At 39.4% G+C, this 72089-nt stretch overlaps 1 protein-coding gene across 1 annotated transcript; it reads left to right on the forward strand.

Annotated features, from left to right (window-relative positions):
• Positions 1-13112: 13112 nt before the first annotated feature.
• LOC120322455 (catenin alpha-3-like) lies at positions 13113-34297 on the forward strand (the record flags this gene model as incomplete). Its single annotated transcript, XM_039388207.1, has 3 exons — positions 13113-13218; positions 22807-22941; positions 32219-34297. Coding segments are annotated over 3 exons (529 nt in total), but the record flags the coding sequence as incomplete, so codon positions are not given.
• Positions 34298-72089: the final 37792 nt, after the last annotated feature.

The raw sequence follows: 72089 nt of genomic DNA on the forward strand, positions 1-72089 counted from the left end.
TTTTTTTTTCCCAAAGCGTGAGGAAGGCACATATCAAATCGATCAAGTGCAAAGAAAATGCATTTCATTCTAAAAGTTTTCTTTTTTATAAGGCAAAGTATATATTTTTATTCCAAAAATCTGAAATTAATTTCCTCTTTGCATAGTATTTTAAAGCCAGGTACTTTTTCAGTGAGAGTCAAGTAAATAGTGCAGAGATGAAGACTTCTGCCTAGGACTCAAAATGCTTCTTCTGGTCGTGTTCATTAGGCAATTGTAAAATGGAGTAAAGATAAGTAAGAAATTTCCTTATTGTTTTCACTCAAAAAAACCCTCAAAACAAAACACAAACAAACCCAAACCCCTAAACCCTTGAAATGCAACAAATAGGGTGACACCATGTGCTGGTTTAGCTCAGGAGTTTAATCTGAAAGATTCTGATTATATCAGGTGTCTGAGCTCCTTCTAGAGCTTCTGTGGCCTTGTAGTCGGATTCTGAGGCAGTGCCACATGAAACTGCAACTTGTCAGTCTAGGAGAAAATAAATGAGGCTAAAGTAGTATCAGAAAAATACTGGGAAGGGAATTTAAAAATTCAAGCCCATTGAGTCCAACCTGTTCATCTTCAGTGAACTTGTAATAAGGTAAGCTTTATCTCTACCTGCATGAGGGCTTAGAAATCAGGAGAAGAGATGGTAGGAGAATATGTCCACAGTGAAGGTGAGTACAAATGTGTAGTGGACATCAGTAGTGCTGGGATAGACTAGAAAAGGATATATTTAATTTAATAAACCATTATTATTTACACAGTTTGAGAAATCATAAAACACTGATGCTTGGCTGTAGCCAAATATTTCAATATTTAACTGAATTGTCAAATTGTCTGACTAAACTGTCACTAAGAAAATCAGCATTTCAAGACAAGTGCAGTACTCTGGCAGGAAGAGGTGAGATTTTTCTACTCACAAGATTTTGAAGTTGAACAAGAAAAGGAATTTGAATATGAATATCCTATTTTTTTCATTTCCTCTAGACAGCAGAACTAAACAGAGAAATAAAAACAGGTTGCAGCATGCAATGCATAACAAATTTAGGGTGTGCTGTTGCATGAGGAAGCAGAATTTAGGATATGTGTGTTCCTGAAGATAACTGAAAGGACCAGTTTCCAGTTGAGTCACCTGTTTCATGGTCACCAGCCTTACCAGAGAGCGTATTATTTCAAGGGATCACTCTTATCAAAACACATCTATATTAATTTTAGCTGATTTTCATACCTGTTACCACATTAAAGGAAGTTTCTTTAAAGTGAGTCTTTCGTACAACATACATGTTATAAACACCATATGTTGTAACATCGTTGTTGAAACAAAACTGCGAGTTAATGGTGCTTTTCAGAGACAATAGCAGTAAAGAAGGATTTTTTTGGAAATATTTTGATAATTGATTCAACATATAGTCAGAAACTTGTGTGGTATTTAGAAGATGGATTACTGAGCCATTAGCAGTCTAGCAATATGATCAGATATCCATATTAATAAACATCTGTCCCAATGGCATAGCAGATGTGCTAGGTGCATATATAACATAAAATATAAATTTTTGATGAGTACTTCATTCTTTTTTTACTACAAAATGTTTTAATTACATCTAGATCGTGCCATTTATTTCAGTTTGCAACACTAAAAATGTAGGTTTTAAAAAAGAAACCCAGCAATGGTGTGAGGACAGTTTTCTGATGAATTCTAAAATATGACTCTGCTAATGGAATGAACTCATTTTGAAAGGTGAATTTTATTGTCTTCCACTACCAGCTTAGAGCCTATCATTACAGGTTTGTTGCAGCATTTTGATTCTGATAGTCCTGATATGGTTCCTCTTTAGGTTCAATAACACCCTTAATTCCAATTGCTGTTGAATTTGTAATGCAGGGCATGAGAAGGGTACAGCTTCATGACTCCCTTTTGTAGATGGCAGATGTCCCAATTGGGCAAAAATTGCCATTGTTTTCTGAAGATGGAACTTGAAAACTTAATAAATGCAGTTATAAGGTTAAATACCAGAAAGCTGACTTCCTAGCTCCAAAAAATTCTTCGATTCCCATTTTCTGTATCCTAAACTTCATTCAATTTAAAATCCATTTATCACATGTGCAAAGTCTTTTATCATTGAGATTTTTTTTTTCTTTGCAAAACACTAGATGGGCACTCAGAAAGACAATTTTGCAGTAATGTTATATATACCATTTGCCAAATACATCTTTTGGATTAAAAATGTTAGCAACTTACTGGTAGCCCAGATGAGCTTTTTAATCAAACTTTGATATTAATTTGCACTTTTCAAGGATTTTTCAGAAGACTGATTCCTTTATTGTGACATACTGGGTAGCTGAAATTATAATTGTACCACTGGGAGGTCTTGTTTTTCAAGTAACATTTAAAAGCTATTAATGATAGCTTGTGGGCACCAGCATTGAAAAATATGATTATTAATAGCCCATGTTAACACTAGAAGTAGGATGGCACATGTAAACTCTGAAAATAGCCCGGCTGGCCATCAGCAAGATGGTGTTACGTGTGGCAAAGGCATTCAGAAAGATTCCTTTTGGAATCAACATTTCAGGGGGATGACAAACTCTTCAGTAAAATATAGAACAACAGGAAGTACTGGCATGAAAGAGGTGAAACTGTTGAGCTGTGAATCAACTTAAAGAATTTGAAAAATGATAGAGGGAAGGTGAAAAAGAGGTTTGCAGAAGCTCACTGCGTAGAGCTTTAAATGCCATGAGACAGATGTGACCACAGCGTGGCCTCCTTTCTAGCCCGTGATATTACTGCCATTAATCAGTTTTGCCAGTTCTTCCAATTTTCTGCTGCGTCTAAGAATAGCAGTTTCTTTTCCTTTTTCCCTAAAATAACTGCTTCTGAAGACCTGTGGGTAGGTGAGCTTCCCAGGGCTCTACTTCACATGGGAAGATGCTTTTTCTCCTTCCAGCTGCCGTCTCTCCCCTCTGTTCTTGCAGAGGGGTCCCCAGTGACAGCAGTTGTGGCAGTTCAATAACCTTGCAAAGTGTTTTGGGCTTTCATGATTAGACATTAAAGCTTGAAGTCATGACCAGTGTGCAGCCTTGAGCTTTAGAAATAAACCCCTCCACCCCCCCAAAATAATTCAAACAGCATATTTTTTGGCCAGTTTTGTGATTTTTGAGATCTGGATGAGGTTTTTCTTATTACTATGATTGAAGGGACAGTCAAGGGGAATGAGAAAATTTGAGATAAAAAGAGTTCAGAATTAAAACTGTGTTGTTGATACAGCTCTTAGCTTAAATGTGTTAGAAGACCTCTCAGCAGTGTTCACAACTGCATGGACTGCACAGCCAGGGTCAGTCTTGTTTTTCTGTCTTCAGGTGGTCTCTGACATACCCTCTGCAGGGAACATGTATCTCAGGAAACATGTGACCCTCTAAATCCAGATACACTATCTTTACTTGCAAGATAGTCTCCAGCAGTTGCTCCAAAATGTGTGAGTGTGGTTGTCTTGCCACAAAATGTTATGTGGTGTTTAATGAGTTATGACATAGCTGAGATCAAACTGAAATCCTTAATTTACCTTCCTTTGCAATTTCTACTGTCGGCTGATTAGTGGGATTGCAGTCAATTGGAAAAACCAGATCCAAAGTTCAAGCTCAAGAACAACAGATTGGTCATAGAGCACATATAAATGCATAATTACAGCTATTTGGGTATATCAAACAGCTGGCACTATTACCCTGCATTCCTGAACTGGAGGTCTCATTCTGTGACTCAAGTTCATGACAGCGTTTTTGTCTTACTATAGTTCATAAAAAAGAGCTCTCTAAACTCCAAGTTTTGGGGTTTCCATGTCTGGTTTCGGATAATCAGTTTACTATCTGCTTTGTTTGCTTTCACGTTCAAAAATCTAAAAATCCATTAGAAGGCAGTTCTTCACAGTGTCTACATCTTCTTTTGCAGCCATCCATTTTTTTCCAGGATTATTTAAAGGGTACCGTATATTTTACTCAGGGTTTATGATGGTGTAATTAAAAGCTTCTCTTCAGCTCCCTGTGCAGAGGGTAGTTGGCACCCTCAACCTTTAGCTCGACCTTTCTGAAATTAAGTGTTTAATTATGCATCTACCAGAGTACCTAGTGGTCTTCTTCAAGTAGTTTTGTTTTTAAATTGCATTGATATACTTTGTATTAGTTTATTTTCTACATCCAGAAATGTTCATGCCTGGTTGAGGCCAGAGGAGGAAGTACTTTCTGCTCCTTCATATATGCCATTTATTTATTAAGTGCTAAAATATGTGGGGTCAGATCCTACCATGCACTCCATCCCTGCTTTGGGCTAAAAAGGTCTGCCATTCATGTAATTGTTTTTAATGACACAATTAAATGAGGAATAAATATCCTAAAAAAATAATAGTATAATGGTCATGAAGCCATAACCTCTACCTTTTGAGATTCACTAAGTTTAAGTTGCTGTAACAGGCCTTGCTGCAAGGCATGTTCTGAAAGGTTAAGGAAGTAGTCTGGGTATACATGTGCCTGGATTCTTTTAAATGGTAACAGTGATTTTCAGAAGGATCTATTTGCTTTCTCTTATTGGACAACTAGAAGAAATACACCTTGAAAAAAAAAGGGAATGTTTCATTTTTTAAAGGTTACAGCATAGCAAGAGGATTTTAGAAGACAATATTGGCATGCTTAAGTGGCATTGCTCTATGTTTGCACTGTACTGCTCACATTCATATTTCCTTTCATTACTAACCCCCCATGGCTTTTTTTCTGCTTCCAGGCTGTTAAGACTTGCTTTTTCTAGACCAAGTTATAACTCATGTTGAAAATTCAACACGTAATGCACAAGAGTGGGAAGCAGATGGGCCTCTCTGCAGTGGGAGTCCTTAGAGATAATGCTGACTTTCTGTCTGGGCTGTAATTCACCTCGGTGCTTTGAGAAGGTGCAGATTGGAGCTGCAGTGTGGTTATATTTGAAACACATTCCACATAGCCAAACACCTCTGCCAGCGTGCGCAGGAGACAACCTGAAGAACCTCTGCAGGCAGGCTGGCAGTGCCCACAGAAGTACCACACACAGTGCCTGGCCTGTCGGTAAAGGACAAGACTTGACACCCCCTTTTGCACAATCCAGGTCAGACTACAGGGGAGCTGTGCATTTATAGGCCAAAGTGTGCATACAATTTTAATGTTATTTATTCATAGGCAAATAGTTTATGCTCATGGAAAGATTTTAAAAAGTCCTCAAATGAACAGTTTGGGAGGCTGTTGGATGGTTTTAGAGATGTTAAAATCTCTGGGTAATTTCTGCTCGAGACAGAAAAAGTAGAATAAGGGAGATTGATGAGGCAAATCGCAGAGATTTCCTGCAGTCACTGAAACGGTAACTGTAGGTGTGTAACATAGTGATTAAAAATAGTAGGCAGCCAAATTAAAGGCCATGACTGGTGAGGTCTGCTGACCTTAGTGCTAAAAAATGAAAGTGTCCTTTGAAAAGCTGGATTTGGAAGCAGAAAGAGATGGAGAAGCATCTCAGAGATAATGAGAATAGAAAGGGTTGAGATACATACAGTTGATGCCTAGTTTAGGTACCAGAAGTTGCTCACTTGGGATGTTGTGGTATTCCCTCATTATAGTAACAATGTTTGGGTATGGCTGTGAGAAGCAGAGCAGAGGGAGATCTGGGGAGAGATTTGTGGTGGCACAGGAAAAAAACTGTCTGGGGGAGCGACTCTACATCTGTAAACTGTTTCCTCTGGAACTAAACAAAACTTGAATTTCATGGATGGCATCTGCCTAGAAAGGTATAATCAAATGTAAAAATGAGCAGAAATGTTACCTTTCCTTGGGGTTTATGACTTTCCCAATACCTTTTCTTCTGCAGCATGTTAGTGTCAATTCCTGATGGATTTGTGATCCACTAAAACTCATTGCTTCTCCCTGTCCTGTTCTGTAGGGACTGACTCCCCATTTGTATCTCTGCATTTGATTTTCTACCTGAGTGCATGTATCCTTTTTTAATTGTACCTACTTTTTCTTCCATACTTTTCTCAAAGTAATTCTTAGTTCCATATCTGGCCTCTTAGCCTATTTCCTTCTTTTTCCACATCAGTATCAAGTTTAAGCTCATTAAGCATCCTCTTTTTTCCCTTCGTTCAATTCATAAATAAAGAACTGAGCAGCGCAGACAACAGGGCAGATCCCAGAGAACCCAGGTTCCTTCTATTTTTCCCTACACTGTGACAGCAACCCTTTGATAAGCAGTCTGTCTTGGAGTGTGCTCTTCCAAGTTTTGCATCTCCTTTGCAATTATTTTATCTATATTCCATGTATTCTATAGACAGTTAATGAAAATGCAACAGAAGACAGTTTCAGAAGCCTCTCTGAAGATACATGATATTTACAGCTCCTGTTCTTTCCAGAAGCTATAAAAACTTATTTTCCATTGCTCTGACAATATTTATGCTTGAAAAATCACGTGGGCTCTTGCTTATCTCATTGTTATATTCTGGATGCTTCCAACTTGTTTGGTTACAAATTGATAGGGTTTATTGGTCCTGAGCAGACACCACGTGGAACTGATAGACAAAATGGGGCCAGTTGCTGTGCCAGCATTGCCCAGGACAGCAGGGGCTGGGACAGCTTCTGTGCAATAAAAGGTACCCAATAAAATCCAGTCCCACTCAGATCAGCCCGTGTAATACTCATTTACAAAGCAGATTTGGTTTGTATTTACCCCACTCTAGCTGTGCTTTTGGACCTCCTCTCCCTTAATGCTCTTTGAGTGAGACACGAACCTGATACATTGCCAGGGCAGGAGGGGAGAAAGGAAGAGGAAAAAGAAACTTCTGTATTAATCTCATTTTCATTTCCAGAATTACAGAACAGATAGTAATATATATGCTGTGTTCATGTTGCCTGGAACTTCACTGTCCCATTCCTGGGTCCATATAATTCAGGTATTTTTGTAAGTTTTAAATTCCTTTACTCAAAAAAGGTATTTCTACCTACAAAATACTATTTATTGCAGAGAGTTTATGGCCATTTACTTCATGCCTTTTAATGTTTCTTCACACCATCCTTTTCTCATGTGGCTACACTTTTATTTGCATTACATTTATTTTGTTAGGGAGTAGACCTGCTTCAGCCATTGCAACTGTAGATGTTGAGTGGGGATTTGGCCTTAGCCAGTTAGTTTTGCTGACATTAAGAATTCATTTCTCCTGATTTCCTTTAAACTCAGACAGGGATAGCAAATGAGTGAAACTAGAATCTTTCTTGCTTTATATCTACAGCTATAAAGAAATGGCAAAGGTTAGTTTGGTGATCCACCTGTACAATCTACAATTACCTCTTCCCTAAGTGGGTTTCCTGAGGAGCTCTGCTGTCTACTGTTTGTCTGGGTGTAACTGGTAGAGATGTGCAGCCAGGTGTAATAAAAGGGGTTTTTGTTTATAGACATGATTCTAAAAAGCAAAGTTTTTCATCCTTTAACACCAAGCATTTCACAGATTTCATCTAAAACTGTGCGCATAGAGCTGGGAGGGGCAGGCAAAGCAATTTACAGGAAAAAATTATTCACTCAGTAAGTTAATAGAGCATTTGTAATGAGTGAGGTGTGAATCCTGCTTCCTTATCCCTGCTCCCAGGCCTGCACACAATCAGTAGGTTAATAAAAGAAAAAGCAAACTTCAGAAACAGCTCATGGAACAGAGATCAGAATGTCTGACTGGAATCTAGATTTCTTACCGTGCCAGTATTACAGGCAGAGCAGCAGTGGGAAGGCAGAAGAAAGGAGAAACACATGATATGTTTGGGGAAGAACTGCAGGAGGCACAAGTTGGTACCTTGGAATGTAGTGATTAGTGAAGTGACTAAATACATGTTCATGTTCATGGCTAGGCTTCGCGAACGAAGATTTGGGAAGGCTCTATCCACATTTGCTGCAGGCACACTGGTGGCTTATGAGGCCAATACGTGACAGACAAATCCGATTGCAAAAGGCACAGCAGAAAGACTCCTTAGATGGTGTATTCTGCAATACACGGTTCTTTCTGCGTTGCCTTTTTTCCTCGAGGGTGATCCTGCGTGTGTTCTCAAAGGAGACAGCTGCGTTATAGATGGTGTGTCTCCAGGCCTCCCGATTTGAGGCCAGAGTAGACCAGTTATGGTGATCAATATGGCCAAGGCTGAGATGTTGTTTCAGGGAGTCCTTGTATCTTTTCTTCGGGGCTCCTCTCATGCGGCAGCCAGTGGCAAGTTCACCGTAAAGCAAGATCTTAGGGCGGCGGTGGTCCTTCATCCTGGAGACATGACCTGCCCAACGCAGCTGTGTTCTCATCAGCATGGCCTCGATACTTGTGATAGCTGCTTGCTCTAGAACAGTTGTGTTTGGGAGTATCATTCTGTCTCTGTGAGTAAAGTAAGGAGTGGGAGCTAACAAGTGGGAGCTGTCAGGAGTTGCTGATCTAGAAACTAGGACCGATGATGGGGTGGTCAGTGTGTGGAGCTCAAGACTTTAATGTGACAGTGGCCACTGACCTGTGACAGTGCTTGTGAAGCTTCGAGTTCACACTTTGAAGTGCTTTGAACTCACTCCTTATGTGTGATGGTGGTTTGTGGTGCTGGGTGTGTGTTAGGAAGGAGTTTCTCTCTTGAGACTGACTAGTCAGTAGAGCTCTCCATTGCTGTTTCTGACGCAGGGGAAGTACAAAACATTTGCTGAGGTGAACGCAGTGAGGAGGGAGAAGCCACTTAGCTTTGCTCCGAGACAGGAGGCTTTTCTTGGAAAAGGTGATGGATGGCAAAAGCTTCTTGGATTTGAAATAAGAATACAAGTTTCTTTTTTAGTAAGAATTGAGAGAGCATCATTGCTTTTCAGTGTGAAGGACAACAGGAAATAATGCCTGAAACTGATGTCTGCTAATCATTGCAGTTAAGTTTATGCAGACAGGGATGGAGTTTCTCTTCAGGCACACTGTTTCTCAGGGCTTGGAGCAAGAATGATTAGATTGAGCAGCTTCAGTCTGTCTTTCACATTTATCCAAACCCCTTGGTGTTGTACTAATTAACATAGTCCAACTTTTTTCTTGTTATGATTGTACCTTGCAAGAAACATTTATGTGAAGTTTGTTGGATTTTTTTCTCCTACACCTATTGAAGATATTCTAAACTGCTTTCTTTGTACACAATCCAACTATTTTTCTTCTAGTTAGACTTAGCTTGACGTCTCCCTCTCATATTATTTTTGGCCTATTCCCGGTTTTCTTGTTGGATAGAGCAGTGATTTGAGCTGTAGTAACAATCCATCACTACCTTGGAGACATACCTGCTTGTAAATGTAGTACTTTGTGTCTCCTCTTTGTTTTCACAACCTTGACTGCGTTATCAGCTTGCTTAGCCAGTAAGGCTTCATGCTTGGAAATAGTCAAGTGTGAGGAAAATAGGTGTATTAGATCGTCCATGCAATCAATCCAGATCAGGAATTTAGAGTCTACTATAGGCTATGAATTAGTGAAATCATTGGGAAAGAATTTCAATAACTGAGTGTGTGGATGAGGTTTGGCTTTAAACATTTCAGAGACTGGAAGCAGGGAAAAAATAGTAAGATAAGGCTCACTCAAAAAATAATAAAAAAATAAATTACATGGTTGCCATAGCACAGAAATTTATGTAGGGGAAAAGGTGGAAAACTCTATGAAGGAGCAATTTTGTGATGCTGTTGACCAGCAGATGGTACTTGGTGGGAGGATTTTTTTATCTGTCTAGTTTCTTTATTGGCTGTAGGTGCATGAACCAAGCTAATGCCTGCAGGTCTGTACTAATGCCTGCAGGTCTGTACTATTACCACAATTTGGGATGCTTCAGCACGTGGTGGAGGAGGATCGGGGACTACATCTATAGAAGGAAAGGGATGCTGTTACAATGACATGGAGAAAGAACTAAGTGAAATATCTGGAAAAATGTTCCAGAGAGTGAAATGGATAGCTCAGGGAAACAGCCTTCCAAGCAAAGTGTTTTTCATACTTCAAACTTGCCAGAAAAAATGCAAGTGAATATAAAACTGGTAGGGAGCTGTGTAATGACTGGGGAAAACAACCTAGATGATTTAATGGACTTTTTGTGTTTCTAACATCTGGATCCAGGGAGTTAATCTGAGTAAGTGGCATTCTGAATCTGCTGATCTGGTGGTAAATCAGGAAAACTGGGAATTCAAAAGTGCACATCTGCATCGATAACATTAGAACGCAACATGCATTGCAACTGGTAATCATTCACCAAAAAACATGCAACTTCTTTGTTAAATTTAAAATTATAAAATCATTGGGCTGGAAGAGACCTCAGAAGGGGACTGATACCACCCTGTCCCTCACAACAGATGTCTGTCTGGTCTTGTCCATTGGCAGTGATGCCAAAGCCTCCTGGCTGCTCTGCTCTGGTTCCCCCCGAGCTCAGCACCTCACCTGAACCTGCTTTTCCAGAATGTGAGCTCCATCCCACCTCCCCTATCCCCTACGAAGCTCCTTTGAAGAGTTACCATCTGTGTCCTACAGCTTCTCCTGCTCGTACTTCCTCCTTTGCCCCACTGAACCCTTCCGTCTCTCCTTATGTTTATGACGTGTCTGATCATCCTTTTTGCACATTTTTCACCGTGTCAAAAACGTTCTTCATGGAACCCCTCTCCCTGAACTGCAGCTGCAGTCTTACCCAAATGGAGAAAGCAGAAGGAAAGCTTGCTTTGTCCACCTTGGGTGTGACATCTGCTGTTTTCATAACAGCAACCGCCTCACAAACTACTGTTCAGGCTGACCCACTGTATTAGCCCCTCTGGCTCTGTAAAAAACTACTATATAGGCTCTCTCTTTCTTTCTCTTCCTCTAAGCACTTAATATGTAATGTCCAAATTTAATGTTTGCAGCTGTTCCCATTGAAGTATCATCCTGGTTTGTCTTTTTTCTTTCTATTTCTTCTGTTTGCCTGGTGATTCAGCAGACTTGGTGTACTCTCCCAAGTATTCTTTTCTAAGTACTTAGAATTGCTAAACCTCATAATGGCTCATTATGCCGTACTCCGAGGCAGTTACACCTGTGCTTTATGTCAAAGGCTCTGCATTTTACCTGAAGGTAAAAAAAGGAGTACGGATAGTTCTTGGTTGTATAGCAAAGGAGCCCTCCTTGTATGTGTAATTTAGCATGCTGGGATTTCAGCGCTTTTTAATACAAGGCTGAGGCATTCCTAAACACTAAACCTTCGTTTCAAGACTGAACTGTGGCTTAGAGCTCAGAAGCATCCTGCCCCACATTGCTTAGAGACTCCAATAGAGAACTTGAACCATTGGTGCAATTAGGTGGCAAGTGGAGCAGAAGTGTCCAGAAAAGTCATTGCTGAGGTTCCTCTAATGGCTCTCCTGGTGGCCGTATTTGTGGGGAAAGGAAATACTTCCTGTTCATTTGGTTGAAATAACCTTTCTTGGGTAGAATTGCTTCATTCTCATTAGATCTCTGAGGGACTTGCACAGGTTCAAGAAATTGCTAGTTTAATTGAAGAACTTCACCTTCAAAATACCCTTTCAACATAGCTTCAGATGTCAAAAAAGCTGCTGGCTGATACTCACAAGAATTTCCTTACCAGAAATAGCCTTGGACTGTTACATCTCTCCTTTCCTGGCTGCTTTAATTCTGGGTTGTGTTCACCTTTAATGTTATCTTGCTGGTGACGGGGTTGGACCTTTCCAGGAGGGTACCGGACTGCTGATAGTTTGTGGAGCACCTGAGGGACTTGCTATGGATGACTGACAGACCTCTGAGCTTTGGAACCTGCCACAGTGAAAATTATAAATTATAAACTAATTAGTGGCCCGATATGGTGGGGAGGGCCAATGTGCAGTTGTAAGGATTCAGTTGTGCACCTAAGGGTTCAAAGGGAAAATAGCAGGAAAGGAAAATGAAGGGCATGGGTAAAAGTTGAAGTACTTCATCCTGGACACATACCCTATTATTTTGTTTTAAACTGATCAACTTGCTAAGTAGGTTTTTCATAACAAGAAGATACCTTTCTGTAGAAAAAATAATGTGTAAAATACCTGATTCTAGGTTGTTCCAAATGTGAGCTTTAAAAGTTGAGAATAAGGAACTGTAATTAGTCTGCCTTACTCCCAAGGATTAACAAATAGTTCTTTGCTAAGCAACATGATTAATCAGGATGAGATTAAACATATCTACCACGTTGTCATCACTGTCTTTTTACTGAATGAAGTGTTTGTATAGTTATATATGATAATACTTTTAGACTAAATGAATTTTTTACTGGAATGAATGGTAAATCTTCTTTATACATGAAACCATACTGACTTTGAGGAAAAGGGTCTTCTCATTTGAACAAAGAACTATATTAATTTTTTTCATGTTGTCTACTTCCTTTGTCCAATGCAGAACTTATAAATTGATATGGGGCATTCAGGAATTAAATGTGCACATAATAAAACTAAAGATAATCACTTCTTGGCAAATTGTTCGCAAGAACTTTACTGTTTTCCTAGGCTGAAAATTCTGAAGAAATTGTGAAATTGTTTGGAAAGTATTTTCAGATGTGGCATATCTGTATTTTGAGTGGCATATACCAGTTGATTTGCAGATCTGTTCATTATCTCTATTTTCTCTTGGGTGCACGAAATAAGTTAAAAAAACAACCCAAAAAACAACAGGTATCCATAATGACTCTCTGAATTCATCTCTGTGCTGAACTTCCTTTGAACATATTTACAAGAAAATTTGTGGAAGGAACTTCATATTTGAGGAACTTCATATAAGCCTGGGAAAACCAAACTGCACAAGAAATCTCTTAAAATCCTGATTTGGACTAGGTTGCGCTTCCAGTATGAAAACACTGTGTGACATCTTTCTGGTACTTCTGCATCCAGTTGATGCCAAACAATACAAATTTGTGGGATGTGAAAACAAAACAGTTGGGGCCGGGGGAAATTTAATTAATGTCACTTGTGTGGATTAGCTGCTTTGTTTGAGTTCTTCTGTGCCTGGTGTGCATGGATATGATTTATCCTCAGTTGTTGAATAGCAGAGTTTCATTTGTTTCCTTTGCAGGGGGAGAGGACCACTGAAGCACACATCCGATGTGATCAACGCAGCAAAGATGATCTCGGAGTCAGGCTCCAGGATGGACATCCTGGCGCGGCTCATTGCGGATCAGGTGGGTTGTTCATGCAGCAGTGCAGTAAAGTTTGTCCCACACCCATCCATCCACAGAACCTCTGACACCTAAGGAGGTCACTTACTTAAGTGCTCATGACATTTTTAGATCTACTCTCTGATTTTCCTTCTGTTCTCCCTTTCTGAAGCCGTGGATATATAGATCCTATCTTAATATATGTGTGGATTCTCTTCTTCATACATATTAATGTTTATATACACTTACACACACACACACACTCTTAAATATAAGTGTACATTCACAGATATGTATGGACATATATTTATCTGCAGATGCATTTGTATGTATGTGTGAATGTTTGTGAACTCCCTTAAGCTATGAATGCAACATTTTAGACATATAGTATGTATGTATGTATATATAAATGTGTGTGCATTCATATATGTATGTATATGTGTATATTTATATATTGGAACAACAGTGAACATATACATACATACAAATATTAATATATATAAAATATATATTACAAATACATACAAATATATATAAAATACATATTATATATAATATACATATACATACCTACAAATATATATAACATATACATATATACAAATAGATATAAATACATATATGTAATATACATACACATACCTACAAATATATATAACATATATTATACATACATACAAATAGATATAAAATACATATTATATATAATATACATATACATACATACAAATATATATACATAAGAGTTATTGTCCCAGTTTAACCCCAGCTGGCAACTAAGAACCATTATCAGTCACCTGGAAAAAACAATAAACCTCATGGGTTGAGATAAAAAGCTTAATAATTTAAACAAAATAAAATGTAAGTTGTAATAATAAGAACAATTATAACAATAATGAAAGAGAGGAATAAAACTTGGGTTGTCTTGTACTTGGATTATCTTCCTTCCACCTCTGCCCCTCAGCAGTGGCTGTTTCAGCTTCTGAATACTCGCAGTATTGAGGTGATTTTTTTTTTTTTTTGCATTTAAAAGAATTATATCTCATCATCAAAGTGTTAGAGCTGTAAGGTCTACTTTATTTCCACTGGATTTTTAAAACGTCTGACGGCTGAAAACCCCGCACCAGAACCCCCTCACCAGGAGCAGGGTAACTGGAGCAGCCTGGCTGAGAGCTGCAGTGGTGGCTTAGGAGCTGAACACACCTCCTCACTAGGTGGGGTTGGTTGTTTTAGGGCCAGGCACTACCAGCAGTGTAGGGAAATGGCAGTGTGCAAATATCACATTTAAAACGTTTCTCTTCCTGTACCTTTTAGGCCTGGTGTAGCATGGTATGGTCACTGTTTCCACACCCTTAAGTACTCTATCTTTTTACCTCACTTTTTATTTTCATACACAAGGCTTGCTCTTCTAGTATCTAGGAAGCAGCAACAGTCTGTTACTTGTTGTCATGTGTCTCCCTGAATTCCAGATAACAAGATGAAGAATTTTTATTTTGCGTCTCTACAGTTGTGATCAGATTTGTGGAAAAACTAGGTAAAATGTCTTGAGTCCCCATTTCTGATCTTGACAGATATTCTCCCAGCACATCTCTCTTTTCAGGGGCATTGGACAATAGCTCCTTTCAAGATTTTATCAATTACAAATTAAAATTCAAGACTGTCACTGATATATTGCAGAAACCATTGTGATATCAAAGGCAAAGATGAGTAAGGGTCATAAATCCTTGCTGGTTTTAGAACAGAAAATCCACTCTTGCTGAAATATTTCTTGTAGATAAAGGAAAATTTTAGGGAAGAAATATTTCATCTGCGTTATTACAGTGACTCTAGACTAGAAACATGAACAAATCTCATGTGTGAGGAAAAAGTATTCATGAACCATAAGTGCTAATAATTCGTGTGGACCCTCATAGTTACTGGGAAATGTGACATCATTCAAGTTATGGGAACCATTTTACTGAATTCACTCAAATTATTTCCATTTGTCCTCGCTCAGAGCTTGCACAGTTGATACTCATGAACCACCTGAGCCCTGGTATTTATTCCTGTGGCATCTTGTGTGCATCTGAAGGACACTCGTTACTTATGAGTGGTGTTTGTATTTTAGATGCAATTTCAGGTTACAAGCACTAGAAGCAAAGGAACACAGGCAATTAAAAAACCCAAACACAAATCAAAACATGAACCAAAGCAGCCCTTCCAGCTGTGGTGAACACAACTACAGTCATTGTTAGATATGTGTCAAACTTAGTAAAAAAAGGGAATCCTCCCCCTTTATTCCTCCTATTACAACCATATGATCCTCTCATTCCTCAGATGGCTAGAAATCTTTTAACTTCTATAACCTCTTTTTGCCTGTGCCAAGTCATCCTTTAACTTAGAAAGCTATTTTCTCACTGTGGTGTTTTTCTAATCTCAAAAGTATTTTCAAAGACAGCTGTTATTTTGGCAAATTTCCTATACTCTTCTATCTTGGGGTCTTAAAATAAAATAAACTTTACAATCCCCTGGGCTTTTTTCTCTAGTCCTTCTCTGAATTTCAGCCAAACTGGAGGAACCCTTCAAGAACTTGGTGCCCAGAGTAGAACATGAATGTCAATAAGGTTTTTACTAATGCCTTCCTCAGCAGCATTCAGACTTTTTAGTGGAATTTTTCACATGCCGCCTTTTAGTAACATTTAAATTATGTGGAATTTCTATTACATGGAAAAAAATGGATTTGTGTTATTTGCTTCAATTTTCAATTAGCTGATCTTTCAAGATATAGGTCCTTCCATTATTCCTGCACATACTCTTCTGGACGCTGTCCCACCACTTACTATCAAGCTTAGGCTTCCATCTAAGTATTTGTTACCACCTCTGATACTGTCATTTTATTAGGGTGCATCACTTTAGTGTTCAGCTTCCATGACAGCTCTTCCTCTGCCTTTGGAGTTACCAGGACCACAGTAATGTGTGACAGGATTTTCAGTGTTCAAAGCTACACAAAAGGAAGAAAAGCAAAGCCATCACTCTGCTTCCTCCATCTTGCTCAGACCCAACAGAAGCAATCTCTGCATGATGAAGAATCACTGTTGTGTCTCTTTGGCCTTTTCCTGTTATTGAAACATTTTCAAATGAATAATTTTGATTCATACTCCATGTGATTTCAGAGAACTGTGTAATTACATCATTCTTACTGTTTTTCTGTTAGGAGAAAAGGAAAAACTCCACAGTAAACTCTACCCTGTAACTGTGTTTGCAGTCTTTTTATAACTCATCAGCCACAATAGAACCTCTCTGATATCATTTTTTCTTTAATTTCATATTTTTTTATGATTCTCTCTTCCTGTGTTTGAAGGAAAGGGATGCAGTGTGGTACAATTAGCAGAATTCAGTTATATTTCAGTCTGTGCTCACAGCACTTTTAAAATGGCTCAGAGTTAACAACTGTGAAAATAATCACAGTACAGCATCAACATCAACCTAGGCAAATGAATCACAAGTACATTGATAATAAATGTAGTTTAAAATAAGATTGTTGTAAATTCATTGTCAAATTTGTGACCTGGAAGCCATGAGATAATTAAGGCAGTTAGTTAGTACATCCTGGTTTGATGGAATGTGCTGAAGATTAAGGTTTTATTAAGAGCCTCCTTGGTGTTCCAGTTGTTTTGCATCCACTACTATCCCAGTAAGACAGGCACTCGGACTGTGAGGTGTCATTTAATATGTTGTTTGCCAGACCTAATTAACGCAGTAAGGAAAGCACAGTGTAAATAATCTTACATCCCTGTCAGTGAAGGGAACCCCACGTGGTATAGCACCCAACAGGCACAACAAACATTTATAGTAGTGGGTCTGTGGGTGATTATACCCAATATTAATCACCATGAAGACAGATTTGGATTCTAGAGAAATGCTACTGGCTTTTTAGCAAAGGGATGAAATTAAAGCAAGAACAGTATTGTCTACAATCAGAATTTCCAGCAGAATTGTTTGTCTAGACCTCTTGTGCCACTGCTGTGCCAGTGGCTTCTTCACTTGCGATTGTGAATCTTGGTTTCAATATGGTTTTAATCACTGCATAATTTGAATTTATCAAATCACTTCAGGGTTCCTGTGGATATTCTTTCTATTAGGTAAAATGCCGCTGCGTTTTTTGGATGTGGGTCTGCTCTGATCCCTGCGATATGTATGGGGAAAAAAACCTCTCATAATGTGTGGGCATTTCTAGCTAAGAATGTGAGGCATTAAACTGGTAATCATCAATGACCTGTGAGTTGATTAAATGCAGAATTTATTAGTTGTCCTTCTGTTGCAGCCCAGATTTTGGTTTCACTAGTGAGCAAGTGTTGCTTGTACCAGATGCTTCTGAGCAATATGTAGAAGATTCCTTATGGAATGTCCTACATAGTACATTTCTTCCTAACATCTGTCCATGGTTGATTTAGATATGCTATAAGGCATGAGGCTTTAGGGTTTTTTGTAATATTTTATCCTGCTTAAAGTAGTGCAGAATGTTATCTTTACCCTTGCAAATGCCTGCTCTTCTGTTGTGTTAGTCCCTGTCTTTGTCATCTCATCTGGTGAAGTTTTATGGGTGAATAACAAAAATGAACCCATTTGGCCAGACCACAGGTACGTTCAGGCCAGTACCCTGTTGCTGACACAGTTAATAGTGAATACTTACAGTTAATAGTGAATACTTACAGAACTCCCTGGGATAATGGCACGATACTCCCACAATAAGGTCTCCCAGCACTCAGCAGCCATTCCAGAATTTACTTAACCAAACCTATAAAACCAGACACACAGAATAGTCCATTAATTTGTCCAGTAACTTCTTTAAGCCACTTAAGCTTTTAATATAATCATTCTGTACCAAAAATTTCTGCAACTTAACACCCAGTGTTAAAAACCGTTTCCTTTGTTTTGAACACAGTCAATAACCCCTTGGATTTGTAATGGAGGAAAGAATACCTGTATCCATTAAAATCTTTCTTGTCCTTCTTATGTGCCTTGGTGTGGGCATTGGAGGGGAAAGATGCACTGTATCTACTCAGGGTGGTAAAGCTGTGGGTATGCCACAGAGTTGTACAGTTGCATAATTACATTTCAGAAGACTTTTCCTATTTAAGGCCAAGCATTTGTTGTTTTGAATGCTCCTGGCCTTGAAACAGTGTTCTCATAGAACTATTTTGACCTCAAGGTCTTTGTTCTTGAGTGGTCATTTCCCAGACTTTGGTTCATATCATCTTTAGAATTCCTAAAATGGTACACATTTCTTCTCTAATGCTATGTAAGGAAGATAGTAAATGTGACAAGCCTGACAATATTATTATATAAATGTCATGGCTAGGCTTCGCGAACGAAGATTTGGGAAGGCTCTATCCACATTTGCTACAGGCACACTGGTGGCTTATGAGGCCAATACGTGACAGACATATCCGATTACAAAAGGCACAGCAGAAAGACTCCTTAGATGGTGTATTCTGCAATACACGGTTCTTTCTGCATTACCTTTTTTCCTCAAGAGTGATCCTGCGAGTGTTCTCGAAGGAGACAGCTGCGTTATAGATGGTGTGTCTCCAGGCCTCCCGATTGGAGGCCAGAGTAGACCAGTTATGGTGATCAATATGGCCAAGGCTGAGATGTTGTTTCAGGGAGTCCTTGTATCTTTTCTTTGGGGCTCCTCTGTTGCGGCAGCCAGTGGCAAGTTCACCATAGAGCAAGATCTTAGGGAGGCGGTGGTCCTTCATCCTGGAGACGTGCCCTGCCCATCGCAGCTGTGTTCTCAGCAACATGGCCTCAATACTTGTGATAGCTGCTTGCTCTAGAACAGATGTATTGGTCACATAGTCTGACCAGTGGATGTTTAGGATTGTACGGAGACAGCGTTGATGGAAGCGTTCTAGGAGTCGCAGGTGGTGGCGGTAGATGACCCATGATTCGGATCCATATAAGAGAGTCGACAACATTATGGCTTTGTAAACACTGATCTTGGTGCTTTTCTTCAAGTGTTTATTACGCCATACTCTTTTGTGGAGTTTTCCAAAAGCACTATATGCCTTAGCTATCCTGTTGTCTATCTCTCCGTCGATCTTACCATCTGAGGAGATGAGGCTACCGAGGTAATTAAACTGTTGGACTGATTTGAGCTCTGATTGGCCAATGGTGATATGGGGATGATGGGGGACTTCTTGAGGTGCAGGCTGATGGAGGACCACAGTCTTCTTTAAGATGACTTCCAGTCCAAAGAGCTCAGCAGCATCTGCAAAGCAGGATGTTAAACGCTGCAGAGCTGCTTCTGTGTGGGCCACGAGGGCGGCATCATCAGCATAAAGCAGCTCTCGGACAAGATGGTTTAAGGTCTTGGTGTGGGCCTTCAGACGCCTTAGATTGAATAGACTTCCATCAGTACGGTATCGAATGTAGATACCATCCTGATCCTCGAGGTCTGCCGTGGCCCTTTGGAGCATCCTGCTGAAAAAGACTGTGAATAGGGTAGGAGCGAGAACGCAGCCTTGTTTCACACCATTCTTAATTAAAAAGGGCTCAGAAAGTGTGTTGTCATATCTGACTTGGCTGTGCTGATCCTCGTGGAGTGAGATGATCATTTTAAGGAACTTGGGGGGACAACCTAAGCGTTCCAAAATCTGCCACAGACCTTTTCTGCTCACAGTATCAAAAGCCTTGGTGAGGTCGACAAAGGTTACGTAGAGAGCTTTGTTCTGTTCCCTACACTTCTCTTGCAGTTGTCTGAGGACAAATACCATGTCTGTGGTGCTCCTGTTGGCTCTGAAGCCACACTGACTTTCAGGAAGGATTCCTTCTGCTATAGTGGGTATTAGTCTGTTCAAGAGTATTCTTGCCAGGATTTTGCCAGCAATGGAGAGCAGAGTAATACCACGATAGTTTGAGCAATCTGATCTGATACCTTTCTTCTTATACAAAGTGATGATGACTGCATCACGAAGGTCTGATGGTAGTTCACCGAGCTCCCAACAGCGCACCACAAACTCATGAAATTTGGTGTGGAGTGCAAGGCCCCCATGTTTCCAGATTTCTGGTGGAATTCCATCAACCCCAGGTGCCTTGCCGATTTTCACCTGCTGTATGGCCTTGAGGGTTTCTCCTAAAGTGGGGGCAGTATCCAATTCATATTGTACCGGTTGTTGTGTGATGGACTGAATTGCTGAATCTTGGACTATACGGTTGGTACTGAAAAGAGTCTGAAAGTGTTCAGACCATCGATTCAGAATGGGGGTTTTGTCTGTTAGGAGTGTTTGCCCATCAGCGCTGAGTAGCGGACTTTGTAACTGGTATGTGGGCCCGTATGCTGTTTTCAAGGCCTCATAGAAACCTTTGTGATCACCTGTATCTGCGCATAATTGAGTTTTTTCAGCTAGATCAATCCGCCATTTGTTCTGGATGTCACGGAGTTTCTGTTGGAGCTTGCTGCACGCAAGACGAAAGGCTGTTTTTCTTGCATGACAGGATGGCAGTGCAAGGTGTGCTTAGTGGGCTGTTCTCTTCTTCCTCAACAAGTTTTGGATTTCTTGGTTGTTTTCGTCAAACCAGTCCTTGTTCTTCTTGAGGGAGAACCCTAAGGATTCTTCAGAGGATTGCAGGATGCTGTTTTTAATATGATGCCAGATTGTTTCAGGAGAGGAATCTGCAGAAACTGTGGGAATGTTTTCGAGCCTAGTTTGAAGGTTTGCCTGGAAACTGTCTCTTACTGTGGCTGATTGGAGATTGTTAACTTGGAGATTATATAAAAGAGAACTATATAATAATTATTCTTGTCATTGAACTACTCTAATTGACATTGTCACTGTTTTAAGTGCATGAGACGCTATATTGGCATATTACCACCCTACCACCCTATATATTGAGTTTTTCTGGCTGAGAGAACAAAGTCACAATGTAGTTAAGGAAAGAAAAACAGGGAGGAGAAAGAATATCTTTCCAGGAATACACTTCATGTTGATATAATTAATTCTGCTGCTTAGAGGTATTACCGTTGTATTTGACTGGAAGTATAAATTTTTACTAATTAAAATAAAATACACAATGAGTGTTTTCTAAGCAGTCAATGAAATACTAGTATTTAAATATTGATTTGGACAGTTCTTAAAGCAGTGCTGAGTAAGGAAGAAACAAAGACATATTTTAGTATACATGCTAACACTTTGAAAACATCACACGCAGCAAGAGAAGATGTCAAGAAAGACTTCCGGTTTTGTTCTAAAAACAAAGAACAAAACAAATTTTGTTCTGTGTCAAAGCACAGAAAACATTTTAGTAACAGATGTAGCAGAACACACCATAAGGACTGATATCCAAGTTGTATTAATTAATTTTAAATTGTTCAGTCTGGCCTTCCTTATTTACTCTTATGTTTTCCTAAGTCTAAAGCATGACCTTGTTTGCTTAAGCAAACATATTGCATAGCCACGAAGATAGCATTGTCACACTACCCCTTTAAACATATACCAGGTTTCTTCAGCAAAGCCAGTAGATAAAACATTTTATGAATTAAGTAGAATTGGTGCTTTTGCTGACTTCTGGCAGGTTTTGGATTTAAATCCATTGACCACAATTCCATAAGGTCAAAAGTTTAAATAAAACCATAAATATAAAAGCATAGATCGTTGACTGATCATTGACAGTCAACACAGTGGTTGGTGGGAATGTATATTTGCTTTTTTAATATACAAAGCTGAACACAGTTTCCTATCAGAAAAAAGTGACTGTATTTATTATGTAAGTACAGCACACAGGCTAAAAACACATCTCTGAAAAACTGTAGGGATCCATTGCTTATTTATCACACTTAATTTTTACAGCTGTGGTAGCAAAATAGGGACTCACTATTCCCCTGAAGATGCCTTTATTCTGCCAGAGCAGTGAGAAGTAGCTTCAGAACAAACACGTACATGGCCTTGGTACCTCAGAGCAATATTTCCCCTCCAAGTATTCCCTGTATTTTGACAGTTCACAAAAATGAGGTTGGAAAGACCCTATTTTTATTTAAAAAAATAATATTAGGAAAAAAAATCTATGGTGTTAAAAGTATTGCAATCAATGAGTTTTCTGTAAGACTTTATTTTCCTGTTCCCACTGATACAGATGATCTGTGGATTGAGTTGAATTCACTCTGGATGGAACACAAAAAAACCCCATAGTTCATATTACAAGATAAAGCATAATATATAAATGTTAACTTGTCTCTGCATGTGTGTTTACATTTGCCCACAAAATGCATGTTTATATTCCCCACATCACTGTTAATGTAGGTATTTTCTTAAATAAAAAACACAGCCTCTGTGGAATTGAAGGAAAAGTAATTATTCCATACAGTAAAGAATGTGTTTAGAAATATTGCTAAGGCAAGTGCAGCAGTGTTAAAAGGGAATATGAGGAATTTTAAGATTATTCTGATCCTCCAACTATTACATTAAAAACCTTTACAAGAGGAATGAACTGTGCAGCCTGATACAGCTGCAGTGAAAGACAAGCCTAAATTAATGTACAATTTGAATACTCCTCAGTGAAGTATTGACATGATTCCTGAGACATGTTTGAATCAGCATTTTGTTGAAATGCTTTATTAATTGTTCTTTTCAGTGTCCAGACCAGTCGTGCAAACAGGATTTATTGGCTTACCTAGAACAGATCAAGCTCTACTCCCACCAGCTCAAAATCTGCAGTCAAGTTAAAGCAGAAATCCAGAATCTTGGTGGAGAGCTTATCATGTCTGCTGTAAGTAGAAAAATGGTATAAATTACTCTGTTAATTGACATAAGTGTTGCATTTCATTTGGACTTTCCTGTACTTGTAATATCATGGAATCACAGAATATACTGAGTTGGAAGGGACCCACAAGAAATGTTCCAATGTAGCCCCAAGTCTCATTTTATTTCCTGTTTTTTATACACAACACAGAGAATCTAAGACAGTGAAGCGTAAGACTAATTGCTTAGAAGGAATAGCAATCACTTGTTTGGTTTTTTTTCTTTTTAATTCTCAAAACATATTATGTATTATCACTGTTATTCTGAAGTAGTTTGGTTTTAAGTACTGTAACAAACTTTAAGATGGTGGTTCATTTACTTACACACATGGAATATGCACATACGTGTGTCTGAACACAAAAAGAAATCCCCCAGAGATGTACTTCCAGGTCAGGAGGAAATGAAGAAGGATATATTATCCCATATTTGTAGATCTATCTGCTTGAAATAGAGTTAAGTGTTAAGTCACATCATCTGTCTTACCAGTATCTTCTTCTGGATGATGCTATGGCAGAGCAAGTAAAGTAGATATAAATGGCATTACAGATGAACACTGTTTAGGACCATATAACGGTGGTCAGCAGTGCCATGGTATGAGGGCACCTATGTCTCTGTATTCTCACCTATATAAGCACTGTAGCTGGGGAGGTACTGCTGACTGCCAGCACAGCTCAGTTTGGGACTTACTGCATGACAAAAAAGAGCAAACATTATGCATAGGAAAAAGTATGTTTAAATCCATGAACACAGTTCATAGTCATTAATTCTTGGTACCACATTACCTTCTTCAGCTGCTTTTCAGCTGTGTCCCCTGTAACCTTGTCTTCCCTGTAACATTCCTCTAACAACTTCCCCTGGAGGGTTTCTTGCCCAAAATTAATAACTCCCCCCATATCATTAGCATAGGTTAAATAGGCCAGTTTGCCTGGGCCAGTTGGGATGCTTTGGGGAGTATCCAGCTGAGAGTTCTCCTAACTAAAAGTTCTCTCTTAGGAAAGAACTAGGAATTTTCTCCTCATTTAGTGGCTTTTTTACTTCAGGCCATATAATCTTGTTGTCCACCTTTCTCACTGTCCTTCCCCAAGCTCCAGTAACTTCATTCTAGTCAGAGCCCCAGTTATGGAGGTTATAAAGGTCATGTACAGAAAAAGAGGAGATGTAGATCATTAGCTTCTAATTCTCCACTCACTGCAGTTTTGTTATTATCACTCATTAATAATTCCTTGATCAGTGTTTAGTCTTTCATGGTCCCATAAAATACTTACATTTTTCAATAATGCAGCTTGTATTTCCTGTTTGTGAGCTGCACAAGAAAAAAAGGTAAGGATTCACTGCATCTTCATTAGGAGTGATTAAACAGGAAACGGACACTTCCTTCTATTAATTGGAATAAATTTGTGCCTCTTCAAGCACAAAATAATGGGGTAACATTTGCAGTATGCAGATTGACAATAGTTGCATTCATTTATATAGATAAGCTGATAATTCATTCTCAAGTACTGCACAGTGATAGGCTTGCACCTTACCTTGCCAGTTTGATGGGTTTTTTCCCCAGCAGTGGCTTTAAGTAAAGCAAATTATATCACAGAGCAGAAAATTAACAGATCCTTACATATTAATATCATTCTCCCTGACTTATGCCAGGCAATTCTGTTTTGTGCTGTTTATACTCATTATCTTCCTGTATTTCATTTTATGTTGTATTTGGCAAGGGAGATAGAGCTTTTTGACCTTAAAAAGGAAATGTGTGAAGAGAGAGTTCTCAAGAGTTACAGTATCCAGAGTTACAGAGTTACATTTGCTAACTGGCACAGAAAAGCCCTCTCAGGTTAGCCAACCTTACCTGTGCACTGAAGGCTTTGTCACTCTGGTTTTTCTCCAAATGTCTCATTTATCTTCTGCTCTTCCTCTTGGTATCTCAAGAGCCAGACTTTACCTTAAACAGTGACGTAAGTCAGCTTTTGTGCCAAATGTAAGTGCTTTAATACTTCCAACTTCATGACTCGAGACTGGATTTAAATGTCTGCTCTACTTCCTGAGTTACCACTGAGTTCCCATGGCTGTTAAATCAAAAGTTCCCTGCATTGCTATGAACGCCCTTCAGCTTTGAAGGCTGTGCCGCAGGTGAAAACACAGTCAGAGCTATATATAAGGAAGCAGGTAGCAAAATACAAGGCAGGGTGTCTGCCACCAGGCCTTTGGCTGACGCAGTCCCAATCCTTGGATATCCATACCCCAGGAAAGTGATGTCTTGGCCAATGTGTGAGTGCTGTGGCAGCTGGCAAGTGGCTCCACGCCTTCGCTCCACTTGGAGGGTTTCAGCTGCTACTGGAGAAGAGCTGGCACTGTGCTCAACTCCTGAAGAGCTGCTCCTTTGGCAAGGGAGATGGGAGCAGTGCATTTCCGTTCCTTTTAGGGTTTCTAGACGTTCTTTTTCCCCCTAAAAGAGAAGTCGAGGTGGGCAGAACTGCTTCTCAGCTGCAGCCCCAGTAGGACTGAAGAGAGGGAACAAAGGACTAAGCAGCATGCTGGCAGTCCTGCTGAAATGTGGGCTGCTGTTACAGCCCACTGCATTTACTACACATAGATGGTTTGTTCCACCACCTTCAGTGCTGCTGTCCTGCTTTCACTGCTGTGTGACCTTCAGTGGAAAAACGTCCCTTCTGCCTTGCTTTAGGTCCACAGCAGCTGTTCTGGCAAAGCTGATGCCTCTTGCATCAGGGGAGTGTCCACTGCTCCCTGTTCAGCCAGTTTGTTTCTCCTGGCTGGTATTCCTCCACGTCATTGGAACGTGTAGTTCAGTTTGTTTGAAAGGATGGTGGAAGGTTACTTATAGGGCCTTACACCATGCTTAAAATGACTTCTTATTTTGATGTCTGACCCTGAAAATACTAAAACACCCATTTTGTAAAAGCTGATGTTAGCCCTCAAGAGCTGATATATTAAAATTTTCTTCTACTGAGAAGTGAAGAAATGTTTCACTGTTTGGTTGTTTTTTTTAATGTAATAACACTACAGCTTTCTCTGCTTTTGCCTAGTATGTGCTGGCAGGTGTGTGTATATAGAACTCCTGGCCTTTGGAAGCAAAGCAAAGCAGGTTTTCCTGTCAATTCCAGGCATCTCAGTTACTATTGCTTTCTAAACTGCATCTACTGAGAACTAATTCAAAGGAGTAGCAAGTATTGCTGGTGAGGTACACTACAAGCCAGTTAACTTTTCCTAATAATAATTACTTTGGTAATTACCAAAAATCCGGATGTGTTTTATAGTTCTGAGCCTCAGTGCGTGTCAAAGATTATTGTGACAAGCATTCAATTTCTTCATAAACAGCAAGGAAAGGATTTATATTATCCTTTATAAAGGATTTTTCTCAAGACCTGTTTTTAAAAAGAGATAGATTCTTTTTTTTTAAACCTCCCTGGAAGTGAGTACTTGGGAGGGACTGAGATAACTGCCTGGCTAAGCATCTGCTACATTATGGTGTTGCATAGGAACAGTTTTACAACCCTTAATGTAAGTTGTTTATCATTTAACTTGGCCACAGGCCTGGTCTAATTACAGGACTCAGTTTCAGTTCTTTGAATCCTACTTAGCCTGAAGCAGATTCTGGTCATGGTTGGTTATTTAGTTCATTAGATTCAATTTCCCCACCTGAAAAATGAGTAAAACACAGATCAAACCCCAGAAACTCTTGAGGTATAAAATGCAATCATTGAATGGACAGACAGACATAGATAACCAACAGGATTGCTGCATTTTTAGGAAAACTCAGTTCATTGAAAATAAACAACGCAAAGGGTGAAGCAGATTTCCTGAGGCCAGTTCCATGAATGGGGATGAAATCTCTCCAATATCCCAAGGGAGAACATGGCAAAGCAGAGGTGAACAGTTTCCAGATTAAAAAAAAAAAATCACAATGGCAAGTCTCCCTTTGGCTTATTTTCTATACAACCTGAACTGGGATTGAATCTATGAAGTGGTATGTTGAATGAAGTTGTGTGAAGAAATGATGTGCTTCCAACTCTTTTAACTTTTTTCTGTGCTTCCTTGAACATCCATCTCTTAGTGTCGCTGCTACGTCAAGATCTCCGTTAAAATGAAATTATCACTAGTGTGGCTCAGAAAACAGGTCGAGTAACTTGTGTTCAAATCCTGGCCAAGGACAAGGAAAAACTCTGATGTCTTCAACAGTCAAGATTTCACTCTTAATAATTAACCTATTTGGATTTTCTTCTACTTTTAATCTTAAGGAATTAAATCACTTTATTTTATATAGCAACCTTAGTGAAAGCACAAGAAAGAAATTCACAAAATCAAATAGTAAAAGCATAGTAAAAAAAGCAGGACTAAAATCAAAAGCACAATGTAGTAAGTACTCCTTACCTTAAATGGAGCACTGCTCAGACACTCACTGCTCTTTACAGAAATGTAGAATTCGTGTTATTTTTGAGCTGTCAAAGAATTAAAAATTCAGTCTTAGTCTCTCAGTATAGTGTAACAAAGGAAATTTGCTTCTAGGAATGTATTTAATGAACCTTGTGGTTCAATTAAGATTAATTTTTAATAACTGACCTTGCTTCCAAAAGAATTTTAAGTTCAGGCTTCAAACACTGACAAAAGAACTGTGTATTTCATATTCAGTTCTCAGCTCCCACCTGTACAAAAACCAAAAGTCTGGTTGAACTGCAAAAACAACTTGGGAGAAGGTAAACAGCCAACTGATAATCTGTTCTCAAATAGCAAAACCTTAGTTCCCTGTAAACAAAACAAGAATGCTCAGAGCAGAGCAGTCGGGGTGTCCCAGCTGGGACTCCAAACACTGGCACCATACGTATCCAATGCTTTGTGAGGACGGTTTTGTGCAGTCCCTCACAGCTTTATTCCAGAAGGAAGGAATAAAGGCTGTCACTTCTTTATGGCAAAGAGGCAGCACCTGCAAATCTATGCGAAGAATGGGAGTGGGACTCTGGCTTATTTAGGTGCTTTGGGAGTAGGGAAATTTTGTATTTAACTGCTACAGAAACGACTCCTGGTGACACGTGACAAGGCAAGCATTTCTTAGTGCACTGAACAGAAAATATTTCAACAGCAAAAGAGTTTCTTCAAATTCTAAGTCACAATTCTCCTAATCACACTGAATATTAAAAATAACTGACCATACCAGTTATTATACTGTTCAATATTTTATTACAGTAATGGATTGCTACTACTGCCAAGACATGAAATTATTTTACCAAAAATGAGAAAAATACAATGCATGTAAACAAATTGAAAATAAAGTTTAAAAATTACTTCCCCCCCCCCAAACTCCCTTTTCTTCAGCTTTATTACTCATTGGAGACTTTGCTTACTTTCATTCAGGACTCATTGCAGAGGAAGAATAAAAGTGCTGGAGATGAGAGTCCATTTCAGCAGGAGGGTTGCCAGTAGGATTTTTGGTAGTGGTGGTGGGGCTTGGGTAAAAAAATATGATCAGGTCTATATCTTCTGTGTTTCACCCCAGTGTGATTCTATAATCACTGTTACAGAATCATTCTGTGTTTGTTTTGCAATGGAAAATAACAGGACAGGTGAGTAAAGATATGGCAAAGGATGTTTTCCCTAAAACCTTTAATGAATTACTGTCTTAACTGACAGAGTCAGACCTGTGAAATGTGGAGGCTGGAATGTTGCATCTCCATGGAAAATGCTGAAAAAGTGGAGTCAGGCAAAAATAAAACAGCTTTTCGTTTGGGGTTGTTTTGTTTGTTTTGCTACTGAATCTTTATGTACCACTTGCTGTGCATTGAGGAGTTTGCAGCTACATTTCTGTAAATGAAATGAATTTAAACGTTCAATGAATATTTTATCAGTCTTTCATTTATGCCAAGTTTCATTTCATCAATTTTCCTGGATATGAGACCTTGAAGAGCCTGCTGAATATCTGAGATAAAAGCATCCAAGCGAAGACAGCCCTTGAGTACATCAGTTTTACAGAAGAACAACAGGTTTCCACCAAATTCTATAATGCTACTGGCATTGAGGTATAAAAACAGCTGCTCTCTAGAGACAGAAAAAAAGATTCAGTGTATGGCTTGATTCTTGTCATCCATGGTACATGTCCAAGAACATCTTTTAAAAGCTTCTCCAAAATATTGGATGCCGTTAATATCCCCACCACCACCGCCGCCGCCTTCCTGTTTAGAAGACAAGTGTGAGATGCATCCAGGAAGCTGAGGGGAAAATATGGGCAGTAGGATGCTGCAAATAATGTGGACAGAGCCTGAAGAGTAGCATTAACTGAATCTCCCTGTGTCTCACTGCCTACGCCAAGAGGAAAGTAGAATTAATGTGGGTTGCTGCCTGTCCTGACATACACCACCTACACACCCACCCACTCCATCCCTGTGATAGCTGCAGCACCCTAATTTAAACTGCACTCCCCTTATTTAAACATCCTCAGTGGTCTGTAGGTCGTCTGCCCTTCAGCTATTTCTTATATTTTTGGTTTAGGTATCTGCAAACCTGTTTGTATCTCAGGGCATCTTTTGTAGAGCTTAAAGAGTTTGGTTCCTCTGGCATGACAAGTAGAACTCAGCCACCTCAGTTCGGTACAATTGGGTTTGGAAGTCAGTCTTTGGAGCTTTAGCGTTTAAAATGCTGGACTTGGCAGGTGTCCACTCCCAGAACCCATGTCAGACTGTGAGGCTGACATTCCACATATTGGTTTCCAGTTATAACCTCATCAAAATTAGGGGCCCATGAAGTTTATTTGTTGTTTATAGTAGATATATATGATTATAGTTTAAGACATAAAAATTTCTTGATCACAGTGGTGGGGTGAGGGAGCTGTGGACTGTTTCAGAACCACAAGCATTTGGTTAAAGGAGCCCTAGATGCCAGAACAAGGTGGTAACTGTTCAGTTTCCACAGGAGAGGAAAGGTCAAGTAAATTGTAATGCTCACCTAAAAGGATCCCATTTCATTATCCATGTTTCACAGTTACACTGAAGTCACAATAAAAAAACAGCTGAAGTTTTGTGATTACCTTTATCCTGCCTGGATGCTGCCAATTTCTTCTAGAAGCCTTTTCCCTTCCATGCAAACAGATATTTTTTTTTCCCTACTCCTGGAGCAGCTTTCACTGGACCTGCCACTGACACCCCAGCCCATCTTGCTGCCCAGCCTCTCATTCTCCTCGTGTGTCTCTAATGCAGCTTTAAAAAGCTGGAACACTTAAAGCCACTGACAAACTTCAAGGTGAAAAACTGCCTTTTAAGTCTACAATAGAACCAAAGCTATCTTTTCCTTTCACCCAGCAGTTTCACCTTGGTGTTGCTATACTGCCAGTGCTAGAAAAGTGAATGTGTACGTATTGACTGTTTAGCGAAGCAAAAAGATTATTCAAAGCTTTTAAGAAGCTGTGAAGACTATAGTGTTGTCAGCTGTTAATTCAATTAAAAAAAAAATTTTGTGTGTGTATGCATGGGTGTGTCTGTTATAATTAATCCTCTGGTTAGCAGGAAAGAAAGAAGTTCATGTGAACTTTTGTCTCTCTCCTTCTCATCAAATAAATTTTTTGTGACAGTATTCAGCAGTGTGAAATTTGGCCAGGACTTGAGTTCATCTGCCACAGAGCTACTGCTACACCCCAGTCAGCATCCCTAGAAAAATGGATGTACTGGGAACTGCAGACTTGTCAGGAGTGTAAGGACAGGGCCTGTGAGCAGAAACCTTACTGACAGCCTGGAAGTTTGTAAAATGTTAGGTTTAAAGGCAGTATTTGAAATTAGGCTTGGGGGTCAGCATGTGCTTTGAACTTCATGTCAAATGGTTTCATAGGAGCTGTGCTGTCCTGCCAAACTGAGCTGAGTGGCTTCCCTAATTCAGTTTATAACCCACAACCCCCACAATGTGATGGCCACACACTGCCCTGCACGGATCACAGGGCTCTTATAAACTGTCCTTTGTAGAAAGCTCCCACGCTGCAACAAGGAGTGAACTTTAGCAACCATCTGGTAAATTTAACACCTTTTCTTGGAGCACAGAGGTAATTTCAGTTTGCCATCTCACATAGGTGTGCATTCAACAAGGCCTCTAACTGTTTTAACTGTGAGGTGGGGTGGGAGTAGCAAGGGGTATTTTTTTTCGGCACTTCCAGAGAGGAGCAGTAAGTGCTGTGTTAACTGGAGGGTTTTTCTGTGATTCCAAATTGCAACTGAATCCAGACACTTGGCTGTATTTTTTATTTCTACCTTATTTGCATTTGTGTTACACAACCAACATGTGTTCCTAAGTGTTACCCAAAGACAATGAAGACAGACAATAACACACTCCAGTTGAGAACGTGATCAATTCAATTGACCTGGCAAAGGGTCAAAAGGCAAAGGGCAAAGCCCTTTAACCTTTCCTAATGACTCAGTTTGCAAAACTGTGTTGCCAAAGGCTGTGGGCTTGGGTTGGATGGCAAAGCACAAACTCATGGCCCTTTAGAGAACTGGCCTCAGTGCTTTTACAGAAGGCAAATGCTTCAACAAATGGGATGTTTAGAAGGTGAATTGTAGGCTCTCCATTTATATAGATTAGTCCTGCTATTTTTAACATCCAAACCATAGAGAGCTTCCTCAGTGTTACTGTTTTGTGTTTCCATGACTACTGATGGAAAATACCTTTGCTGTACCTCTTGCATGCCTGTGTTGTGTGCTGCTGAAGGTGGTAGCAGTGATGGGGATTAGTTTGTTCTACATTCTACCTCTTAGGTTGGCACTCTGTAAGCAGCTGGAGAGGCCACACAGTCACTGTGATTTCTGTGTGCTATCCTGCTCTTAATTACCCTTACAGCTCTTGGCTGCTGACTTGGCTCCTGACAAATCCAGGCACTTTGTAGTATCCCAGCATTGCTCATGAGCATGTGTGGAAGTAACGGGTCAGATTTTCACAGCTCTTCTTTGAATTGGTTTCATTAACCACCAGTAGTAATTGCAGTGAAACTCTGTGGACAAGTATCATGAATTCACATTAAAAACCAAGAAAACTATTAACATTGTCTACATAAGCCTTCATATATTCCACCAGCACAAATTTCTGTATATCACTTTAAATCTGAGCGGGGGAACATGGATATAGTGATCAAACACATCAAGGGAAAGTAAGGAAATTAGGATTTAGTATGGTAGCCTTATTTTTTAACTGTTGTTTATTCCTGCTGATGCTGTGATTAAAAGCACACCGATTTCCCAGGCTGATGTGTCCTTTTCTTGTTACAGTTGGACAGCGTCACTTCGCTAATTCAGGCCGCTAAAAATCTAATGAATGCTGTGGTGCAGACAGTGAAGATGTCCTATATTGCATCCACAAAGATTATCAAGATTCAGAGTCCCACTGGCCCACGACATCCAGTTGTCATGTGGAGAATGAAGGCTCCAGAGAAGAAGCCCCTCATTAAAAGAGAGAAGCCAGAAGAAATCTATGCTGCTGTCAGAAAAGGTTCTGCAAAGAAGAGAATCCATCCTGTTCAAGTCATGAGTGAATTTAGAGGCAGAGAAATAGTCTAATATTTTGCCACTTTGTGTGTTCCTATCTTGAATTGCTGATGATTTTTCATCTTTTCCTCCACTTATTTAATAATTATATATGTTAATGTTTTGCTTTTCTCTAATTCTGTAAGATAACACTTGCTTAAATTATTTGAAAATGCTGTTGGATTAATTAGAAGCACACAGTTGAAAAAAAAAAGACAAAAAAAAGCCATTTTTTTGCAGTGACAAACTCTCATGTTTTTGCACTGGCCTGTTTTCAACAGAGCACTTTTAGTGATGCACTTTGGGACTGTGCTGTAGCTGGAAAGGAGGAAGCAATGTGCCAACATGCCCAGAATCATACTGCATTCATGAGGCTTTAGGTGTTCCTGTGCCAGGGATGAGTGTGGCCACTACTAAACAGTATGTATTTTATGACATACAGCTTTTTAAACATGGTGCCACAGGGCCAGATCCTTGCTCGGCATCATTACAGCATGATCAAGTCATGATTTGATGTGAACTGAGAGTCTGGACCCTAAATTGGGGTCTACACTGAAACATCTAAAGACATCCCCTTGGCTAAGGCCCAGCCTTGGAAATGTAAGTCTGAAAATGTTTGATGAAACACACAAAGTATTATAACAATGTGGATGTACTAATGTGATAAAAAAAGCACTGACTGCAACACAGTAATAATGACAGCTCTTTAAAAGGCCTTAGGAAGCATTAACATGGATCTGTGTTCTGCTCCCTGTGAGCCCTAAGAAATCTGCTGGCTGTTGTATTCGATAGTTCAGATAAATCAGACATTAACAACAAAACTCTTCTAATTGCTGCATAAAAGAACAAACATGAAATGAGATCAGTGTGTGAAATACACATCTTGAATCTTACGAATGGTGAGATTTTTGCAAGGTAATTGTAGGGATTTAAGCTACTTTTCTTATGACAGTAGAGTCCTAAATGCAGGACTGTGCTGGTAAGTGACCTGCTGAATGGCTGCACTCTTGTCTCAAACTACATAATGAAGGTAAAAGCTGTTAGTCCAGACCTCTGCAACTTAAGAGAAATATAATGTTTCTAAATCCATTTGAATCTGAAATCCACTTGGACAATTTTTTTTTTGAAGAATCTAACTTGCCTTCCCTACCATGTCATGAAGTTCTCCCAGGCTACCCTTGTTACTCAGAATGTCTTTGCTTGGCAATTCAGTAAATCCCTTGCTATGTTTTTTTTTGCATTTGCTAAGGTGAAAGGGCTCCCTCAAAGGCCAGAACTTCATGATGTGTCACTCACTGCCTTTGTGAGGCAGCTCCAGACTATGGGCTGCTGCTCCATGTCATTTATTACCATGCTTTGCACATCAGTGCCCTGACCTGGCACAGTGTGGGCAGCAAAAATAACCATAAATGGTGCCTTTCCTCTTGGGGGCTGCTCTGTTTCTAAGCTCAGGATGGTGGGGCAGTACAATTTCTAGGCTGTTAATTAAGGAACTCCATGAAACCTATAGTGCTCATGAATTAAAAATTTTCTAGATGATGATTCCATCTTCCCAAACTTTACTGTCTGTTAAATGAAACCAAAGGAGAAGTTTGAAAGAAAATCACCTCTTTTCAACTAAAGTTCCCTCCAGTGTGTTTGCATGAAGATCTTAGTAATATGTACTGGGCTTTGCTAATACTCTTAGGGTGACAGAGCCAGCAGATGTTACTGTCTTTAAACCCTCATGTCTGTCAGGATACAGGTCACCTGGATACCAAACATTTGTAACTAATGCCTTGTTATTGTATTATTAATAAAAAAGCACATGCACCACTGATAAAAGGTCTTTAGTCTTGTGGGATTTTTTTTTTTCCAATGTGTCTTATCTTTGGTCTCCAAAACCCAGTTCAGAAGCTTGTCAGGTTTGTTAATAGGAGCACCAGCCTTCCAGCACACCACATGTACTCTATTAGTCTGCTTTAAGTGAGAGTTTTTCTAGCATTAGTATCACTAAAGCACACTTTATTGCTTAATTAAATGCTCCTTCCTGCAATGCCACTTTTCTCCTGGCCATACTCAGTCACCAGTTTGATCTCAACATAGGAATATATTAGGCAAAAAACCCCCACCTCTAAATGAACACAAAAATCAAAAAAACACTGCTGGTTTTGGAGAACAGACAAAAGAATGATAAGTTAATTATATCCAGGCTTTTTCTCTTGGGTAAAGTTCAATACCAAATGAAAACATAAAGTTTATTCCTGGCTAAGGAGGCAGAGGGATAAGAAGTCCTGGAGCTGTAAAAAGCCCAGTGTATGAGCTTGTTACCCACTCAGTGAAGCAGGGAACCACCACTTCCCTGCCACTACTGGTAATTCTGAAGGGGGATGGACTGCTCAGTAAGTTTTATTCAAAAGCAACTAGTCAATTCATCCTCCAACCTACTCATTCCTTCCTAGCCCCAGGTTCCAGAGCATAGATTTTCACTCTGTTGTTCCTGCCTTGCCTCTGTGTTTGTCCGTGGTGTATCAGCCTTGAAAATTCTGCTCTCAGCTGCAGCTTTGAGAGGCTTTCCCACCTCAGCAGCTCGGATTATTTCATTAGCCTGCTTTGGTCTCTCACCATTACCACATTATGAAGTAATGATGGATCATTGAAGGCAATTTGATATAAAAAATTTCGCTAGAGCACTAAAAAATGAGACAGACTGTTGTTGTTGAAGCACAATAGTACAAGAGGACACACTCATGTCATTTCCACGAATCTCAAAGCTGATGAATTTTTTATTTTCTTTTTAATAAACAGCTTAGTTGTGTCACTGCTCTTATTACTGCTGTTCTCGCTTCCTTTAGTATTTAGCAATTCTAATTTGCAAACAACAGCTTCTGACATTGCAGACTGTGCTGAGCATAGCTCAATACTTCATTATTGCCTCAACTTAGTGAGCCATTCCTGGTGCATAAGGGAAACTGGCTGGGCTTTGAAGGGAAGGTGCACTCACACCAATGTATTTTCCCCCCAAATTAACTTTGGTACCACTTAGGAAGCCCTAAAGCTGCATCTCTACTGAAGAACACAACCAAGCAGCTTAGGATCATGATGTTTTAACAGGGTCTTTACAGGCCTGCATCTCTTTTTGAAAGGTGGTTTGTGTTCTTTTTTTTTTTTCTGCGAGTCCACAATTGAAGCATTTGAGGAAAAGTGAACAATAACAAAAGCAGTCATCTGAAATTGTCCAATAGAGGCAATTAAAGAGCCTATCAGTAGGATAATTAAATAATAATTGAAGATCAAGCAAATGATGCTGTGCACTTCATTTTTGGTTTCCCTGGGAGATCATTAGAACTGTCTTACTCTTTCTCCTAAGGTGGTTACTGGGCTTGTTTTTTTTGCAGAACTAATTCTTAAAGGGAAGAAAATACACCAGCACTGTTGATTAAAAAGTCGTGGATTTTGTGTTGTGTTGCTTCACTGAAAAATATCACCTTTCAAATAATAAACTACAATTTTGTGGAAACTCTTTTTGGCATAAAGAAAAAAAAATACACCCAAAGCAGAAATGGCAAACAAACCATGAAAATGCTTTAAAGCCCCTGTTGTCTGTGTTCAACAGGAGAAATGTGCTGCTATTGTACAAGGAACTGAAAGCTGAGGGACCAATTTTTGACTCCAGCATACAAGCAACAGTTAAGATGAAAGCTTGCACTTCAAGAGGTGTATCTAGCAATTTTATGTTTAAGGAGTTTTTACAGGATAGGAAATATTCATGTTGTACTTCCTGATGATGAAAACAACCATGTTTCAGCAGGATGGACACTTCAGAGATGCCTTGTCGTGCAGGATGATGTTTCCTCTGGACTCTCAGGTCTTTTATCAGCCTGGCCATTTTACAGCCGTTGACTTTTCTGCTGTGATTCTCTGTTTTCACAGAAGACAGCAAATGACTCAACAGCAGCCGAAAACAGTCTGGCAGCTCATGAGCTGTGGGGCAGCCTGGCTTTCTGGCACTGCTCTCTCAGGGAGGCAGGATGTTAAAGGAGCTGGTGCTAAGGGCTCCAGCAGGCCTACTGGTATGTGCTTGGGCTGCTTAGTTCCCAGAGCTCCCTCATTAGATGGAAACAGGATAGGAAATTACTCCCAATCTTCCAAAACGCAGAACAGAGTACCATGCCCAACCAGCCAGCACGGTCCTCTGTTCTGAGCTGAGAGGATGGGAGAAAGGAAGAAAACTAAGGGTTTTGGTGGTTTTCTTAGCTTCTCTGATGCAGAAGCTAAAATCATTCAAAGGAACGATTTGTCCAGGAAAGCAGAAATTCTCCGGAGCGAAGGCTTTACAAGGAGCAAGGAAAAGGCTCTTCTATGCTTTCCATTCCCTCTACAAACCCAATTTAGTCTTCTCTTTTCTCTGTCCTAAACTTGCTCCTAAGTGCAGCTGAGCTAAATATAAATTTTGCATTATCCACCCAGATGTTACCTTACAGAAGCTGATGCACACACTGCAAACCTTCCTAAGAGCCAGTTGCAGTTATTATTTTATATTACTTACTTTTTTTTGAGGTACTAAGGACCTTACCCCCGGCAAGCTGCAAAGCCCAAACCCTCACTGAGGTCTCTCAGAACTTGACCAAGCAGCAACCAGGAGAAAGAGGGAGTTAACCATTTCCACTGCTTCTTGTGCAAATATTGGGTGCAAAAATGTTACGTGGTTTGTACCATATTCCTCTGCTCAGCAGTGACTGTTTCACAGCCATAGCTAAGCCCTCTTCTAAAGGAAAGGAAACGGCCCTGCAGATGGAACATTCTGTGTAGATATTATCTAGTCACACAAATATTCAAACTGTCTTGGCAGGTTTTCTCTTTAAGCACCAGCAACTGAAGACCTGCACATCTGGGAGGTGGCTGCTTTTCCAGCTTTCTGTATTTTGCCCCTTATGGTCAGGTGTGGGAATGGATTTGCTTGGACTAACACCTTTTATAAGTGTTCATCATCTGACACACCGTACCTACACGGTGCAGACTCTGTGTCCTTCAGAGAAGCCAGAGCTCATATGATGTTCAGGAATTTAATTGAGAGTGGGTCCTCAATGGCTCCACAGAGGTGCTTGACTGGCTGGTATGAAAGATTAGCCCCCCAAAAAAATCAATTCCCCACAACTTCCCAGCATTATTTGTACCCACCTGTCCTGTTCCCTTCTGATCCACCTTTTAGTTTCCCTCTATCTTATTCTCATTTCACTGTGATATCTGTGCTGTCCCTCAGCATTAACTTCCTGTCTTCTGTCCTGGACTCTGCAATTTTTTTAACAGCATGAAAGTTTTCAGCACCTCCACCCCCATCACCCAAGATCCCATTTCACTATTTCTTCTTCTCAAAACACTACAACAGAAGAACAAGGACAAATGGTGTGTGGCCAGCTCAGCAGCCAGTTAAATCAGCACAGCTATTCTGAGTTCAGTGGGAAAATATCCCCTTGACAGTAGTTACTGTAGTCTTTCTTCTGCAGCAGCTCTCTAAAAATGTTGTCCCTCATTCAGACGGGCTAAAACTGATCCATCACCTTGAAGTTTGCTTTTGAAGAGGTAACAAGCACACCACCAGTAAAGAGATATGCTCCCCAAAAGAAAATATGTCTTCCTTGCCCTTTCCTCTTGCTGCATTTTTAGCAACTTGTCTTTATTTAGGCATGTCAGGGCCAACTTTAAAATACCAACATACAAAATATGAAGGTTATTAATACAGCACTCCAAAGGGCAAACAGCTTATTGGTAGTGTGAGCTATTGAGTCACATGGGTGGGGATGGCACATCCCCCAGCACTCTGTTATCATCCTGCCTGGGCTGAAGGCTCTATTAATTTTCTGCATCACCAGCAGCTGAGCACCAAAACTGACGGCCAATAATACATGAGTCCACTGCAAGCAAAATATATGACAAACAAACCTTCCCATCACCTCCTAAAATATTAACAGCAGAATAGAACAGATAGAAAATACACAACAAAAGAAGGAATACAAAGAAAATTGTTCCTGAGTGTAAGAGCCCTTACAACATTGTTTTTCATTAACACAGTATTACCACTCCCAAGCAGCTCTCTTTTTCACTGCTAAGTGGATTGTTAGAGTCTGAATGTGCTAAAATAAATTCATGTGCTTTGATTTTCCAAGGCAGAAAGCAGAGAATGTGAGCAACTCTTCCTGTGTTTTTGCTTAAGGTACTTATCACATGGAATACATCCTCCACTTCTGACTTGGGCATTAAGAGATGTGTGTCATTCTGCAAAGGGCTTTCTGCCAATTAATTCTGGCTGGCTACTTATTGGGTAAAACAGTATGTCTCTTTTGTTAACAAAAGCATGTTCAGCCATATTTTAAATGGAACAATTTGCGAGAGGTTTTTTATATAGCCCCTTTTCTGGCCAAATCTTAATTCCTCATCCAGAAACTTTATACCCTACTACTTTTTCCTTAAAAGTAGCAGGGTATAAAGTCCTCCTTTTCATCTAAAGAGGACTGGTTATCCAAACACATTTAGCTATGAGACCCACACTTTGGCATCAAATTTGTCACCAAGTATCTAAATGTTCCAAAGCTTATTTCCAATGAAGGAAGACTGAAAAAGGCACTCGAGACTTAAAGACTACACTTTTTGAGTACTAATTAAATCTTATCATCATTGGTATTTGACTTTAATATAAGCAGACTTCACAAAAACTCGAAAGGAATAGTCTGCCTAGACAATGGGTACAGACTTAGTTAAGCAGGCATCGTGCCAAGTTACTGGATAACGTATGGTAGACTTCTCACTTCTTTGTTGGTTTGATTTTTTTTTTTTAACAGACTCAGGCAGTTTGTTGTAATGAAAAAAGGAATTAGACACTTCAGATGTATTATTCCCTCCAACATGCAAACTTTAGGTGAAATGTTAGGTAGGTGTATGTAAACCTTCTTCACCTTCCAACATATAATACCTCATTTCATCACAGCGAGCCTGAGCGATGAATCCCACTGAGAAGAACTCTCATGGGTCTGCCAGCACTGCAAACAATATAATTAAACCTGTGCTTAAATGATCTGTTCAGCAGGCCTGGCCTGAAGATTGTGTGTAAGTGCTTTGCTGAATCAAGCCCACGCTGCAAAGCAAGGCATGTTTAGGTAACAACTTGTCCCAGGAATCAGCAGTTACCAAGAGAAACATCCATTACCTGCAAGTTATAGGGGTCAGTACAGAAAATGTGTCAAAATAAAGTGGGATCTTATAACTGAGATTTCACTCCTGGTGAGCAATCTCACCAGAGTGGGAAGCTCTGCTACTTTACATGTTGGGTACAAATTTAAAGAGAGGAAATTTAGGTTAGATATTAGAAAGAAATATTTTGCTGTGAGAGTGGTGAGACAGGGAACAGGCCCAACCCTGGCAGTGTTCAAAGCCAGGCTGGATAAGGCCTTGAACAACCCAGTGGGAGGGGTCCCTGCCATGGCAGGGGGGTTGGGACTAGATGATCTTTAAGGTCTATTCCAACCCTTTAACACTGTGTGATTCTACGTGGACTATACAAATTTCATACACAAATAAAGTAAATACAAACAGAGGAAGACCACATGCACACCATTTGCCCTTGATCTGGTTGCCTTAATGCTTAACTGATCTTTGCCCTGACCTGACAGAAAAATAACTCTCTATCATTTAACTTATTTATATAATGATATAATTTACTTATTTATTATATACTTTATATCTATTACAAAACACATTAGTAATGCATTCATACTATAATACATTCATAAAATATGAATAACATATTTATGTAATTATGTAATATTTAGCTATTGATAAACAAAATTGGTTAAAATTCATAGCCAGGATTATCGGAAGTATGTGAATGTAACCTCAGTTTTCTGACAGGAAAAAAAATGCAACTTATGGCAAAAGTATAGCAACTACACCTAGTCAGTCAGAAAGTGAACTGGAACTTAAACCCATAGTACTTAAAGACAACACAGAAGAAATATGTCTACAAACCTTTCAAGAGTTTGAATAGAATATTCATATTTAGTAAAATATAAAAAAATGAAACAAGACAACCTTCTGGCTAATGATGAACTCTAATTCCACTGTAATCATCTTTGCCTAACTGCAAACATTACACAAGCCAATGCAATTTCAAGACAAGGAGCTGTTATGAAAACGAGAGTGACTAAGATGCTTAACACCAGACTGGTGACCCGTCACTAGTGGGCTTCCACAGGGCTCCATGTTGGGCCCTGTTCTCTTCAACATCTTCATCAGTGACTTGGATGCAGGACTGGAAGGGACACTGAGCAAGTCTGCAGACAACACAAAACTGGGAGGAGCTGTTGACTCCCTCGAGGGCAGGGAGGCTCCGCAGAGAGACCTGGACAGATCCCAGAACTGGGCAATCACCAACCAGAGGAAGCTCAACAAGGGAAGTGCCGGATTCTGCACCTGGGATGAGCCAACCCGGGGTGTATGGACAGACTGGGGAATGAGAGGCTGGAAAGCAGTGCCAGGAAAGGGCCCTGGGGGTCCTGGTTGATGACCAGTTGTCCATGAGTCAGCAGTGCCCTGGCAGCCGGGAGGGCCAACCCTGTCCGGGGGGGCATCGGGCAAAGCATCGCCGGCTGGGCCAGGGAGGGGATTGTCCTGCTCTGCTCTGACCTGGGGAGGCCTCACCTGCAACATTGGGGCAGTTTGGGGCACAGGTAGTATATAAGAAAGATATTAAGACATTAGAGAGTGTATAAAGGTGGACAATGAAGATGGTAAAGGGCCTGGAGGGGAAGCCGTATGAGGAGCAGCTGAGGGCACTTGGTGTGTTCAGCTGGAGAAGATGAGGCTGAGGGGAGACCTCACTGCAGTTGCAACTTCCCGGTGAGAGGACGAGGAGGGGCAGGCACTGAGCTCTGCTCTGTGGGGACCAGTGACAGGATCTGAGGGAATGGCCTGAAGTTGTGTCAGAGGAAGTTTAGGTTGGATATTACAAAGAGGGTCCAGCCTAGAGGGTGGTTGGGCACTGGAACAGGCTCCCCAGGGCAGGGGTCACGGCACCAAGTGACAGAGTTCAAGAGGCATTTGGATGATACTCCCAGGCACATGCTGTGACTCTTGGGAATGGTCCTATGCAGGGCTAAGGGTTGAACTCCATGATCCTTTTGGGTCTCTTCCAACTCAGCATATTCTGTGACTCCGTGACTTCTCCCAGCATCCTGTCCCCCGACTATTCTTCCTTATTTTCCTCCCAGAAGAACCTCTTGTTCTCAGGGCTCTGGAAGGAATACAGCCTGTACAAATGTACTAACATTTCAGCAAGTTTATCCATTCAAGATGTTTCATCTGAAACAGTTACTATGAATTAAAACCAAAATCTTGGCTAAAAATAGAGTGTAGGCAACCTTGTCACTGGAATGACATTCAAGACTCAAAACTGCCAAACTATTCTGTGTTCACTCCTCTTGTCCCAGACATTCTATATTCTATTTTGCCTTTTCAGTTTGTATGTAAGACACTGCCTATCACTGGATATTCCTAGATATAGTTCTCAGAATAAAATGGGTTCAGCTTCTTATCAAAACGGAAGTTTGTTTTTTTGGAAATTCAGTCCCTAACCAGACTCAGGATCAGTAAGACCCCTTGGAGCTGGGCATGTAATGACATAACATGAAAACAATGGAATTACAAACCAGAAGTTAAATCAGCATTTCCCAAGGAAGCAAAGTGCTATTTTCCTCCAGAAATGCCTCTGAAAAAGCCCATCTCTGTATGGAGTCTCCTACACGAGCCCACCTTGTACTCAGCGTTTCGAGGCCACCAATTATCAGCACAGAGTAAAGATTTTGAAAGTAACCACCAATCTCCTTCCTAAATTCACTTTAACTGAATTGCTCTGTAAAGAAGGGATTCAAGGGACACATTGCTTTTTCACCGAGGAAAAAGGCAGTGTTAGGACTGTCACATCCTTAAGTACTGGATAAAAAGTACCCTAATGAGCAAACCTGCCAGAAGCAGGTGAGCTGGGACAGCAGTCAGATCACTTTGGTCTGCTTTTAGTACTGCTGTTATTTATACAGCTCCAATATTTACCTGGATCCTCTCCCTGCCTCTAGAGTGAAAGGTCTTTCTCCCTCTTGTCAAATCCATATGATCCTGCCCTGCTCATGCCCTCCTGCTTTTCTAACCTGGCAGAAGCAGGTAGATGTAAACTCCCCATATTTCTTCAAGAGATCTTTTTTTCCTTACAAATAGGTCTCCATAAATAAATAAAAGATCCACTGACCAGCTTCAACCTAATTTTAATCATTCACAGTACAGCCTCCCCGGCAGTAAGACTCCAACTTTTGTTTTTTTACTGAAGTGGCAAGCTGTTTTGGCAAGCTGTGTTAATTGCCCACTGGAAAGCCTAAAGATTCTGATATCTAAAGGGAGGATAAAAGAGGGATTAGCAGCAAAATAATAAAGAATTAAAGCAGCACATACAGAAGACCTTACAAAACACTCAGAACCTTAGACTGCAAAGAGGGCAGGCTCCACTTGCAAAGTCAACAAACTAACTGCAGTGGCCAAAAACTTCTCTCCCTCTGATCTGTAATTTGGCAACAGCAATCCCTTGTTTAGAAAATGGTTATTGTCTTTAATCTCCCATCCCTAAACTTGTGTCCTCTGCGAACAGATGGCAAACCACGTGTCAAAAAACAAAAGAAGAATTTTAGGAAGAGAGGATAAAAATAAGATTTCTCCTTTAAAAATAGGAATTTAAAAATGGTGACTTTAACGTGCCGGATATCTGCTGGGAGCTTCATACTGCAGAGAAGAGGCAGTCAAGGAGGTTCCTGGAGTGTATAGAGGATAATTTCCTTCATCAACTGGTAAATAAGCCTACCAGGGGTAAGGCCCCGCTAGACCTACTGTTTACAAACAGAGAGGGGCTGGTGGATGATGTAGTGGTTGGAGGCCGCCTGGGGCATAGTGACCACGAAATAATAGAATTTTCAATCCTCAGGGATGTAAGGAGAGCCATCATTAAAACCTCTACTCTGGACTTCCAGAGAGCAGATTTTGGCCTACTCAAAAGACTAATTCAGGGCATACCCTGGGAAACAACCCTTAAAGGCAAGGGGGTCCAGGAGTGATGGACATGCTTCAAGCAGGCAATTTTGAGCGCACAGGAACAGGCTATACCAGTGCGCTGAAAGGCCAGCCGGAGGGGAAGATGGCTGGCTTGGTTAAATAGGGAGGTTCTGAAAGAAATCAGGCAAAAAAAGAAAGTTTACAGACTGTGGAAAAAAGGGCTGGCTACTTATGAAGAATTTATGAAGAGAGCTAGGTCATGCAGGAAAAAAATTAGGGAAAGAAAAGTGGAATTTGAAGTTAATTTGGCTAATTCAGTTAGGGATAACAAAAAGTCCTTTTATAAATACATTAATAGCAAAAGGAGGGGCAAGGAAAACCTCAATTCTCTGTTGGACTTGGAGGGAAATATAGTTAACAAAGATGAGGAGAAGGCTGAGGTACTTAACACCTACTTTGCCTCAGTTTTTAGCAGTAAGACAGGTGGCCCTCAGGACAACTGGCCTCTAGAGCAGATAGACAGAGACAGAGAGCTGAATAGCCCTCCTGTATTCCAGGAGGATGTAGTTAGCGACTTACTGAGCCAGTTGGATCCTAACAAGTCTATGGGACCAGACGGGATCCATCCCAGGGTGATGAGGGAGCTGGCAGAAGAACTTGCCAAACCGCTCTCCATCATCTTCCAACAGTCCTGGCTCACTGGGGAGGTCCCAGATGATTGGAGGTTGACGAATGTCACCCCAATCCACAAAAAAGGCTGCAAGCAGGACCCTGGCAACTACAGGCCTGTCAGCCTGACCTCGGTGCCTGGCAGGGTTACGGAGCAGATCATCCTGAGTGCAATCACACAGCACCTTCAGGATGGACAAGGGATTAGACCCAGCCAGCACGGGTTTAGGAGGGGCAGGTCCTGTCTGACCAACCTGATCTCTTTTTACGATCAGGTGACCCACCTGGTGGATGAGGGGAAGGCTGTGGATGTGGTCTATCTAGACTTCAGCAAGGCCTTTGACACTGTCTCCCATAATATACTCCTGGAAAAGCTGGTAGCCCATGGCTTGGACAAGTGTATCCTCTCCTGGATTAGGAGCTGGCTGGAGGGTCGGGCCCAGAGAGTGCTGGTGAATGGAGCTGCATCCAGCTGGCGGCCGGTCACTAGTGGTGTTCCCCAGGGGTCTGTGTTGGGTCCAGTCCTGTTTAATACCTTTATTGATGATTTAGATGAGGGGATTGAGTCCATCATCAGCAAATTTGCTGATTACACCAAATTGGGAGGGAGTGTCGACCTGCTGGAAGGCAGGAGGGCTCTGCAGAGGGATCTGGATAGACTTGAGAGATGGGCTGATTCCAATGGGATGAAGTTCAATAATACCAAGTGCCGGGTCCTGCACTTTGGCCACAACAACCCCCTGCAGCGCTACAGGCTGGGCACAGAGTGGCTGGAAAGCAGCCAGGCAGAAAGGGACCTGGGGTACTAATTGACAGGAAGCTCAACATGAGCCAGCAGTGTGCCCAGGTGGCCAAGAAGGCCAATGGGATCTTGTCCTGTATCAAAAATAGCATGGCAAGCAGGACCAGGGAAGCGATCCTTCCCCTGTACTCTGCGTTGGTGAGGCCACACCTTGAGTATTGTGTTCAGTTCTGGGCCCCTCAGTTCAGGAAGGATATTGAGGTGCTGGAGAGGGTCCAGAGAAGAGCAACAAGGCTGGTGAAGGGACTGGAGCATAAGTCCTATGGGGAGAGGCTGAGGGAGCTGGGGTTGTTTAGCCTGGAGAAGAGGAGGCTCAGAGGTGACCTCATCACCGTCTATAACTACCTGAAGGGAAGTTCTAGCCAGGTGGGGGTTGGTCTCTTCTCTCAGGCACTCAGCAATAGGACAAGGGGGCACGGGCTTAAGCTCCGCCAGGGGAAATTTAAGTTGGATATCAGGAGAAAATTCTTTACAGAGAGAGTAATCAGGTATTGGAATGGGCTGCCCAGAGAGGTGGTGGATTCACCATCCCTGGAGATTTTTAAATGCAGATGAGTGCCATGATCTAGTAAATGGACTGGATTTGGACCAAGGGTTGGACTCGATAATCTCGGAGGTCTTTTCCAACCCAATCGATTCTATGATTCTATGATTCTATGAATTCTTCACTGGACCCCTGAAGCCACTGCATTGCAACCCCTTGTTAGATAAGCTAACACAACAGGGTCTCAAAGTAACCTGAGAGTTACAGCAACAAAGGGGATAATAAGAAATTTCTGAAAGACCTCGGCCACCTCTCTGTCAGTGCTTACTTCTGTAGCTGTCTCTGAGTTTCAGTATTCTGTGATCACTGAAGTTTAACTCTTCCCAGAAGCAGAGTGACCATCAGATTTTTACTTTTGTTTGGTTGGTTGGTTTGGTTTTTGGTTTGGTTTTTAATTATTATTATTTTTTTTATTTTTGAAATTATTTTTTATTTCATTCCTTCTGCTTCTCTGAGGGAGCCACTTTATTTCTCTCTTAGCCAGATAGGTAAGGATGTAACAGATATGCAACACTGCAGGGCAGTTCTAAGAAACACCTGGCATAGGAAAAGAGCCATTGCCTATTGCTCTTCATCACAATGCCAATAGGATGTAGGCAGTCCTCCCAAGATCTCCTGTGCCAAGCAACCAACTTTGAGCAGATCCCATTTGTTTCCTGAGAAGAAGGCAAAGTCCTTTCTTTAGCATATTTGGTAATCTTACCATGTTTCTCTAACACATGTTAAGGAAGACTTAAAGGAGCTTTCAAAATGTTAGTGCCTGCCTGAAGTGAGCAGGAGAAGGGAGATGACTGGAAGAGTGTCTCCTCCTGCAGCTCGGGAGAGGTCTGTGAGCTTCCACCCAGCCTCCCACTCCTGCCCAACTGACCTCATGCTGCTCCAGTTTCCAGGAGTAGGAAGGCACCCCAGGGGACCGTGTTCCCAGCTTTCAGAACAGCCTGCACACCAAAACAACTTCGTATTATCTCACAGGAATAGAATAATTGGGTAGGAATGGGACAACTGTGGACATTTCATTGCAGGAGAGCAAAATATGGACATAACAAGGATTCCTACTAAATGCATGGCAGCAAAACAAAGCCAGGATTTGTGTACTCTGTCTCAAAATCAAGATAATTTTACTGCATATTTTGTTGGGCCATGTCTTGGAGGCCATGTCTTGCCTCCTAAGGTGTAGTGTGCATTATTCCAACAGAGGAACGGATTAGGAACAGCTAGACTGGAAGTATATTGGAACTGTGTGAACTCCTGCAAACATTTAAATTGTTTTGGTGGTGACAAATTAGTCTAGTATGAATTTATACAAAGTACAGACAAGAATGACTGACTTGGATAAGTCTTTTGCACACAAGACTTTATCTGGACTGATAATATCAGCTTCTGTAATTTTGTTATATTTTACTGAAACATGATGGCAACATTTGAAGACTTAGATAAATTAATTATCTAACCCAGTTGAACTTCTTCCAATTATTTGCTAGATTGAGAGACTGGATTTTTATAATAGAATTGGACATAATGAAGTTTGCAAAATAAGAAATTGAAATGAACTAAAACCTTTGATTTTTCCTCTAAAGATGGATTTTCTCCTGACATCCCTTTCACTTTTTCCACTATCTTTGCAGGATCACTTAGTACCATATTCAGAAAGCACCTGGCGTCTCCAAAGCAAAAGAAATTGATTTTTGTGCTAACATTGCAGTACAGTAGAAGAACTACAAATTTTATTCACCCTATTCTGTTTAATACTGTTGGAGGAGGGAGACATTGGAATAAAGGAGTCCTTGTCTGTCTGTTCTGCCCACATGCACTTATTTTCACATTAACAAGACTGTACAAAGAATAACCAGATCTGTGTTAGATTTTATGCTTAATTTTTAATATGCACACAATTTATCTAAGTTTTATTCTGTAGCAAGGTTTTTCCAATTAAGCTCCTTATTTTTTGTCCAGAAAGTGAGGTATAATTTGACACTCTTGTCTCATTTTTGGTTTTTTTTTACATATGACCTTAGGAAAGCCACTTGGCCTTTCTGAGATTTATTATAAGGCAACACAAGTGATGTGATTATAAAACGTATATAATTGATTTCTGTAAAGCCATTAAAATTAAATTTAAAGAGTAAAGCAAAAATAGTAATTTTGACATTGCAACCATTCGTACGGGATATTTTTACTCCATATGTCTGCACCTTAAGTAATTTTTTCTCTCTCTCTTTAGGAATATATAGGCAATATATATATAAGAACTATATATAGTTCCTCATGAAAGTAAACAGTCACTCCACCATTGCTGGGATGCCTTAACTGCTGTAACTAAGTATTAGGAAATTATAATATCACCATGCTCATTTTTCCAACTGTCTCCGAAGTTAAATGAACTTTATTCAATACATTGTTTCACACACATACAAAAACCAAAATAAAGCCATGGAGAACATATTTCAGCTGAAAACCAGCCACATATAAACAAAAAGTTCAGATGAAATCCCTCATAAGATGACAGAAGGTAAGGCAAAAGGAATGTGCCTTAATGTGACGTGGCAGGTCTTCATTCTCTGATGATTCACTGATGACTGGACAACAAATGAGATGTTCTTGCAGTAAAGAATGAATTCTGAGCAGTACAGAATGGACTGCAATAAAAAAAATGAAATTCTTGCCTGTTTTGAGGGAGAAGAAGCAGAGCAAGATGGTAGGAATTCAAAGTACTTAGTGTTTAGAAAGAGCTTTGAATTTGCTTGTTAAACATGCTGAGGAAATGCCCTATTGGTTAAAGATTCCATACCTTCAGCACTACAATTAGCAAACCAAATATTCAGCAACACCAAAGCTGGAATTGAAAAGGCACTGCAACATAAGAAAGATTGAATTAAGATTAGAAAAAGCAGGTTTCTTAATATCATAAAGAAATTAATTAATAAATTTTAAAAAAAAGACTTTGCAAGTCATACATAGATAAATGTATGGAAGAAACTTCTCTATGATATTGCAAACTTAAAATGTCTTTGGGCAACTTGTGATTTGCTTCATCAAGGTAAATTCTTAGTGAAAGCATGTGGAGTTTTGCTGCATTGTGAAGCAGAGGAAAAGTACATGACTCATCTATGATAATTAAAATATATGCAAAATATTTTTAAAATGGAAGAGTTAAATTCTCTCAGTGAGAAGAAAGGTAGGATACACATGACAGTATGTGAGGGCTGTTAAATTAAGCTGTAAGAAGAAGAACTATTTTAGCTTCCAGGGACATCCAAGATCTTGGGTACCTGCCAGCTGTGTAACATTCGGTATTTTTGTGAATGAAGTGGATACACTGAAGGCTAACCAATTGCATGACAATCAGAAAACAAAAGAGCAAAATACAAAGTTGCCTTTAAAAAATCATGGTGCCAGTGCTTACAATGCTATTGTGCCCCACGGAGAACATTGCTGAATGTGTGCTTGTCCAACTGCTTTGAAAGACTTGTTAAGGAAGTCCTGTGCCTTTGGTCTTGAAGAGACCAAACAGTGAGTGACAACTGGCATCCTGTTAATATTCAATATTAATATGGTTGCCCCTATCTATTGAAGTAGCTGTAGCCAACTTATGTTATATTGAAGAATAAAATATATCTACCATGCCTGTTCTAATGGTCAGTATTTTAGAAATTCTGACTTAAAACAGAACTAAGCATTCCCACTGCTGTCCTAAGAGCTGGACAGACAGTGTCTGAGGAGGCAGACTGCTGATGAAAATAATGTTGCTTTTTTGAAAAACTGTAAACCACCCATATTATTAACAAGTTATAAAAAGATGATGTCCTGTTGTCTCTTAAATTTATACAAACCTGTAAATCCTTTAATATATCTTTTACAGATGGTGAGAAAGAGGCCGAGGGTTTCTTATAAATAAAATTATACAACACTTTTTCTGTTGTAAGCAGTCTTGATTTAATCCCATAATAGCAACTGAGGTTGTGAAAAAGCTTTGTATAATATATTAACTTACTGATTCTCAGCTGTTAAGATTTTTAAACATATCCCCTCCTTTTTTTTCCAACTTAGTTATTCCCGAGACAGTTTCTTGACTCCAATGCTTCAATTCTCAGCTGTCATCTTCAAGATTTATTTTTATTGAGATTAATCTGAAAATGTCTCCGTGCTGGCTATTTTTTAATGACTCTTCCTCAAGTAGCCTTTCTCCTTACCAGCCTTACTTGGTTTCAATGTTACCTCTCCTGATTACTTTTCTCCCTCTTTCTCAGTGCCAGCATTATTAATTATGAACCTTGGAAATTTTAGTAATTGACATATGCAACAAAGCCATATAAACGATGATAAATTTGTGTCTCCAGAAGCACTTGCTTTACCTTATCTAGGTGATAAACCTAAATCCTGAGAGAAATAAGGAGTTATGATGGAACATGCACTCCTTTTTAAAGTGTAAGAGTCATTTTTATTGAGCTAACCTATATGAAAATTACTTTGAAGTGTATTTTGCCCATAATACAGTCTAAAATAATTCCAGTTAGCCTTTGAGCTCTACGTTAAATGGAAATTCTAGAAACATAAAACTTTCAAACCACCTATACTTAAATCAGCAAAAAGACAAAGAATGACCTAGAAAATTTGAAGGTTGAGAAGACACAGGGGGAGGGGAGAGAGTGCACATATTAATACACACAGAGCAGCAGTTTTTACAGCAGAAATAGTAATTTCAAAGTCAAGATACGTTTCTGATTGTAGTATTACTTGAATACAGCTCTGACTTCAATGCACACACCTTGCGAAGTCTAATTACTAATATGTTTTCACAGTTTTACCATTCTTCTCTATTCAAATCAGTCCAAATCTTTCTCCAACAGAATGTGGCTTTCAGTGAGCGAATGGAAGGCAATTTAAGGGGATGTTTTCTGCAGACAGAGCTGTAGAGAAGTGACTGATGCTGCACGAACATTAGAAGCACTTGTAGGCCAAAGTCTTTCAAGAGGTGAATAAGATGAATAGCCCTAGATGGAGTGGATGGGAAAAAAACAGACGTAGATAAATACGGTCATATTCATTTCATTCAAAATATGAGTGTCCTGAGTAGACACACAACACCTCAAACTCTCCAGTGTAGGATATTTCTGCTCAGTGCAGCAGAAATGTGAGATTTCCACATCCTGACTCCCACTGAGCTTACCCTCGGAGATGGCAGGGTTGTTTGCCACCCTTTGCCTGCTGGCAACAGTAAAGCTAAAACAAAATTTAAAGCCTGATCAGATGTGTAATGAGTACTTAACTACTGAAATTTCACTGGAAATGATCCCCTTTGCAAGAAAACCTTAACAGTTATGGAGAGCTTTGCACAAGACACTTGAATGGCAGAATTGGATAGTTTGCCTGACCTTCTTCACAAGTCATCTGCTGAACTTCACTGACAATTCCTCCATCAAAACTGTAACTTCTGGTTAAGCTGATTCAAAAGACACACCCTGGTACTTCTTGCAAACTGCTACACACCTCACCTTTTCTGCCAGACATTTGTTATATAGATCAGGCATTTACACTATAAAAAATTATAAGTATTATCAGATATCAACTAAAAACCAAGTTTTTTGTAAAATAGCTGCTCATGGTCTCTCCGGTTCCAGTTCCTCTAGTTCTTCTACACACTTTTACAGAGTGTTTTAGATGTGAAATATTTCTGTGATATATCTTGATACAGGACCAATAGCAGACTGAACAGGAGGCTTAAATCACCTCTCTCCCATCTAACCTTGCTTACAGCCAGGAGCCGGTCAGTGGTAAAACTGTTGTGAGGACTTTTCTGTTCCTAAACAAAGCCTCAAGCAAGGACACGATTCTTTCATTTGCTATTTCCTTTTGTAAGGAATAGTACTATGTGGTACTGCCTTTGTCACTTCAGCAGAGCCAGCACCACTCTGCAATGAAAAGGACAAGTAGGTCACAGCTCTTCAAGCTGTTGTTCCAGATTTAGACATCTGTCTCGGTCACCACTTCTTGAAGTCTCTTTGTAACCCAAATCCACTCGGAATTCACTTTGAAAACTCAAATCAAAGTCAAGTGCACATGGCAGTGCAGAGAGGCCATGGTAGTGCAGATGGGTACCCCTGCACAGCACAGTGCCCACGTGCTCATGGTGTGCTGTGCCTGTGCTCACACCTTCTGCCTCTTGGGAGGGCTCAGGGGCTGCAGCGAACACCAGCCTGACACAGCCAGCCCCAGCTCCTCTGCAACATGGGTTGCAGGGATCTTCACTGCCAGCACAGCCAAATCAAAGCCCTGTTTGCCTCAGACAACCAACTCCACATGTACATGCTCCCTAGCATCATTTATAACCAATTACTCAAAATCTTGTTATTAATTTACATTGAAGGTATTTTAAAAATATTGTTTTTCCTCAAGTTTTTACAGTAATTGATCATTTTACTTTGATGCACGAGAGATCTAGGAATTCTCTCCTAGAATAAAAAGACAAAACTTTCTGATCAATGTCTGTCTACGTATAGATAATCATCATCATCAATTAGCTTGGACAGAATGTAGGAAATAGGACAGAATAAGGAAAGAGTAAAATATTCCTAAAGTATTCAAATATGTTATCTTTAACTCCCGGATGCTAAGATCTAAAAAAAAGTTGGATAAATTGTCTTGACTGCAAAGAATTGGTGCACTGGGTTTGCATTTCAAGGTTTGAGTGGCAGGGTGGCTTCTATGAGAAGCTGCTGGAAGCTTCCCCCATCTCCGACGAAGCCAATGCTGGCCAGCTTTGGGATGGATCCACTGCTTGCCGAGGCTGTGCCCGTCAGTGACAGTGGTAGTGCCTCTCTGATAAAGCAGTTAAGAAGAGGAAGAAGAAAACTACAAAACAGCAGAGGGAAGAGAGGAGTGAGAATGGTATTTGATGACATCCTGAACCAGCAGTTCTGTTTTGTGAAGCAGAAAATTAACTTTTCTCTTCTTTACAGTGGAGAAGCCGATGTGTGTCTCATATTCACACTAGGCTGTCCTGATACAAGTAGCAGAAAATGTGAAAATAGTGTGTCCAAGCAGCTAGAAGAGCAGAACACATTTTTCCAACAGAATCTATATCAGAAATGTCTCACACGTTCTGATTCTTAGTCATACTAAGATATCTTTAAATTGCTTCAGGAGTGCCAAGAACTGACCCATGGCTGAAGGTGTAATTCATACTCTTTGGTATGAATTACTCTTTGGCACCCAGCCCCTGCACTGGGATTCCCACTGAGAGGAAGTGCTTCATCTTCAGAACCCTGACAGTGGGTTTTTCAGATCATGCTGCTTTGAAGGATTGGCCTAATGTTTTTTCTTACTGCTATTTTTAGTGCTTCTCTAGATCCTGAATCTTCATGGTCAGATTCAAAACCTTTTATTAAAATAGGGTAAAATACTGGATCAGCACACACTGATGTTTGTGTGGAATAGGTTTTCCTGGGATTCTTCCTATAACCATACTGTCAACCTGCCCAAAAACTTAAGTTATCTCTCCTGATGAACGTTATTTATCTCCTCCTGCAATTTAGGTTGGAAAAACAGGAAGTGAATAGTATCTTTGGACCCTGGAATATGGACTTGCCAGGTGTAGCGTGTGTCAAAAGAAAGACACAGGGATACCTGTAAGATTTATTCCAACTCACCGTGTCCCAGTTCACTTCTCAGTAGGTGGCACAGCCCACGGCCTTTCTTGTGTCTTACTCAGCTGAATTAAATAAAAGAGATTATGTTTAGATTAGGCTGAATTATGAAATAATATATGTGTTTGTATTTCTTCCCATGCTGAACAGAAATGGAAGGAAAGTAAATGAGTGGAAATGGTACAGATGAGCACTACACTTCTATTAGAGATGGACTGAATCTTGTTATTCATGCTCAGTTGTTGGCAGATGGTTTTATGAAATAAACTGGACAAGAGAGCATTACAGACAGCATGGCATCAGAGCTGTGAGAATGGAGACAGATCCTGCAGGATCTCACTGCAGTTTGGGGAGTGCCTGAGCAAAGAAAACCACTCTGTCACACTTAATTAGAACAGTAGTAGTACAGTGCAGAGACAAAGCCCAGGGACAGGCATTGTCACTGCAGACTGAGCATTAGATACCTGGTACGGTCCATACAATACCTTTCAGCTCTTTACCTGTACAGGAGATGTGACTTTTTATTATTTCTGCCAAAAGGCCATGAAAAAGTCAAGAGTAGTAGTAGCTGCAGTGATGAGCAGAGATAAATGAGAAAAGCAGGCAACCTCACAGTGCTCATTTTTCAGACCCCAGTACTTCTCTCGTGTTTATAGATAACAATAATTGTATCTGCTGTGATTATGGTTTTTTTCTCAAACAAATGTTACACTCACTCTTACCTTTGTATTTTATTGCTCACTGACAAACAAGAAGACAATGAATAGTCTCCTCCTGAAAAGTATGGGGTTGGCATTTTTACATGATTCTTTTACATGCTACACTCAAATCAGTGCAGTAACTGATACAATTTTAGGAATGGTGTCTTTTTCTGTCCTTTGAGATCTATCTTCCTGTTTAAATTTGATTTTGAAAATTGCATTTTTTATGAGTTTTGGAAAAGGTGGAAGTAGGAGGTGTATTAGCTTCAGCAGAAGATGCAGAGACACTCTGCAGGTGGGGGTGTATGTAACAACATGTAGGTTATTTCTGTGGAAATGCAACCCCCTTTAGGGAAGATATTTTTTTGGCTCTGCATTAATAGCAATTACACTCTTTTTTAATTAAATGTATTTGGCTTGTGAATGCCATGGCTATGGGTTAGGAGTTGTTTTTTTCTGAATAAGCAGTTAAGTGATTTGAAATCCTTTGAATGGAGGAAATAGCTCATGTATGTATTTGCAAGTCTGCTAGTGAGCATATAGAACTGGTTTTCAGAATTTGTAGGTTATTTATTGAGGAATGAATTACATAGGAGAAATTTCCAATGGAAATACAATGCCAGTCTTTATTGAAATGTTTTTGTAAATCTCAGTTTTCAGTTAAGGGATGTGTTACCCTGTAAAATCAGAAAAAATACTATCATGAAACTTAACAGATATTTTAAACTTGGCTTAAAACAGTCTTATTTCATTATGTGCATTGTTAAAAACCACTTATTTCATAGGCATATCTCTGACATTATGAATTCAAGGAAGTTGCCCTTTCAGGAAAGCTTTTTTCACAGCACCAGCACAGTGTCTGTGATACTCTGTATTACAGACAGCAATGGACATGGACCAGAGCTTTGCCTTATACAGCCTAAAGAGCAGTTTTCTGTTCAGTACTTGAGGAACTGGCTATTATGCCTTTGTCTTATTTGTGTTTTATAAAATTGCAGCACAAATTCAGTGCATTCAGTTATTTTGCATGAAGGGGTACAAATTTTCCCAGTAAGTGATAAAACACTGACAGGCTTGCACACTTTGTTTTGTCTGAATCCCTCTTTAAATCAAAGCTTCCAAATACACTAAGGAATGCAAATAGGCAGCTGGATCAAATAAATCATTAACAACTGTCTTATAATTAGAAAAATGGAGAAAGCAACCCAAGTTTATTCATATTTCATCTGTCAGAAAGCAATCTGAAAACCAAAAATCAACAGAGTAGTGGTTCAAAAGTTCATTATAAATGCATCAAATAATCAGGGCTTCTGATGAAGGAAGGGTCACTCCCACGGGCTGTGAAAGCAATTACTGTGCTGGGGTTATAGCACGTGGCCAGCTCTGGCTGTGCTGGCACTGAGAGCTTGGGAATAAATTAAATCACTGACACAGTGGTGCCTCATTTCCTTCGAGTACTACAGGTGACTTGCATATTCCTTTCTCTGGGTTCCTGAATATACTAAGAGAACTCAATGGTGATTTGGTGCTGATGCATGAAACCAAAAGAAGAGTGTGAACAGGGATCGGTTGTTGCTGCTCTAATTTCAGTACGAGAGTGAGGTGGATCAAGTGAAGGTGGTAAGAGCCAGGTTCAAAACAGAGAGGCAGCCAGGGTTTCCTGTAACCAAAGTAGTTGAGCTGTGGATAGCCGGAGCAAAGAAGTTGTGGATTCTAAAATTTTGGATGAATTCAAGAAATGAATTAATGGAAGATATGTGTAATGGAAGGGATGCTAAATTTATAAAAACACCATCCAAGTCAGGAAGTCCCCAGGCCAAAAATAGTTGACTTTTAGGAGAGTTCTACTTTAAAAGCTAAATGAGTTATAGGAGTTTCGCCTTAAAGCGCTCATTGCCACTCTTGGAGGCAGGATATTGGCTCTCACAACAGTACTGCTTTTCTGATGTTATACCTCTATTCTCATTGTGCAGCTGCTACTGTCAGAGGAGTTTGGGTCCCTTCTGTATGCCAGCTTAGGTAAGATTTATTACAAAAGCAAGTCTTAGGGGCCCCAGGGATTGAAATACTTACCTGTCCAAGACGGAGAGGACTCACTATGATGTGTTTTTTAAACAGAAATGTTGTGATCTGGCTTATTTTCTAACCATTGGCATCTTGCAGCCTCATCCACTCAACTGACCTGCTAAAATACATCCTGAATTTCTGTCAAACTGTATTAACTTGGAATGTCTTGTCAGAATTTAAAGCATTTTTACACAGTTAAGTGGAAATTGCTTAGGCATTACTTTCATTGCTTTATTTCTACTCCTCTCCCTCTTTTTTTTAAAGAGATTAAAATAATTGATTTATTAGACCAGCAAGTCACTCATAGATGCTCTGGTATCGAATAGATTTGAGTTTGGTTTATGTCTTAATAAAAATTAGCTTTAGAAGATGGTCCATTAGCTTTGGTGGTCCGTGTTCTCATATTTGGGCATATTTGGTTTGAGCATATTTGAGTATTTAGGTCAGGGGCTTTATCTTCGGTGCCTACACAGGGCATGTTCTGCTTTTTTCCTGGGGCTTGTTCAAGAATATCTCTTGTTCTCTATACAGGAGTGTTTCCTATAAAGGTTAATTAAATCCTTCCCCAACACATCTGAGCCCTAGTTTTAAGTTCTGAACCCGAGGACATGTATTTTAAACAGCTCACCTAGTCACACATTAATTCTGTGGCAGATCCAGGAGGTTTTGGCTCCCAAGAAAATTACAAAGTTCTATATTCAGTGATGAGCATCTTGTACATAAATGTTGTAGAATAAAGTTAATACTTACCTAAAACTGTTTTGAGTAAAAATAGTAGATTTCCAATTAAATACCCCAAATGAACCTACAGGGACAAGGTTTTTAAGATCCAGAACAAAACAAGTAATGTTTTGTGTACCTGTTTTTATTTCAAAAGTAATCCTGTGGAGGAGAATGTGTAGATACTTTTCATTCCCTCTAGTTTACTATCACCAAACATTGTAGATATGAGACACTGAAGGGTATCATAACAATACATCTTCTTTACCTGTTCTTTTCTGCCAACACCAGATCATTTCTCAAACTATCACTGAAGTGAAAAAACTCTTCAACTCACTGTATCCCTAAACCTTATGCTGCCTGACTACCAAAAAAATTATAGAATTATAGTATATTTGGTGATACTTTCCATTTCTATCCCTATAGAAAGAAGCCATTTTGGGAGAGGCTTAACTTCTTGGTGTCTCTAGCATTCAGTTAACCAGGCTCAGAGGCTGTTCCACTGAACAGCAGGACTATATCAAGCCTTTTCTGGCAAGGTCAAGCTGCATCCATGACCTGAACATTGTTCAGGAGAATGCAGGCAGCCTTAGAGCGCCTCTGATGAATGTCTTCCTTCCCAAGACTTGTCTGAAGCTTTGTGCAAACCTTTGCCGTGCTTTGTGGAAGCTAGCAGGCCTGACACAGCTTTCTGAAGGAGACTTTCCAGCTACTGTTTTCCTAAGGAAATTTTCCTGTTTGTAACATCTGCAGGTTGGGTTTGCACTGGTAACAGTCACCAAGATGTGCATAAGAACAATCACTGTGAAAATGGAAATGGGTTACTTTGACTTACCCTGACATTTTCTTAAAATTACTCTTTCTACACACTCTTTTTTTTTTTTTTTTTTTTTTTTTTTTTTCAGTCCTGGAATCTTTCTGTTTTGCTGGTCTGGGATTGATCTCTGCTCATACAAGAGTGCACTTGTGATAATAAGATAAACACACCGTTCAGGTACTGTGATAGGGCTAAAATGTAGCAGTAAAATGGAGCTTGTTTTGCTTGTGCTCACCTATGGCATGAATGTATTGACAAACTGTGCATCATAAAGAATTTCTTGATATTTTTGATCACTATAAAACCCTTGGTGGACAATTCCATTTTCACCCAAGCAGCTGCCGCTTAGAAGACATATAATGTCTACTGCATTTTGGGGGGATTGCTACATGGAAATATATAAATATGATGATAAGGATCATTGGTCTTTTTTGAATAATTTTTCTTTAAATATATAAAATTTCTGCATTCTCAGAAGCAGGGATGTTTCAGTAAGAGAGAGGAAGGCAAATTTATTTTAGAAGAATGGGTAAAAACCATAAAAAAGTCATACAATTTGTTACTATGATGCATTTTCCCCCTTATTCATTCTAAAAAAAATCATTAAATAATCCTTATCTCTTTGCTCAGTTTTGTTGCTTTTTATTTATTAAACTTCTTCATTCTCTTAATGTTTGGTCTTTGGTCTCACACTTGACTTGTCACATTTACTCATTTTAATTTTAGGAGTTGAAGATGCCCTTTTTATTTTCTGCTTTCTTATCAGATTAGCTTCTCAGATTGTTGCTGCAGGATACTTAAGGAACGAGACTTTCATCTGAAATAATTGGCAAATTGCATCAATTTCTGTTGGAGGGAGAAAGGATGTTACATGTGTATATTACACACAAATTTCTTGTAGTGCAAAGATGTCTTTGCCTGTATAATTTTGGTTTAGATATTTCCTGTGTTATCACTTTGACAGAGCTGTACTTCCTGGAATCTAATTGAGGTCCACTAGAGCTTCACTCCCCACCTGTGACTCACTCATGTTGCTTAATATTTTGCACCCAATGGATGATAAAAGCATTCTTAAAGTGTTGCAGTGTCATAACCTTCTCTCTGCTGAATTCCTCACCTCTCCACTTGTCTCGGGTCCCAGATCCAAATAGAATTAACCCAGAGAGGTTTAAATGACCAGTATGAGAGGAGCCTCAGAGAATTTAATGAGGCTATTAACAAATTCGAATAATTCGAATAATTGCTTAAATACATTTCTGAATGCAGAACTAACAAAATAAAGGACTGTATTAATAGATCATTAAGAAGCAATTAGCCTGGTGTTTTTCCTTTCGACCTCGAGACCTGTGGCCGTGACAGCATGTTATTAATTCCTTATAGCTCAGCTTGAGACTTGCTGCATGTGATCTTTTCATGTGACTCCATTCAAACACGTTGTTGAGGGTATGCTGAAAGTTGTTTCCATGGCGTACATTCTGTAATGCTAAGAGACCTTTGGTAGAGTTTATGGGCACATTCCTGGCGTACATTCTGCTTCATTACACTGGTATATAAAAAAGGGTAACTATTTTTTGCTTTGATGGAGCTATTCCAGATACTGATGGAAATGAGGTTAGAGCTTATTCATCCAGGTATGAGGAGATTGAATAGCCACGCTAAGTGCAAAGAATGGCTAAAACTCAGGCAAATTAGTACTCTAATAGCAAAGTGTCCATAAACATTAACAGGAATTCTGTCCATAGTAGAGCTGGGATGGTGCTTATTCCAAATACCTGGTGCAATTCTGTTACAGGTGAAGGTAAGGAAGGAAGAACAACCTCAGAAGTGCCACTTGTAATGAAGGAAATATGAACTGCTTTGGACCTGCTTATGATCACCGTAAAACACTGTTTATTTCAGTGAATTAAATGTTATTTAGGACTTCAGTTGGTAAGTCTAAGTCATGGAAATGGATTTCCTATAATGCAATCATAAGGTCATGTAAATATTATAAATTTTAAATATATATGGATGCATATAGAATTTATACATGCATTATGGGATGCATCCATAAACAAACAGAAAAATATTCTATTCTGTGGGTTTGAAAGAAAACCTATGCATTGCAATTTTTGGTTTGTTTCTTTTATGAGGACTTGCAATCTGACATGGTTAAACACACAGGCCTCTAACTTTGTTGTCTTCTGTATTTATATTCACATGAGAAGTGATTGTTTCGATGTTCAAATTTAAGTGTGAGTCAGAATGTCTGAGTAGCACCGTCACTGGACAGAGGAAACATAAATTAGATTATTTAACTGAGCTTTACAGTTAAAGGCAAAGTATAGTATGTGTAGCATCATAAAATTCATCTTTCATATACATATACATGCAGAATAGCATCATAAAATTCATCTCGTCAATGAACTCATAGTGTTCAACTCATCAATCTTCAACAACTTGCAGGATACTTAAAAATTTCAAGGATCATAAAATGTGGAGATTTAAAAGGTCCAGTGATATCCAGTCCTAGCTGTTAGTGAGATTAGTTGAAGCTGCATGGCAGGGTGGCAGGCTTTAGGACTTAACTACTGTCACGGAACTATTGGGACTTCTCACTGAAGTCCCAATATCACTATGCAGTTTCATTGCATATACTATGTTGCCATGGGAGTTAGGTGCTGAAAAAAATCTCCAGAGCAGTTAATTAGGGGTGAGATAAGAATGGGTTTATTGCCAAGGCTAAGATGTTACAGGACGCGCGCAGGCCGTGCCTGAGATGTTACATTTTATAATACCATCCATCCAATCCCAGATGTGTCCACCCTGTGGCCTTTACTCTGGTCTGCCCCGGGTCCACCCCCTGAAAATGGGTCTGGGGTGCATTTCGGGACCCTCTGTTCATCCCATCTTCATCTCCCTCAGAGCACAAAGGGTACATAGTCACCCAATTCTTGACCGTATTCTGTGGTTTAGGCCCTGATATGCTGTTCTGCCAACAATCTAGGCCTTGCCTTGACAAAAGACTAAACATTTCTGCTGTATTCGGGGGTAGGGGTGATATAGGGAGCATAGAATGGGGTAAGAGGGTTAAGGAATGTGTAAACTAAGGGTGCTAGAGGGAAAGGAAAGGAACAAGGGACAAGGGAGGGAGGGTTACTGCTTTTAAAATCTACTTATAAAACTTAGAAGGCTTACCAATACCAGAAAAATAAAAAAAAAAAACACATTAGGGGCTTAAGGCATCACTATTTTCTCCATTTTAAAACTGCTATTTGTCCATGTAGAGTGTACCAATGAGGTGAAGAACTGCCAGGGAAAAGCTAGTTAGAAAGTAAAGTCAAGAGCAGTGCCTGTAAAAGAGAAAATTGGCATCCTGTCCACACTGGCTTTCTGGGTCTGTCAAGACACATTAACCCAAATAGGCCTCCTTGGGCACCCCAGCATTCCTGCTGGGAGGGTCCAGGCAGCACTGGTACCTCTGCACAGCATTGCAGCCGTGCAATCAGATCACCTGGATGAACAGCTGACGTTGGGGTTTGTATCTCATTAAGCAGATAGAAGAAGAAAAGGGACTTCTTATTTAAGACCTTGGAATTCGGTGAGGTTTCTGTGTGCACTCTCTTTGAGGAATTTTCTTATCCATATGATTTCTCCTTAACTTGGTCATGACAAACCAGTAGTTTCCACAGTCTTCCTCTTGCCAGTTTTTTTACTTGATTGATTTGCAGTTTACTCCAGCACTCTATATCCTTTATCTGTGCTCTTCCTCTCTTCTTCCTCTGTGCAATTTATTCTTGAATGGTTATCTCTTTTGGGCTGTTGCCTTTTTCCCCCTCCTGATCACACGATCTCTGTAATTTCTCTGCTAATCATACTAACAGGGTCTGTTGTCATGACACTCTTTTTTTAAAATCTGGTTATAAAATTGTTACTGAAACTGTAGTTACAGCAGCTCTGAAGTCTGGGATCTGAAATCAATCTTACCTGATCTAGCTAAAATTACTATTTCTCCCCTAAATATCTCTCTCTGCTATTTTTTCTATAAAACAAACAACATCCAAAATGCAATCCCTGAAGGACCCTTTGTCTCAGACTCCAATTCTTATAGGTATGTTTTTTAGCAATCTATTGTCCTCAGAAAGCATAGATTTCTGTTTTACATACTGGCCCCTATTTTGTTCCCCATACATTTGTCTTTTTTTGGTTCTCTTGTACTTGATTTATTCATTTATGTGGGAATCATTTTGGTCAGCGCTTGAGCCTAGATGTGAAAACTCTTCAACCCGCTGATGCTCTTTCTCCTCCATCAGAACCACAGAATGATCTCTTCTTGTTGTGGTTTAACCCTAGCAAGGAACTGAGCCCCTCACAGCTGCTGGCTCACTCCAGGCCAGCAGGGTGGGGGAAGAGAAGTGGAAGGGCAAAAGTGAGAAAAAATGTGTGTTTAGAAAAGAAGAGTTTAACAATGGTAATAAAATAGTATAATGATAATACAAATAGTAGTGAAAAAGAAAATAACAAAGAGAGAAACAGTAGCTTGTCTAGGTGTGTTAGAAAACCCATTTCAAGCATCGTCAGCCACAGCCAATCATTTCTCAGTGAGTCAAATGCCTTAGTGAAGTCAACAAACAAGAGATGATTACTGAAATCTTTGAATGTGACTGATCATGAACTTGAGGTTTGTCCCTTGTGCCTTGTCCCAGTGTATGTCATACCAATTCACATTGATAGTCTGAGTTGGTTTTTTAACTTTTGAATCCTTTCCAGAATGATGACCTTGCTTTCATGCAGTATCAATGGGATTGATTTGTAATTGTACGTTTCTTTCAGTACTCTTTCTTAGGTCCTGGAATGTACATTGATCTTTTCCAGGAATCTGGCTGCCCTCCAGTTTCTCACAACTGCAGGAGTATAGAAAGCAACTTTGCTACTGTTACTGCCCAAGAAGCTTTATCGGTGCATCATCTTGTCTTTGAACTTTTCCATTCTTCATTCTTTTAGTAGCATGTGCTGCTTTAGACTGTAATGGTGGTGGTTCAGCTTTACCTGCTCAATCAGTATCACCCATCTACTCTTTTTTTTACACAGTTTCTGCCAATATCCTTTCTGTCTGTGATTACTTGCTTTTCTTCTACCCAGATCCTGTCACCTTTGACTGAGTACCTATAATGGGTTTTCAGCAACACTACACAGACAGTGCTAAAAGTATCCTGAGTCAACTGCTATGACATCTTCTGATTCTTCATATGCCTTTTGATCTACTCATTGCAGATTTTTCAAATTATTGTCAAGCTTCTATGAATTATTCTCTAATAATATTTTTTTTAAAATTAAACAACGTTTAGTAGCTTATTTTGGAGGGAACCCTTTTTCTCAGTAATGTTTTACTGTCATGTATGTCAAAAACATTAGCAATATTTTCTTACTAAAATTTGTTCTGCTACTTTATGTTGGATTTCGATTTTATTTCAGTCTCAACAGTGCTTAAAAAGAGGTTTTAGAGTCTGTGTTCTGTTACATACATGAAGTTGAAATTCATAATATCAAGGACTCCTCTTCCTGGAATCTCGAGTACAGCTAACCAGGTTTGGTTGCGTCAGGTTATAAATGCTTTGCTTGGACAGGCTTCCAATACAGCATTCCAGTAGTTACTAGCCTTTCCTTTCATTTTTCTTTCATTTTTGACTTTTTTTTTCTTCAGCTTTCCCAACTTTGGCATTCATCGCAGTAAAACACAAGAACCCCTCCCTTTGAAAATATAACTGTTTAACTCATTCATTCATTCATAATGCAGAAGTAGCCATGTAGGTTATGACTCCCTGCAGTGGTATAAAATACCAGTGTTCTTTACTGATGTGTTTAAATTATTTTGATGTGACTCATGGCCATATTTCCTGACATATATGTTATCTTTAATTTTAATTCTTTTACAGTTAATGCAGTTAAGTATCTTGCAGTGCAAGATACTTAAGAGTTTCACCCATTAATGTGTTTTCTTAAATTTGCTCTATTTTTGATTTTTTTTTTACTCAATAACCACTACAGCTGAATTTGTCCAAGTTACTACATCATAAAGTAAAAATGCTTTCTCAAAGCCTAATTCTAATCTTCCATCATTTTACTGCTGCTTTCATACTTCAATGAGAGAAGGACAGGACTGAGGGGAATCTCAGTGAGTTCTGCTCTTCTTTGAGTGTATCAGGTAAAGCATTTCAGTCTGCCCTAAAAGAATATTGAATTCCTGCACATTGGGAAAGGCAAAGAACTTGCTTCTGCTTCTGTTGTGGACAGTTATGCATAGATTCTTTATGGAGTATAATTATTTTCTCTAGGAATATATTTATTTATCACCTGAATGTGATGAAAAGTTTTAAGTACCAGAAATTTGGTTTTATTTTCATAGCTTTTCTCTTTCTGAATCACCACTCCTCTACATTAGAGTTTATCCAGCCTCCTGAGCAAGACTGTGTGAAGCAGAGAACCAGCGTTACAATTTGGTTTTCTTTGAGGCATAAGGGACAAAAAAGAGGAGAACTGAAAGAGCACAGGAGAGCCGAACATCCCTTATTGCTGGGGTTGGCATCATGGATTAAAGCAGGTCAAGTGGGAAGTGAAATTTTGTCCTCAATGAATAACTGCCATCTGGCTGACTTTGGATCCATATGTCACAGTTCTTAGTAGTCAGAGAATGCAACAACTGCTTCAAGGTTTACTTGGGGGGAAATTAAACTTGCATGGAAGAGGCAGATGCAAAGTAGACATAAAGATTTGGTAAAGTAATTAGGAGAGATTGGATATTCTGTTTTATACTCTTCAGAGATTTGTTCCACCTGGTTTACTCTTATTACAAATGTTGGGAATATCCTTGAGATGTCAAATAAGACAAAAATGTTTATTCCTTTTTACTATATGTGCAAAGTGTTTGGATAAAGGCTCTTGAATGCTTTTTTTTTTTTAAACACAGAACTGAAAAACCTATAGTTACTAAACACTGCTTCAAAAGTGTGCTTTAATTTTAAAGAGTATTGGCAACACAAGTGTTCACTGAACCATTGATGTCAATAGAATAATGAATGTAGCCAGGATCTAAAGACCAAAATTTCTATTTGTCACCAAGAAATATTTTTTCTAGTCGAAGAAGAAGCTGCATTGATTACGTATCAGAATGAGCTCTGCCTACAACAGAAAATGCCACTACAGTGATTTGAAGTGCAGTTTATACTCATTTTTCCCTCCTGCTTACTTATAGGAGCAGGGATTAGTGTTGATGATGATGTAAAAATGGATAACATGGACCTCAAAAACAATGCTATCTAGCCTGATACCTACTCTTCCAAGTAGAGTACTACACTGTATCTGATCTCTCACGCTGAGAGCATTATGCTGTGAAGGCTCGTGGCAGCAGCTATCTGAAACAACAAAGACATCTTTCAAAACAAGGCTCACAGACTCCGAGACCTGCAAACCAGAGCACGGGCTCCAGAGAGAATTTAACTTACAGGGTTTTGAGATTTGGACTTGAATCCAACTTCTAACTTCCTAAGTCAGCTTGAGTCCACATTCAGTTAGAAAGTTGAAAAAAAGAGTACTTAAATAATTATGTATCACTAACTGATGCTTTTGATCTACCCCGTGGTTCTGCTTCTGAAACAGAAATCAAATACAAGATTCATACCAGCATTTGAAGTCCAGATAAAATTAATTCCAACAGTAGAGGGATGATAATGGCAGTTTGAGGCAGTGTTGCAGTCCAGAGGGAAAAGCGTGTATTTGCCTTCAGTCAGCCTGGGGCTAGTCCTGGAGGTATCCCACCATCCCTCTGATTGTTTTCAGAAATTCTCTTTCAGGTTATTGTTTGTATGTGCATCACACTTAAGGAATATCTATGCCAGAACTGTTGATTGTGTGATTTTTTACTTCACCTGGATGATTTCTGAGCCTCTATCTCATGCACCATTCGGTCGTTAAATGGGTAGAAAATATGACACACCTTCATTTCATCTGCTGTCTGAGCTGGAAGGGTTTTTTTCGGTTTTGGGTGGGTTTTTTTTTCATTGCTGTGGTATTTGCTAAATTTTGCTTTCAAGTTGTCTTGGCCTTTATTCCTTTATGGGGTCTAGTTGGTTTCTTATAGCATGTGCATAGCACGTGTGCTCTCATGTGTGATGGTAATTTCAATGGAAATACTGTGCTCTCTAGAGGGAAACACTGCAGCTTTGAGATTTCTCTCTTTAGCCTTCAAATCAGAACCATGACAAAATTTTCAGGTACGTTGCAGAGCTGTTTACAAACTTGTATATTTTCAGGAATGGGATGCTCATTTTTTTAAAAAAAATCAGATTGGACAGCCAACAGTTTTAAAAACTACATTGGATTTTGCCCACTTACCCTATAATTTTCTGAACTTTTTATTATTAAAAATACACTGTTCCCAGCCCTCCTTTCAGTTGCCTCTGAGTCTTTTCCTCAATGCTAAAACATTCAAGTCTTAAAACTCAAAAGGTGCTTTTGGAGCTTTCCTGCATTCTAACAAGAACAGAGTGGGGGAAAACATGGCAGCCATTTTGATGTGAAAACTGATGTTTGGGGTAGCAGCTTGTCCAAAACCCCTGTTTTCGAAAGGAGATTGGTTTGTCTCTCTCAGCCTGTAGGATACTTACAACTCTATATTTATAATCTCTTGATATCAAAAAAGAACATTACTAAATTGTCAGTTTAAAACAGCCTGCAAGGTGATTATATTAAATTAGGCACTAATTATATATGATATATGAAATATGAAATGTGATATATATGTTATATATTTATATATAAAATAATATGTAACTGATCCTTGCAGTGAAGATACACTCAGTGAAAAATGAAAATAAAAATAAATGTAGGAGCTCTCTATTGGGCAACTTTGTATATATGCCAGGTGTTGTTACATGTACCCACTGAATTGGTTTTTTACACTAATTTTGTGTGTGATGAAGAGACACAAGTAAAGTTATTTGGAACACTTGACATGCAGAAACCAGCAGATTACAAAACCAGCTTATTGGAAGGTTACCATATGGTTTCAGTGTCCTTTGGCATGTTTCATAGAAAGTTCAAATCCAGATCACATTGCCAAATATAAATTTCAAATAAATGCTTTTCTACTTAAAAATACATATTGTTGCTTTGATAAAGCAGTCAGTGAAATATGGGTAACTCCAGGGTACCTTTCTGTGTAGAACTGCTTTTGTTCAGTTTTGGATGTTAAGCCAAATAGGTATATGAAACATCTCTTTGGTTTTGGTGATTCCTTCTTGGCTTGTTTTATTATGTAGTTTTCAAAAACAAATTGATTTGCCCTGTGACCTTTCCTACCCCTGTAAATCTGGGATATTTTTATAAAAACAGACTAAGAACTTTGAAGTGCTGGCTTGACATCTACCAAAAAATCAGTGAGTTACAATGTTAAGCTTCATGTAATCAATACATGAATTACATTAACGACAACAGTATTGTTTCATGCCTTTATTTACTATGGGATCTTAGTTCCAATATTGCCTTTTTTCTTTTTTTTCCCTTCTCACTGCTCTATCTGGAGTACTTTTATAAAAACAGACAAAACCACGGGGTCATACTTCTGGCTTGGCTGAGCCCCAGTGATGAGTTTGTCCTATAAAGCTCAGGTTGAAGCTCCTCCTTTCTCTCTGGGTGGGCAGGAAGGGAGATAATTATTCAAATATTTGTCCATTGTTAGCGGGCTTGTTGACACCAAACCTCCCACCAAGCAAGACACGCTGCAAACAGTATTTTTGTTACAGACATGGAAATGAGTGGTGTTTTTTCTATTTACACAGCTGTCAGTTTCATATCACTAGCTGTGATATGAAAACTGTTTTCATTTTTTTGGTTGGTCTTTTTTCACTTGGTGACACAAAAAGCAAAATAGCTCCTATAACGTAAATACATGGTTAGAGGATTTTAAAATGCTCATTTTGTACAATATTTAACCAGAGCTTTTGGTAAGCTAATTCAAAGTGATAGGTTTGGATTTTGCTTTAAAATCCAAAATCCAGTGAGGGGAATAAATGATTTTTAGGGATGTCTCTACTGGCTAGAGGTTCTAAGGTGGAACTTGCACCTGAGTTTCCATAATTTGACCCATTTTTTGGTCTCTATTTTCCATGTTATTTTCATTTTGATAGTTTTTTTCAGCAAATAGTTGAACAAGCACATGAACTATCCACCTTCTTAAATGAGACTGCCAAAGATACAACTGGAAGGAAGAGATAGACACTAATAATCTACTTTCAAGACAACTGAGAAGTTCAGCAGCTGATCTGATTCCAGTTTGTACCAAGTTCTGTGGTTCCAGAGTAGCGTTTTACCAGATTTCCCTGAAACCCTTGGCATCATTGAGAGCAAGTTAAACTTTGACAACAGAAAAATTCCCTTGTTACCTTCTGTAGTAGTTAAAAATGTCAAGTGATACTGGTAAACTTCATAATCTCTCAGAACACGTAATCTGCCTTAGGTGGAAGTAGTGGTGAAAATTTAGAAATTTAGAAATTTTATTCCTGAATATTTGACTTGTGTCCCTCCTTCTGGGGAAAAAAAATCTTTGGTCAGAATGCTCTGTGCCAGGAGAATATGCTTTGTAGCCGCAGTTTGTGCTCCCAGGCAAGAGGCCTGTGAGAGGTCAGTGATTCAGGAAGAAGTTTCATGCTGTTTCTATTTCATGGCTATTTTATTTAACTTCTTTAAAAATATAAACAGTGAGAGAGAGTCCAGCCTATTTTTAGGCATCAGCTTTACTATAGGAATCTAGTCATGTGCATGTGAGTGCTGGTACTTGAACACAGCTTACAGAAACTGGCTTCAAACTGATGTAGGAAAATAGGGAAAAGTTCCTATGGAGTGTGTGTCATAAAAGTTCTCATTATGGTATGTCCTACCAGTAGAAGTCACAAAGGTTATAACATTTTTGCTTTTTAGAGACTACTTTTGATACTTTTTTTGCTCCTGCTGGGGGAGGGAGGCTGTGGGGCTAGAGCAAAAACACTGTTACATGAGAGGAGTTGGTTTTGTTATTGGCTTAGACTCTGCTTTCAGTTTTAAGATATTTAATAAACTCCTAAGCTGAGTTATGACCAAAACAAATTAAATTCTTTAGCTGAGTATATAACCAACCAACTAAGTTAGCTTATTGTCAACTTTAGTGTTTATAGAACTTGATTACTCATGGTATTAATCTTTTGCTCTAATTTATTTCATTTAATTCAAACAACATCGAGGCTAACATATTGATGTATTAATTGACCCTTATTTGATCTTGATATTGAGGTTTTTATTAAGATTTTAAAACCCTCCAGTATAATTAAAATTTACTTACATTGCATCTAATTTTTTTCATATGAAGTTGCCTGAGAATATGGTAGGTATTTTTCTTACAATAAATCCCTCCTGTTCCCCGCTAGGAAAAAAACCCCAAGGGAATCTGTACAACTGCAATGAAAATAGTCTATTACTTGGCTAATTATTGAACATAATCTCCCAGCTCAGTTTTTGACAGCCCTTACAGAAATCCCTGAGCAGGATACAGTTCTGCAGTGCCTCTGAAACATCCCCAGCTTCTGCTTTATAGAGGTTCAACACGAAGGAAACTCTTCAGTGCCACTGAGGGTGACACAAATACAAACAACTACGTTACCTACATTACCTTTAGGACACAAAACATTATTCTTGATTATCAGAACATTCTAACTGTTGCGATTCCCTGTACCTGTGCCTTCTGCAAGGGTAGCTTAGTCCTACTGTAGATGCTGGACATTATTGTTTAATTATAAAACTTCCCCATTCATCTCTGACTAAATAGAGGTTCATCTGCCTCATACCTTGTGAAAGTGTGCAGTAGCAAATTCAAAGGCAATTTGTGTATGAGCAGGACATATATAATAGGTTTCTTTGCTGGAAAGTAGGAAAATATCCCTGAAAGAAGTTAATTCTGATCAAGGGATTTGCCCACCCGTTATGTTAACATCTAGGAGGCAACCCTATTTCTCCTTTTTATTTTTATTATTCCTCCAATATTTTTCCTTTTTAACCCACTTATATTCTTAGTTACCACGACATTTCGTGGCAGTAAATTCCAACATTATAAGCTGAATAAAACCCCCTTCATTTTGTTTATTTTCAACCTGTCAATTGGCAAGATTATAATAAAATACTGAATCATACAAATTATGAATCATACATGCTATAGTAGAAAATGCTAGTAAGAGCTTTTCAACTTGAAATATCCAAAGTTAGATATCTAAATTCGTCTTGGAAACCACTTACATTTCTTTCAAAAGTGTCTGCATTTATGTTGAAAATTAGTAGGTCAAGTATTCATTTCCGTTTCTAAAATTGCATGTAACAAAACAAATGTAATTGAGTTTAATCAAATGGGAAATTTATTTTCACTTTCTTCCTCACCAGAAAAGAAGTATTATTTCTTAAGCTGGGTATGCCCATTTCCCATGCATTAATTTTGATAGAAAAAAAAATACAAATGAAGCATTTAATTTAAATGATGCTTCATCTGTTAATGGTGTTTCTGCCAATTTTCAATAGCTAATGCTAGCATAAATGAATTTTGATTTCTGAGCAATTAAGCAATACATTTGATACTGGTAAAATGAATAATTAGGACCTTTTGTTGGAAAGCCAAAATAACAGGTAACACATACACACGCACACAGTGTGTTTAAAAATCAGATGAAATTCTGTAGTGTTATGAAATTCTCAGGCTGGCCACTAAATAGCTCAGGGAAATGCAACTCAAGTAGCTCAGAAACTGTCTGTCAAGGCCTTGTTTTATCTGTGGTTGATGATTGTCCCTGTCTTAAGTATAAAAGGAAAAAAAAAAGATTGACCAAATATTGACCCTGAGATTTACTAAAATACGTTGGACTTGAGGCTTGTAGGATATATGGAGGGTAACATTTGCAAACATTACCTTCCACGGTTGTCTCACCGAATGAGGAGCAATAGAGTATCTGGAAAAAATCATCTGGGAAGGAAAAAAGAGTAATATTTGAGAGGAAGCAAATAGCATAAAACAAATCGTGGGGAATGGTTAGAAAGAGAAGGTAGAGGAACAGAAAAGAAATAGGATGGGAGAATGGCAAAAACCTAGAAGAATTTAAAGCAAAGGTAGCTACAGCTGACATCCATATAACCAGCTGGAAGATGGGCATGGTACAAAGAACATTCCTCAAAAATTACATCTGTCACTGCCTCTTATTGCAAATATTCTTTGGGATGCTGATTTTCAGCTGAAATTCTGTGCTCCAGTTGCATTGATGCTGATACAACTCTGTGTCCTGAGACAGCAGGAAAGGACCATCACCTTTTCTGTGAGCTCTGGAAAGAGAAGAGAGAGCTTCGAACGAAGAAGGTAAAGGATGAAACGGTATCCAAAGGTGCATCTCTGTACCTGCCATTTGTAGATACTGTCTTGGATCCAGTGTACTAACATGGATTTCAATTGACATTGGATTTTATTATTTAGGGGTTGGTGGAGGGGAGAAGAGAAAGAAGCAGTCAGGCACTAGAAAGAGATGATGTTCCATTACATAGTTTTTAAATGTATATTAAGAGCCTACAAACTGAAAATTTAGATTGATCTGCTTAGGGGTAACAACTGACTAATTGTTCCTTCTTGTCCCAGATGTGTTTTATTTTACCTTGTCAATTCCTTGTATTCTTCTGTTTTTAAGAAAAGGAAAGAAAAGGAATGGAATTCTTTTCCTAATCAAGTCCCTGATGGTCATCCTCAGTCACTCACTTTCCTATTTAGGTCTTTAACCAATGGCCCAGAAGTCAGTCTGTCTGTCTTCTTTCCTTCTAATGCCTAATCTTTTTTCCTCCAGTTCCTTTCCACTGTCCTCTCATGATTTAATGTACTTCTGCAGGCCTTCCTTGGCAGCTGCCCAGCTATTCCTTCCCGAGCTTCCTTACGTTATTATGTGTAGTTTAGCTGTGGAGTTCTTTTTAGATTTTGAATTTGTTGAGTGTTTGTGTTGTTTGGCTTGTTTGTTTTTGTTTCTCATGTTTCCCTCTTATAACCAAGTCTCAACAGTATTGTTAATCAAGTTAATCAATATACGTCCAGAATCAATATTTGTTTAAATGTGCAGTTTGTATCTAGAAGTTACCAAGCATCCAAGTAGACTTGCTCAGGTACCATGTTACCTGTTTGGAGGTAGGAACGATAAAGGTTTTGATCACACAGGCTACTCTTGGGGTTTTGTGAGTCATGTCATACCTCTGACTTCCAGTTTTATTTCCCATATTTGAGGTACAGTGAATGTACTGTATTTAGTGGATGGTGCTTTTGCAATCCACTGAATTTTTAAAATGCACAGCAGTGCACATGTAATACAGACTTATGTGCATTATTTCTACCTTTCTGGAAATACACTTCTATGTTTCTGCTTTGCTCTGTGGCACCAATTATTTAATATACCATGAAATGTTGTAGGCATTCTGGGACTTCATTGCTAATGTATTCATTCTGAGATATATTAATCTGTTCTACAAGCACTACAGGCTGTCCAAGGTAATTTGGTTTTTAGATTTCTTAAA

Source organism: Pipra filicauda, unplaced genomic scaffold (genome assembly GCF_003945595.2).
Source record: "Pipra filicauda isolate LSUMZ 115617 unplaced genomic scaffold, ASM394559v2 scaffold621_size299420_pilon, whole genome shotgun sequence".
Classification (NCBI taxonomy): domain Eukaryota; kingdom Metazoa; phylum Chordata; class Aves; order Passeriformes; family Pipridae; genus Pipra; species Pipra filicauda.